Source organism: Danio rerio, chromosome 9 (assembly GCF_049306965.1).
Source record: "Danio rerio strain Tuebingen ecotype United States chromosome 9, GRCz12tu, whole genome shotgun sequence".
Taxonomy (NCBI): domain Eukaryota; kingdom Metazoa; phylum Chordata; class Actinopteri; order Cypriniformes; family Danionidae; genus Danio; species Danio rerio.
In genome coordinates, this window is record NC_133184.1 from 16,157,926 (window position 1) to 16,230,014 (window position 72,089).

Here is a 72,089-nt window from a genome sequence, read left to right on the forward strand (position 1 = left end):
TTAACAGTGCATGAAATGTTGTCTAAAACAAAAAAGAATGATGCATTTTATGGCTGGATCAGGTTTTATTACATTCTGAATTGGACGTTGAAAATGAGCTTATCTCAGCCAGCAGAGAGGTCAAATCACAGTAATGCAAACTCAGTCAGAGACATAGATTTTCACTTGCAACTTGCTTTAACATGTTTAACAGTGCATGAAATGTTGTCTACAACAAAAAAGAATGATGCATTTTATGGCTGGATCTGTTTTTATCACTTTCTGAATTGGACGTTGAAAATGAGCTTATCTCAGCCAGCAGAGAGGTCAAATCACAGTAATGCAAACTCAGTCAGAGACATAGATTTTCACTTGCAACTTGCTTTGACATGTTTAACAGTGCATGAAATGTTGTCTAAAACAAAAAAAAATGATGCATTTTATGGCTGGATCTGGTTTTATTACATTCTGAATTGGACGTTGAAAATGAGCTTATCTCAGCCAGCAGAGAGGTCAAATCACAGTAATGCAAACTCAGTCAGAGACATAGATTTTCACTTGCAACTTGCTTTAACATGTTTAACAGTGCAGGAAATGTTGTCTAAAACAAAAAAGAATGATGCATTTTATGGCTGGATCTGTTTTTATCACTTTCTGATTTGGACGTTGAAAATGAGCTTATCTCAGCCAGCAGAGAGGTCAAATCACAGTAATGCAAACTCAGTCAGAGACATAGATTTTCACTTGCAACTTGCTTTAACATGTTTAACAGTGCATGAAATGTTGTCTTAAACAAAAAAGAATGATGCATTTTATGGCTGGATCTGTTTTTATCACTTTCTGAATTGGACGTTGAAAATGAGCTTTTCTCAGCCAGCAGAGAGGTCAAATCACCGTAATGCAAACTCAGTCAGAGACATAGATTTTCACTTGCAACTTGCTTTAACATGTTTAACAGTGCATGAAATGTTGTCTAAAACAAAAAAGAATGATGCATTTTTTAGCTGGATCTGGTTTTATTACATTCTGAATTGGACGTTGAAAATGAGCTTATCTCAGCCAGCAGAGACGTCAAATCACAGTAATGCAAACTCAGTCAGAGACATAGATTTTCACTTGCAACTTGCTTTAACATGTTTAACAGTGCATGAAATGTTGTCTAAAACAAAAAAGAATGATGCATTTTATGGCTGGATCAGGTTTTATTACATTCTGAATTGGACGTTGAAAATGAGCTTATCTCAGCCAGCAGAGAGGTCAAATCACAGTAATGCAAACTCAGTCAGAGACATGGATTTTCACTTGCAACTTGCTTTAACATGTTTAACAGTGCATGAAATGTTGTCTAAAACAAAAAAGAATGATGCATTTTATGGCTGGATCTGTTTTTATCACTTTCTGAATTGGACGTTGAAAATGAGCTTATCTCAGCCAGCAGAGAGGTCAAATCACAGTAATGCAAACTCAGTCAGAGACATAGATTTTCACTTGCAACTTGCTTTGACATGTTTAACAGTGCATGAAATGTTGTCTAAAACAAAAAAAAATGATGCATTTTATGGCTGGATCTGGTTTTATTACATTCTGAATTGGACGTTGAAAATGAGCTTATCTCAGCCAGCAGAGAGGTCAAATCACAGTAATGCAAACTCAGTCAGAGACATAGATTTTCACTTGCAACTTGCTTTAACATGTTTAACAGTGCAGGAAATGTTGTCTAAAACAAAAAAGAATGATGCATTTTATGGCTGGATCTGTTTTTATCACTTTCTGATTTGGACGTTGAAAATGAGCTTATCTCAGCCAGCAGAGAGGTCAAATCACAGTAATGCAAACTCAGTCAGAGACATAGATTTTCACTTGCAACTTGCTTTAACATGTTTAACAGTGCATGAAATGTTGTCTAAAACAAAAAAGAATGATGCATTTTATGGCTGGATCTGTTTTTATCACTTTCTGAATTGGACGTTGAAAATGAGCTTTTCTCAGCCAGCAGAGAGGTCAAATCACCGTAATGCAAACTCAGTCAGAGACATAGATTTTCACTTGCAACTTGCTTTAACATGTTTAACAGTGCATGAAATGTTGTCTAAAACAAAAAAGAATGATGCATTTTTTAGCTGGATCTGGTTTTATTACATTCTGAATTGGACGTTGAAAATGAGCTTATCTCAGCCAGCAGAGACGTCAAATCACAGTAATGCAAACTCAGTCAGAGACATAGATTTTCACTTGCAACTTGCTTTACAATGTTTAACAGTGCATGAAATGTTGTCTAAAACAAAAAAGAATGATGCATTTTATGGCTGGATCTGTTTTTATCACTTTCTGAATTGGACGTTGAAAATGAGCTTATCTCAGCCAGCAGAGAGGTCAAATCACAGTAATGCAAACTCAGTCAGAGACATAGATTTTCACTTGCAACTTGCTTTAACATGTTTAACAGTGCATGAAATGTTGTCTAAAACAAAAAAGAATGATGCATTTTATGGCTGGATCAGGTTTTATTACATTCTGAATTGGACGTTGAAAATGAGCTTATCTCAGCCAGCAGAGAGGTCAAATCACAGTAATGCAAACTCAGTCAGAGACATAGATTTTCACTTGCAACTTGCTTTAACATGTTTAACAGTGCAGGAAATGTTGTCTAAAACAAAAAAGAATGATGCATTTTATGGCTGGATCTGTTTTTATCACTTTCTGATTTGGACGTTGAAAATGAGCTTATCTCAGCCAGCAGAGAGGTCAAATCACAGTAATGCAAACTCAGTCAGAGACATAGATTTTCACTTGCAACTTGCTTTAACATGTTTAACAGTGCATGAAATGTTGTCTAAAACAAAAAAGAATGATGCATTTTATGGCTGGATCTGTTTTTATCACTTTCTGAATTGGACGTTGAAAATGAGCTTATCTCAGCCAGCAGAGAGGTCAAATCACAGTAATGCAAACTCAGTTAGAGACATAGATTTTCACTTGCAACTTGCTTTAACATGTTTAACAGTGCATGAAATGTTGTCTAAAACAAAAAAGAATGATGCATTTTATGGCTGGATCTGGTTTTATTACATTCTGAATTGGACGTTGAAAATGAGCTTATCTCAGCCAGCAGAGAGGTCAAATCACAGTAATGCAAACTCAGTCAGAGACATAGATTTTCACTTGCAACTTGCTTTAACATGTTTAACAGTGGTTTTATTACATGACCGCAGAGAGGTCAAATCACAGTAATGCAAACTCAGTCAGAGACATAGATTTTCACTTGCAACTTGCTTTAACATGTTTAACAGTGCATGAAATGTTGTCTAAAACAAAAAAGAATGATGCATTTTATGGCTGGATCAGGTTTTATTACATTCTGAATTGGACGTTGAAAATGAGCTTATCTCAGCCAGCAGAGAGGTCAAATCACAGTAATGCAAACTCAGTCAGAGACATAGATTTTCACTTGCAACTTGCTTTAACATGTTTAACAGTGCATGAAATGTTGTCTAAAACAAAAAAGAATGATGCATTTTATGGCTGGATCTGTTTTTATCACTTTCTGAATTGGACGTTGAAAATGAGCTTATCTCAGCCAGCAGAGAGGTCAAATCACAGTAATGCAAACTCAGTCAGAGACAAAGATTTTCACTTGCAACTTGCTTTAACATGTTTAACAGTGCATGAAATGTTGTCTAAAACAAAAAAGAATGATGCATTTTATAGCTGGATCTGGTTTTATTACATTCTGAATTGGACGTTGAAAATGAGCTTATCTCAGCCAGCAGAGAGGTCAAATCACAGTAATGCAAACTCAGTCAGAGACATAGATTTTCACTTGCAACTTGCTTTAACATGTTTAACAGTGCATGAAATGTTGTCTAAAACAAAAAAGAATGATGCATTTTATGGCTGGATCTGGTTTTATTACATTCTGATTTGGACGTTGAAAATGAGCTTATCTCAGCCAGCAGAGAGGTCAAATCACAGTAATGCAAACTCAGTCAGAGACATAGATTTTCACTTGCAACTTGCTTTAACATGTTTAACAGTGCATGAAATGTTGTCTAAAACAAAAAAGAATGATGCAATTTATAGCTGGATCTGGTTTTATTACATTCTGAATTGGACGTTGAAAATGAGCTTATCTCAGCCAGTAGAGAGGTCAAATCACAGTAATGCAAACTCAGTCAGAGACATAGATTTTCACTTGCAACTTGCTTTAACATGTTTAACAGTGCATGAAATGTTGTCTAAAACAAAAAAGAATGATGCATTTTATGACTGGATCTGTTTTTATCACTTTCTGAATTGGACGTTGAAAATGAGCTTATCTCAGCCAGCAGAGAGGTCAAATCACAGTAATGCAAACTCAGTCAGGGACATAGATTTTCTCTTGCAACTTGCTTTAACATGTTTAACAGTGCATGAAATGTTGTCTAAAACAAAAAAGAATGATGCATTTTATGTCTGGATCTATTTTTATCACTTTCTAAATTGGACGTTGAAAATGAGCTTATCTCAGCCAGCAGTGAGGTCAAATCACAGTAATGCAAACTCAGTCAGAGACATAGATTTTCACTTGCAACTTGCTTTAACATGTTTAACAGTGCATGAAATGTTGTCTAAAACAAAAAAGAATGATGCATTTTACAGCTGGATCTGGTTTTATTACATTCTGAATTGGACGTTGAAAATGAGCTTATCTCAGCCAGCAGAGAGGTCAAATCACAGTAATGCAAACTCAGTCAGAGACATAGATTTTCACTTGCAACTTGCTTTAACATGTTTAACAGTGCAGGAAATGTTGTCTAAAACAAAAAAGAATGATGGATTTTATGACTGGATCTGTTTTTATCACTTTCTGAATTGGACGTTGAAAATGAGCTTATCTCAGCCAGCAGAGAGGTCAAATCACAGTAATGCAAACTCAGTCAGAGACATAGATTTTCACTTGCAACTTGCTTTAACATGTTTAACAGTGCATGAAATGTTGTCTAAAACAAAAAAGAATGATCCATTTTATGGCTGGATCTGGTTTTATCACTTTCTGAATTGGACGTTGAAAATGAGCTTATCTCAGCCAGCAGAGAGGTCAAATCATAGTAATGCAAACTCAGTCAGGGACATAGATTTTCTCTTGCAACTTGCTTTAACATGTTTAACAGTGCATGAAATGTTGTCTAAAACAAAAAAGAATGATGCATTTTATGTCTGGATCTATTTTTATCACTTTCTGAATTGGACGTTGAAAATGAGCTTATCTCAGCCAGCAGAGAGGTCAAATCACAGTAATGCAAACTCAGTCAGAGACATAGATTTTCACTTGCAACTTGCTTTAACATGTTTAACAGTGCATGAAATGTAGTCTAAAACAAAAAAGAATGATCCATTTTATGGCTGGATCTGTTTTTATCACTTTCTGAATTGGACGTTGAAAATGAGCTTATCTCAGCCAGCAGAGAGGTCAAATCACAGTAATGCAAACTCAGTCAGGGACATAGATTTTCTCTTGCAACTTGCTGTAACATGTTTAACAGTGCATGAAATGTTGTCTAAAACAAAAAAGAATGATCCATTTTATGTCTGGATCTACTTTTATCACTTTCTGAATTGGACGTTGAAAATGAGCTTATCTCAGCCAGCAGAGAGGTCAAATCACAGTAATACAAACTCAGTCAGAGACATAGATTTTCACTTGCAACTTGCTTTAACATGTTTAACAGTGCATGAAATGTTGTTTAAAACAAAAAAGAATGATGCATTTTATGGCTGGATCTGGTTTTATTACATTCTGAGTTGGACGTTGAAAATGAGCTTATCTCAGCCAGCAGAGAGGTCAAATCACAGTAATGCAAACTCAGTCAGAGACATAGATTTTCACTTGCAACTTGCTTTAACATGTTTAACAGTGCATGAAATGTTGTCTAAAACAAAAAAGAATGATGCATTTTATAGCTGGATCTGGTTTTATTACATTCTGAATTGGACGTTGAAAATGAGCTTATCTCAGCCAGCAGAGAGGTCAAATCACAGTAATGCAAACTCAGTCAGAGACATAGATTTTCACTTCCAACTTGCTTTAACATGTTTAACAGTGCATGAAATGTTGTCTAAAACAAAAAAGAATGATGCATTTTATGGCTGGATCTGGTTTTATTACATTCTGAATTGGACGTTGAAAATGAGCTTATCTCAGCCAGCAGAGAGGTCAAATCACAGTAATGCAAACTCAGTCAGAGACATAGATTTTCACTTGCAACTTACTTTAACATGTTTAACAGTGCATGAAATGTTGTCTAAAACAAAAAAGAATGATCCATTTTATGGCTGGATCTGGTTTTATTACATTCTGAATTGGACGTTGAAAATGAGCTTATCTCAGCCAGCAGAGAGGTCAAATCATAGTAATGCAAATTCAGTCAGGGACATAGATTTTCTCTTGCAACTTGCTTTAACATGTTTAACAGTGCATGAAATGTTGTCTAAAACAAAAAAGAATGATCCATTTTATGGCTGGATCTGTTTTTATCACTTTCTGAATTGGACGTTGAAAATGAGCTTATCTCAGCCAGCAGTGAGGTCAAATCACAGTAATGCAAACTCAGTCAGGGACATAGATTTTCTCTTGCAACTTGCTTTAACATGTTTAACAGTGCATGAAATGTTGTCTAAAACAAAAAAGAATGATGCATTTTATGTCTGGATCTATTTTTATCACTTTCTGAATTGGACGTTGAAAATGAGCTTATCTCAGCCAGCAGAGAGGTCAAATCACAGTAATGCAAACTCAGTCAGAGACATAGATTTTCACTTGCAACTTGCTTTAACATGTTTAACAGTGCATGAAATGTTGTCTAAAACAAAAAAGAATGATGCATTTTATGGCTGGATCAGGTTTTATTACATTCTGAATTGGACGTTGAAAATGAGCTTATCTCAGCCAGCAGAGAGGTCAAATCACAGTAATGCAAACTCAGTCAGAGACATAGATTTTCACTTGCAACTTGCTTTAACATGTTTAACAGTGCATGAAATGTTGTCTAAAACAAAAAAGAATGATGCATTTTATGGCTGGATCTGGTTTTATTACATTCTGAATTGGACGTTGAAAATGAGCTTATCTCAGCCAGCAGAGAGGTCAAATCACAGTAATGCAAACTCAGTCAGAGACATAGATTTTCACTTGCAACTTGCTTTAACATGTTTAACAGTGCATGAAATGTTGTCTAAAACAAAAAAGAATGATGCATTTTATGGCTGGATCAGGTTTTATTACATTCTGAATTGGACGTTGAAAATGAGCTTATCTCAGCCAGCAGAGAGGTCAAATCACAGTAATGCAAACTCAGTCAGAGACATAGATTTTCACTTGCAACTTGCTTTAACATGTTTAACAGTGCATGAAATGTTGTCTAAAACAAAAAAGAATGATGCATTTTATGGCTGGATCTGTTTTTATCACTTTCTGAATTGGACGTTGAAAATGAGCTTATCTCAGCCAGCAGAGAGGTCAAATCACAGTAATGCAAACTCAGTCAGAGACAAAGATTTTCAGTTGCAACTTGCTTTAACATGTTTAACAGTGCATGAAATGTTGTCTAAAACAAAAAAGAATGATGCATTTTATAGCTGGATCTGGTTTTATTACATTCTGAATTGGACGTTGAAAATGAGCTTATCTCAGCCAGCAGAGAGGTCAAATCACAGTAATGCAAACTCAGTCAGAGACATAGATTTTCACTTGCAACTTGCTTTAACATGTTTAACAGTGCATGAAATGTTGTCTAAAACAAAAAAGAATGATGCATTTTATGGCTGGATCTGGTTTTATTACATTCTGATTTGGATGTTGAAAATGAGCTTATCTCAGCCAGCAGAGAGGTCAAATCACAGTAATGCAAACTCAGTCAGAGACATAGATTTTCACTTGCAACTTGCTTTAACATGTTTAACAGTGCATGAAATGTTGTCTAAAACAAAAAAGAATGATGCATTTTATAGCTGGATCTGGTTTTATTACATTCTGAATTGGACGTTGAAAATGAGCTTATCTCAGCCAGTAGAGAGGTCAAATCACAGTAATGCAAACTCAGTCAGAGACATAGATTTTCACTTGCAACTTGCTTTAACATGTTTAACAGTGCATGAAATGTTGTCTAAAACAAAAAAGAATGATGCATTTTATGACTGGATCTGTTTTTATCACTTTCTGAATTGGACGTTGAAAATTAGCTTATCTCAGCCAGCAGAGAGGTCAAATCACAGTAATGCAAATTCAGTCAGTGACATAGATTTTCACTTGCAACTTGCTTTAACATGTTTAACAGTGCATGAAATGTTGTCTAAAACAAAAAAGAATGATCCCTTTTATGGCTGGATCTGTTTTTATCACTTTCTGAATTGGACGTTGAAAATGAGCTTATCTCAGCCAGCAGAGAGGTCAAATCACAGTAATGCAAACTCAGTCAGGGACATAGATTTTCTCTTGCAACTTGCTTTAACATGTTTAACAGTGCATGAAATGTTGTCTAAAACAAAAAAGAATGATGCATTTTATGTCTGGATCTATTTTTATCACTTTCTAAATTGGACGTTGAAAATGAGCTTATCTCAGCCAGCAGTGAGGTCAAATCACAGTAATGCAAACTCAGTCAGAGACATAGATTTTCACTTGCAACTTGCTTTAACATGTTTAACAGTGCATGAAATGTTGTCTAAAACAAAAAAGAATGATGCATTTTATGTCTGGATCTATTTTTATCACTTTCTGAATTGGACGTTGAAAATGAGCTTATCTCAGCCAGCAGAGAGGTCAAATCACAGTAATGCAAACTCAGTCAGAGACATAGATTTTCACTTGCAACTTGCTTTAACATGTTTAACAGTGCATGAAATGTTGTCTAAAACAAAAAAGAATGATGCATTTTATGGCTGGATCAGGTTTTATTACATTCTGAATTGGACGTTGAAAATGAGCTTATCTCAGCCAGCAGAGAGGTCAAATCACAGTAATGCAAACTCAGTCAGAGACATGGATTTTCACTTGCAACTTGCTTTAACATGTTTAACAGTGGTTTTATTACATGACCGCAGAGAGGTCAAATCACAGTAATGCAAACTCAGTCAGAGACATAGATTTTCACTTGCAACTTGCTTTAACATGTTTAACAGTGCATGAAATGTTGTCTAAAACAAAAAAGAATGATGCATTTTACAGCTGGATCTGGTTTTATTACATTCTGAATTGGACGTTGAAAATGAGCTTATCTCAGCCAGCAGAGAGGTCAAATCACAGTAATGCAAACTCAGTCAGAGACATAGATTTTCACTTGCAACTTGCTTTAACATGTTTAACAGTGCAGGAAATGTTGTCTAAAACAAAAAAGAATGATGCATTTTATGACTGGATCTGTTTTTATCACTTTCTGAATTGGACGTTGAAAATGAGCTTATCTCAGCCAGCAGAGAGGTCAAATCACAGTAATGCAAACTCAGTCAGAGACATAGATTTTCACTTGCAACTTGCTTTAACATGTTTAACAGTGCATGAAATGTTGTCTAAAACAAAAAAGAATGATCCATTTTATGGCTGGATCTGGTTTTATCACTTTCTGAATTGGACGTTGAAAATGAGCTTATCTCAGCCAGCAGAGAGGTCAAATCATAGTAATGCAAACTCAGTCAGGGACATAGATTTTCTCTTGCAACTTGCTTTAACATGTTTAACAGTGCATGAAATGTTGTCTAAAACAAAAAAGAATGATGCATTTTATGTCTGGATCTATTTTTATCACTTTCTGAATTGGACGTTGAAAATGAGCTTATCTCAGCCAGCAGAGAGGTCAAATCACAGTAATGCAAACTCAGTCAGAGACATAGATTTTCACTTGCAACTTGCTTTAACATGTTTAACAGTGCATGAAATGTTGTCTAAAACAAAAAAGAATGATGCATTTTATGGCTGGATCAGGTTTTATTACATTCTGAATTGGACGTTGAAAATGAGCTTATCTCAGCCAGCAGAGAGGTCAAATCACAGTAATGCAAACTCAGTCAGATACATAGATTTTCACTTGCAACTTGCTTTAACATGTTTAACAGTGCATGAAATGTTGTCTAAAACAAAAAAGAATGATGCATTTTATAGCTGGATCTGGTTTTATTACATTCTGAATTGGACGTTGAAAATGAGCTTATCTCAGCCAGCAGAGAGGTCAAATCACAGTAATGCAAACTCAGTCAGAGACATAGATTTTCACTTCCAACTTGCTTTAACATGTTTAACAGTGCATGAAATTTTGTCTAAAACAAAAAAGAATGATGCATTTTATGGCTGGATCTGGTTTTATTACATTCTGAGTTGGACGTTGAAAATGAGCTTATCTCAGCCAGCAGAGAGGTCAAATCACAGTAATGCAAACTCAGTCAGAGACATAGATTTTCACTTGCAACTTGCTTTAACATGTTTAACAGTGCATGAAATGTTGTCTAAAACAAAAAAGAATGATGCATTTTATAGCTGGATCTGGTTTTATTACATTCTGAATTGGACGTTGAAAATGAGCTTATCTCAGCCAGCAGAGAGGTCAAATCACAGTAATGCAAACTCAGTCAGAGACATAGATTTTCACTTCCAACTTGCTTTAACATGTTTAACAGTGCATGAAATGTTGTCTAAAACAAAAAAGAATGATGCATTTTATGGCTGGATCTGGTTTTATTACATTCTGAATTGGACGTTGAAAATGAGCTTATCTCAGCCAGCAGAGAGGTCAAATCACAGTAATGCAAACACAGTCAGAGACATAGATTTTCACTTGCAACTTACTTTAACATGTTTAACAGTGCATGAAATGTTGTCTAAAACAAAAAAGAATGATCCATTTTATGGCTGGATCTGGTTTTATTACATTCTGAATTGGACGTTGAAAATGAGCTTATCTCAGCCAGCAGAGAGGTCAAATCATAGTAATGCAAACTCAGTCAGGGACATAGATTTTCTCTTGCAACTTGCTTTAACATGTTTAACAGTGCATGAAATGTTGTCTAAAACAAAAAAGAATGATGCATTTTATGTCTGGATCTATTTTTATCACTTTCTGAATTGGACGTTGAAAATGAGCTTATCTCAGCCAGCAGAGAGGTCAAATCACAGTAATGCAAACTCAGTCAGAGACATAGATTTTCACTTGCAACTTGCTTTAACATGTTTAACAGTGCATGAAATGTTGTCTAAAACAAAAAAGAATGATGCATTTTATGTCTGGATCTATTTTTATCACTTTCTAAATTGGACGTTGAAAATGAGCTTATCTCAGCCAGCAGTGAGGTCAAATCACAGTAATGCAAACTCAGTCAGAGACATAGATTTTCACTTGCAACTTGCTTTAACATGTTTAACAGTGCATGAAATGTTGTCTAAAACAAAAAAGAATGATGCATTTTACAGCTGGATCTGGTTTTATTACATTCTGATTTGGACGTTGAAAATGAGCTTATCTCAGCCAGCAGAGAGGTCAAATCACAGTAATGCAAACTCAGTCAGAGACATAGATTTTCACTTGCAACTTGCTTTAACATGTTTAACAGTGCAGGAAATGTTGTCTAAAACAAAAAAGAATGATGCATTTTATGACTGGATCTGTTTTTATCACTTTCTGAATTGGACGTTGAAAATGAGCTTATCTCAGCCAGCAGAGAGGTCAAATCACAGTAATGCAAACTCAGTCAGAGACATAGATTTTCACTTGCAACTTGCTTTAACATGTTTAACAGTGCATGAAATGTTGTCTAAAACAAAAAAGAATGATCCATTTTATGGCTGGATCTGGTTTTATCACTTTCTGAATTGGACGTTGAAAATGAGCTTATCTCAGCCAGCAGAGAGGTCAAATCATAGTAATGCAAACTCAGTCAGGGACATAGATTTTCTCTTGCAACTTGCTTTAACATGTTTAACAGTGCATGAAATGTTGTCTAAAACAAAAAAGAATGATGCATTTTATGTCTGGATCTATTTTTATCACTTTCTGAATTGGACGTTGAAAATGAGCTTATCTCAGCCAGCAGAGAGGTCAAATCACAGTAATGCAAACTCAGTCAGAGACATAGATTTTCACTTGCAACTTGCTTTAACATGTTTAACAGTGCATGAAATGTTGTCTAAAACAAAAAAGAATGATGCATTTTATGGCTGGATCAGGTTTTATTACATTCTGAATTGGACGTTGAAAATGAGCTTATCTCAGCCAGCAGAGAGGTCAAATCACAGTAATGCAAACTCAGTCAGAGACATAGATTTTCACTTGCAACTTGCTTTAACATGTTTAACAGTGCATGAAATGTTGTCTAAAACAAAAAAGAATGATGCATTTTATAGCTGGATCTGGTTTTATTACATTCTGAATTGGACGTTGAAAATGAGCTTATCTCAGCCAGCAGAGAGGTCAAATCACAGTAATGCAAACTCAGTCAGAGACATAGATTTTCACTTCCAACTTGCTTTAACATGTTTAACAGTGCATGAAATTTTGTCTAAAACAAAAAAGAATGATGCATTTTATGGCTGGATCTGGTTTTATTACATTCTGAGTTGGACGTTGAAAATGAGCTTATCTCAGCCAGCAGAGAGGTCAAATCACAGTAATGCAAACTCAGTCAGAGACATAGATTTTCACTTGCAACTTGCTTTAACATGTTTAACAGTGCATGAAATGTTGTCTAAAACAAAAAAGAATGATGCATTTTATAGCTGGATCTGGTTTTATTACATTCTGAATTGGACGTTGAAAATGAGCTTATCTCAGCCAGCAGAGAGGTCAAATCACAGTAATGCAAACTCAGTCAGAGACATAGATTTTCACTTCCAACTTGCTTTAACATGTTTAACAGTGCATGAAATGTTGTCTAAAACAAAAAAGAATGATGCATTTTATGGCTGGATCTGGTTTTATTACATTCTGAATTGGACGTTGAAAATGAGCTTATCTCAGCCAGCAGAGAGGTCAAATCACAGTAATGCAAACTCAGTCAGAGACATAGATTTTCACTTGCAACTTACTTTAACATGTTTAACAGTGCATGAAATGTTGTCTAAAACAAAAAAGAATGATCCATTTTATGGCTGGATCTGGTTTTATTACATTCTGAATTGGACGTTGAAAATGAGCTTATCTCAGCCAGCAGAGAGGTCAAATCATAGTAATGCAAACTCAGTCAGGGACATAGATTTTCTCTTGCAACTTGCTTTAACATGTTTAACAGTGCATGAAATGTTGTCTAAAACAAAAAAGAATGATGCATTTTATGTCTGGATCTATTTTTATCACTTTCTGAATTGGACGTTGAAAATGAGCTTATCTCAGCCAGCAGAGAGGTCAAATCACAGTAATGCAAACTCAGTCAGAGACATAGATTTTCACTTGCAACTTGCTTTAACATGTTTAACAGTGCATGAAATGTTGTCTAAAACAAAAAAGAATGATCCATTTTATGGCTGGATCTGTTTTTATCACTTTCTGAATTGGACGTTGAAAATGAGCTTATCTCAGCCAGCAGTGAGGTCAAATCACAGTAATGCAAACTCAGTCAGGGACATAGATTTTCTCTTGCAACTTGCTTTAACATGTTTAACAGTGCATGAAATGTTGTCTAAAACAAAAAAGAATGATGCATTTTATGTCTGGATCTATTTTTATCACTTTCTGAATTGGACGTTGAAAATCAGCTTATCTCAGCCAGCAGAGAGGTCAAATCACAGTAATGCAAACTCAGTCAGAGACATAGATTTTCACTTGCAACTTGCTTTAACATGTTTAACAGTGCATGAAATGTTGTCTAAAACAAAAAAGAATGATACATTTTATGGCTGGATCAGGTTTTATTACATTCTGAATTGGACGTTGAAAATGAGCTTATCTCAGCCAGCAGAGAGGTCAAATCACAGTAATGCAAACTCAGTCAGGGACATAGATTTTTACTTGCAACTTGCTTTAACATGTTTAACAGTGGTTTTATTACATGACCGCAGAGAGGTCAAATCACAGTAATGCAAACTCAGTCAGAGACATAGATTTTCACTTGCAACTTGCTTTAACATGTTTAACAGTGGTTTTATTACATGACCGCAGAGAGGTCAAATCACAGTAATGCAAACTCAGTCAGAGACATAGATTTTCACTTGCAACTTGCTTTAACATGTTTAACAGTGCATGAAATGTTGTCTAAAACAAAAAAGAATGATGCATTTTATGGCTGGATCAGGTTTTATTACATTCTGAATTGGACGTTGAAAATGAGCTTATCTCAGCCAGCAGAGAGGTCAAATCACAGTAATGCAAACTCAGTCAGAGACATAGATTTTCACTTGCAACTTGCTTTAACATGTTTAACAGTGCATGAAATGTTGTCTAAAACAAAAAAGAATGATGCATTTTATGGCTGGATCTGTTTTTATCACTTTCTGAATTGGACGTTGAAAATGAGCTTATTTCAGCCAGCAGAGAGGTCAAATCACAGTAATGCAAACTCAGTCAGAGACATAGATTTTCACTTGCAACTTGCTTTAACATGTTTAACAGTGCATGAAATGTTGTCTAAAACAAAAAAGAATGATGCATTTTATGGCTGGATCTGGTTTTATTACATTCTGAATTGTACGTTGAAAATGAGCTTATCTCAGCCAGCAGAGAGGTCAAATCACAGTAATGCAAACTCAGTCAGAGACATAGATTTTCACTTCCAACTTGCTTTAACATATTTAACAGTGCATGAAATGTTGTCTAAAACAAAAAAGAATGATGCATTTTATGGCTGGATCTGGTTTTATTACATTCTGAATTGGACGTTGAAAATGAGCTTATCTCAGCCAGCAGAGAGGTCAAATCAAAGTAATGCAAACTCAGTCAGAGACATAGATTTTCACTTGCAACTTGCTTTAACATGTTTAACAGTGCATGAAATGTTGTCTAAAACAAAAAAGAATGATGCATTTTATGGCTGGATCAGGTTTTATTACATTCTGAATTGGACGTTGAAAATGAGCTTATCTCAGCCAGCAGAGAGGTCAAATCACAGTAATGCAAACTCAGTCAGAGACATAGATTTTCACTTGCAACTTGCTTTAACATGTTTAACAGTGCATGAAATGTTGTCTAAAACAAAAAAGAATGATGCATTTTATGGCTGGATCTGTTTTTATCACTTTCTGAATTGGACGTTGAAAATGAGCTTATCTCAGCCAGCAGAGAGGTCAAATCACAGTAATGCAAACTCAGTCAGAGACAAAGATTTTCAGTTGCAACTTGCTTTAACATGTTTAACAGTGCATGAAATGTTGTCTAAAACAAAAAAGAATGATGCATTTTATAGCTGGATCTGGTTTTATTACATTCTGAATTGGACGTTGAAAATGAGCTTATCTCAGCCAGCAGAGAGGTCAAATCACAGTAATGCAAACTCAGTCAGAGACATAGATTTTCACTTGCAACTTGCTTTAACATGTTTAACAGTGCATGAAATGTTGTCTAAAACAAAAAAGAATGATGCATTTTATGGCTGGATCTGGTTTTATTACATTCTGATTTGGACGTTGAAAATGAGCTTATCTCAGCCAGCAGAGAGGTCAAATCACAGTAATGCAAACTCAGTCAGAGACATAGATTTTCACTTGCAACTTGCTTTAACATGTTTAACAGTGCATGAAATGTTGTCTAAAACAAAAAAGAATGATGCAATTTATAGCTGGATCTGGTTTTATTACATTCTGAATTGGACGTTGAAAATGAGCTTATCTCAGCCAGTAGAGAGGTCAAATCACAGTAATGCAAACTCAGTCAGAGACATAGATTTTCACTTGCAACTTGCTTTAACATGTTTAACAGTGCATGAAATGTTGTCTAAAACAAAAAAGAATGATGCATTTTATGACTGGATCTGTTTTTATCACTTTCTGAATTGGACGTTGAAAATGAGCTTATCTCAGCCAGCAGAGAGGTCAAATCACAGTAATGCAAACTCAGTCAGGGACATAGATTTTCTCTTGCAACTTGCTTTAACATGTTTAACAGTGCATGAAATGTTGTCTAAAACAAAAAAGAATGATGCATTTTATGTCTGGATCTATTTTTATCACTTTCTAAATTGGACGTTGAAAATGAGCTTATCTCAGCCAGCAGTGAGGTCAAATCACAGTAATGCAAACTCAGTCAGAGACATAGATTTTCACTTGCAACTTGCTTTAACATGTTTAACAGTGCATGAAATGTTGTCTAAAACAAAAAAGAATGATGCATTTTACAGCTGGATCTGGTTTTATTACATTCTGAATTGGACGTTGAAAATGAGCTTATCTCAGCCAGCAGAGAGGTCAAATCACAGTAATGCAAACTCAGTCAGAGACATAGATTTTCACTTGCAACTTGCTTTAACATGTTTAACAGTGCAGGAAATGTTGTCTAAAACAAAAAAGAATGATGCATTTTATGACTGGATCTGTTTTTATCACTTTCTGAATTGGACGTTGAAAATGAGCTTATCTCAGCCAGCAGAGAGGTCAAATCACAGTAATGCAAACTCAGTCAGAGACATAGATTTTCACTTGCAACTTGCTTTAACATGTTTAACAGTGCATGAAATGTTGTCTAAAACAAAAAAGAATGATCCATTTTATGGCTGGATCTGGTTTTATCACTTTCTGAATTGGACGTTGAAAATGAGCTTATCTCAGCCAGCAGAGAGGTCAAATCATAGTAATGCAAACTCAGTCAGGGACATAGATTTTCTCTTGCAACTTGCTTTAACATGTTTAACAGTGCATGAAATGTTGTCTAAAACAAAAAAGAATGATGCATTTTATGTCTGGATCTATTTTTATCACTTTCTGAATTGGACGTTGAAAATGAGCTTATCTCAGCCAGCAGAGAGGTCAAATCACAGTAATGCAAACTCAGTCAGAGACATAGATTTTCACTTGCAACTTGCTTTAACATGTTTAACAGTGCATGAAATGTTGTCTAAAACAAAAAAGAATGATGCATTTTATGGCTGGATCAGGTTTTATTACATTCTGAATTGGACGTTGAAAATGAGCTTATCTCAGCCAGCAGAGAGGTCAAATCACAGTAATGCAAACTCAGTCAGAGACATAGATTTTCACTTGCAACTTGCTTTAACATGTTTAACAGTGCATGAAATGTTGTCTAAAACAAAAAAGAATGATGCATTTTATAGCTGGATCTGGTTTTATTACATTCTGAATTGGACGTTGAAAATGAGCTTATCTCAGCCAGCAGAGAGGTCAAATCACAGTAATGCAAACTCAGTATGAGACATAGATTTTCACTTCCAACTTGCTTTAACATGTTTAACAGTGCATGAAATGTTGTCTAAAACAAAAAAGAATGATGCATTTTATGGCTGGATCTGGTTTTATTACATTCTGAGTTGGACGTTGAAAATGAGCTTATCTCAGCCAGCAGAGAGGTCAAATCACAGTAATGCAAACTCAGTCAGAGACATAGATTTTCACTTGCAACTTGCTTTAACATGTTTAACAGTGCATGAAATGTTGTCTAAAACAAAAAAGAATGATGCATTTTATAGCTGGATCTGGTTTTATTACATTCTGAATTGGACGTTGAAAATGAGCTTATCTCAGCCAGCAGAGAGGTCAAATCACAGTAATGCAAACTCAGTCAGAGACATAGATTTTCACTTCCAACTTGCTTTAACATGTTTAACAGTGCATGAAATGTTGTCTAAAACAAAAAAGAATGATGCATTTTATGGCTGGATCTGGTTTTATTACATTCTGAATTGGACGTTGAAAATGAGCTTATCTCAGCCAGCAGAGAGGTCAAATCACAGTAATGCAAACTCAGTCAGAGACATAGATTTTCACTTGCAACTTACTTTAACATGTTTAACAGTGCATGAAATGTTGTCTAAAACAAAAAAGAATGATCCATTTTATGGCTGGATCTGGTTTTATTACATTCTGAATTGGACGTTGAAAATGAGCTTATCTCAGCCAGCAGAGAGGTCAAATCATAGTAATGCAAACTCAGTCAGGGACATAGATTTTCTCTTGCAACTTGCTTTAACATGTTTAACAGTGCATGAAATGTTGTCTAAAACAAAAAAGAATGATGCATTTTATGTCTGGATCTATTTTTATCACTTTCTGAATTGGACGTTGAAAATGAGCTTATCTCAGCCAGCAGAGAGGTCAAATCACAGTAATGCAAACTCAGTCAGAGACATAGATTTTCACTTGCAACTTGCTTTAACATGTTTAACAGTGCATGAAATGTTGTCTAAAACAAAAAAGAATGATCCATTTTATGGCTGGATCTGTTTTTATCACTTTCTGAATTGGACGTTGAAAATGAGCTTATCTCAGCCAGCAGTGAGGTCAAATCACAGTAATGCAAACTCAGTCAGGGACATAGATTTTCTCTTGCAACTTGCTTTAACATGTTTAACAGTGCATGAAATGTTGTCTAAAACAAAAAAGAATGATGCATTTTATGTCTGGATCTATTTTTATCACTTTCTGAATTGGACGTTGAAAATGAGCTTATCTCAGCCAGCAGAGAGGTCAAATCACAGTAATGCAAACTCAGTCAGAGACATAGATTTTCACTTGCAACTTGCTTTAACATGTTTAACAGTGCATGAAATGTTGTCTAAAACAAAAAAGAATGATGCATTTTATGGCTGGATCAGGTTTTATTACATTCTGAATTGGACGTTGAAAATGAGCTTATCTCAGCCAGCAGAGAGGTCAAATCACAGTAATGCAAACTCAGTCAGGGACATAGATTTTTACTTGCAACTTGCTTTAACATGTTTAACAGTGGTTTTATTACATGACCGCAGAGAGGTCAAATCACAGTAATGCAAACTCAGTCAGAGACATAGATTTTCACTTGCAACTTGCTTTAACATGTTTAACAGTGGTTTTATTACATGACCGCAGATAGGTCAAATCACAGTAATGCAAACTCAGTCAGAGACATAGATTTTCACTTGCAACTTGCTTTAACATGTTTAACAGTGCATGAAATGTTGTCTAAAACAAAAAAGAATGATGCATTTTATGGCTGGATCAGGTTTTATTACATTCTGAATTGGACGTTGAAAATGAGCTTATCTCAGCCAGCAGAGAGGTCAAATCACAGTAATGCAAACTCAGTCAGAGACATAGATTTTCACTTGCAACTTGCTTTAACATGTTTAACAGTGCATGAAATGTTGTCTAAAACAAAAAAGAATGATGCATTTTATGGCTGGATCTGTTTTTATCACTTTCTGAATTGGACGTTGAAAATGAGCTTATTTCAGCCAGCAGAGAGGTCAAATCACAGTAATGCAAACTCAGTCAGAGACATAGATTTTCACTTGCAACTTGCTTTAACATGTTTAACAGTGCATGAAATGTTGTCTAAAACAAAAAAGAATGATGCATTTTATGGCTGGATCTGGTTTTATTACATTCTGAATTGTACGTTGAAAATGAGCTTATCTCAGCCAGCAGAGAGGTCAAATCACAGTAATGCAAACTCAGTCAGAGACATAGATTTTCACTTCCAACTTGCTTTAACATATTTAACAGTGCATGAAATGTTGTCTAAAACAAAAAAGAATGATGCATTTTATGGCTGGATCTGGTTTTATTACATTCTGAATTGGACGTTGAAAATGAGCTTATCTCAGCCAGCAGAGAGGTCAAATCAAAGTAATGCAAACTCAGTCAGAGACATAGATTTTCACTTGCAACTTGCTTTAACATGTTTAACAGTGCATGAAATGTTGTCTAAAACAAAAAAGAATGATGCATTTTATGGCTGGATCTGTTTTTATCACTTTCTGAATTGGACGTTGAAAATGAGCTTATCTCAGCCAGCAGAGAGGTCAAATCACAGTAATGCAAACTCAGTCAGAGACATAGATTTTCACTTGCAACTTGCTTTAACATGTTTAACAGTGCATGAAATGTTGTCTAAAACAAAAAAGAATGATGCATTTTATAGCTGGATCTGGTTTTATTACATTCTGAATTGGACGTTGAAAATGAGCTTATCTCAGCCAGCAGAGAGGTCAAATCACAGTAATGCAAACTCAGTCAGAGACATAGATTTTCACTTGCAACTTGCTTTAACATGTTTAACAGTGGTTTTATTTCATGACCGCAGAGAGGTCAAATCACAGTAATGCAAACTCAGTCAGAGACATAGATTTTCACTTGCAACTTGCTTTAACATGTTTAACAGTGGTTTTATTACATGACCGCAGAGAGGTCAAATCACAGTAATGCAAACTCAGTCAGAGACATAGATTTTCACTTGCAACTTGCTTTAACATGTTTAACAGTGCATGAAATGTTGTCTAAAACAAAAAAGAATGATGCATTTTATGGCTGGATCAGGTTTTATTACATTCTGAGTTGGACGTTGAAAATGAGCTTATCTCAGCCAGCAGAGAGGTCAAATCACAGTAATGCAAACTCAGTCAGAGACATAGATTTTCACTTGCAACTTGCTTTAACATGTTTAACAGTGCATGAAATGTTGTCTAAAACAAAAAAGAATGATGCATTTTATGGCTGGATCTGGTTTTATTACATTCTGAATTGGACGTTGAAAATGAGCTTATCTCAGCCAGCAGAGAGGTCAAATCACAGTAATGCAAACTCAGTCAGAGACATAGATTTTCACTTGCAACTTGCTTTAACATGTTTAACAGTGCATGAAATGTTGTCTAAAACAAAAAAGAATGATGCATTTTATAGCTGGATCTGGTTTTATTACATTCTGAATTGGACGTTGAAAATGAGCTTATCTCAGCCAGCAGAGAGGTCAAATCACAGTAATGCAAACTCAGTCAGAGACATAGATTTTCACTTGCAACTTGCTTTAACATGTTTAACAGTGCATGAAATGTTGTCTAAAACAAAAAAGAATGATGCATTTTATGGCTGGATCTGGTTTTATTACATTCTGATTTGGACGTTGAAAATGAGCTTATCTCAGCCAGCAGAGAGGTCAAATCACAGTAATGCAAACTCAGTCAGAGACATAGATTTTCACTTGCAACTTGCTTTAACATGTTTAACAGTGCATGAAATGTTGTCTAAAACAAAAAAGAATGATGCATTTTATGACTGGATCTGTTTTTATCACTTTCTGAATTGGACGTTGAAAATGAGCTTATCTCAGCCAGCAGAGAGGTCAAATCACAGTAATGCAAATTCAGTCAGAGACATAGATTTTCACTTGCAACTTGCTTTAACATGTTTAACAGTGCATGAAATGTTGTCTAAAACAAAAAAGAATGATCCCTTTTATGGCTGGATCTGTTTTTATCACTTTCTGAATTGGACGTTGAAAATGAGCTTATCTCAGCCAGCAGAGAGGTCAAATCACAGTAATGCAAACTCAGTCAGGGACATAGATTTTCTCTTGCAACTTGCTTTAACATGTTTAACAGTGCATGAAATGTTGTCTAAAACAAAAAAGAATGATGCATTTTATGTCTGGATTTATTTTTATCACTTTCTAAATTGGACGTTAAAAATGAGCTTATCTCAGCCAGCAGTGAGGTCAAATCACAGTAATGCAAACTCAGTCAGAGACATAGATTTTCACTTGCAACTTGCTTTAACATGTTTAACAGTGCATGAAATGTTGTCTAAAACAAAAAAGAATGATGCATTTTATGGCTGGATCAGGTTTTATTACATTCTGAATTGGACGTTGAAAATGAGCTTATCTCAGCCAGCAGAGAGGTCAAATCACAGTAATGCAAACTCAGTCAGAGACATAGATTTTCACTTGCAACTTGCTTTAACATGTTTAACAGTGCATGAAATGTTGTCTAAAACAAAAAAGAATGATGCATTTTATGGCTGGATCTGTTTTTATCACTTTCTGAATTGGACGTTGAAAATGAGCTTATTTCAGCCAGCAGAGAGGTCAAATCACAGTAATGCAAACTCAGTCAGAGACATAGATTTTCACTTGCAACTTGCTTTAACATGTTTAACAGTGCATGAAATGTTGTCTAAAACAAAAAAGAATGATGCATTTTATGGCTGGATCTGGTTTTATTACATTCTGAATTGTACGTTGAAAATGAGCTTATCTCAGCCAGCAGAGAGGTCAAATCACAGTAATGCAAACTCAGTCAGAGACATAGATTTTCACTTCCAACTTGCTTTAACATATTTAACAGTGCATGAAATGTTGTCTAAAACAAAAAAGAATGATGCATTTTATGGCTGGATCTGGTTTTATTACATTCTGAATTGGACGTTGAAAATGAGCTTATCTCAGCCAGCAGAGAGGTCAAATCAAAGTAATGCAAACTCAGTCAGAGACATAGATTTTCACTTGCAACTTGCTTTAACATGTTTAACAGTGCATGAAATGTTGTCTAAAACAAAAAAGAATGATGCATTTTATGGCTGGATCTGTTTTTATCACTTTCTGAATTGGACGTTGAAAATGAGCTTATCTCAGCCAGCAGAGAGGTCAAATCACAGTAATGCAAACTCAGTCAGAGACATAGATTTTCACTTGCAACTTGCTTTAACATGTTTAACAGTGCATGAAATGTTGTCTAAAACAAAAAAGAATGATGCATTTTATAGCTGGATCTGGTTTTATTACATTCTGAATTGGACGTTGAAAATGAGCTTATCTCAGCCAGCAGAGAGGTCAAATCACAGTAATGCAAACTCAGTCAGAGACATAGATTTTCACTTGCAACTTGCTTTAACATGTTTAACAGTGGTTTTATTTCATGACCGCAGAGAGGTCAAATCACAGTAATGCAAACTCAGTCAGAGACATAGATTTTCACTTGCAACTTGCTTTAACATGTTTAACAGTGGTTTTATTACATGACCGCAGAGAGGTCAAATCACAGTAATGCAAACTCAGTCAGAGACATAGATTTTCACTTGCAACTTGCTTTAACATGTTTAACAGTGCATGAAATGTTGTCTAAAACAAAAAAGAATGATGCATTTTATGGCTGGATCTGGTTTTATTACATTCTGAATTGTACGTTGAAAATGAGCTTATCTCAGCCAGCAGAGAGGTCAAATCACAGTAATGCAAACTCAGTCAGAGACATAGATTTTCACTTCCAACTTGCTTTAACATATTTAACAGTGCATGAAATGTTGTCTAAAACAAAAAAGAATGATGCATTTTATGGCTGGATCTGGTTTTATTACATTCTGAATTGGACGTTGAAAATGAGCTTATCTCAGCCAGCAGAGAGGTCAAATCACAGTAATGCAAACTCAGTCAGAGACATAGATTTTCACTTGCAACTTGCTTTAACATGTTTAACAGTGCATGAAATGTTGTCTAAAACAAAAAAGAATGATGCATTTTATAGCTGGATCTGGTTTTATTACATTCTGAATTGGACGTTGAAAATGAGCTTATCTCAGCCAGCAGAGAGGTCAAATCACAGTAATGCAAACTCAGTCAGAGACATAGATTTTCACTTGCAACTTGCTTTAACATGTTTAACAGTGCATGAAATGTTGTCTAAAACAAAAAAGAATGATGCATTTTATGGCTGGATCTGGTTTTATTACATTCTGATTTGGACGTTGAAAATGAGCTTATCTCAGCCAGCAGAGAGGTCAAATCACAGTAATGCAAACTCAGTCAGAGACATAGATTTTCACTTGCAACTTGCTTTAACATGTTTAACAGTGCATGAAATGTTGTCTAAAACAAAAAAGAATGATGCATTTTATGACTGGATCTGTTTTTATCACTTTCTGAATTGGACGTTGAAAATGAGCTTATCTCAGCCAGCAGAGAGGTCAAATCACAGTAATGCAAATTCAGTCAGAGACATAGATTTTCACTTGCAACTTGCTTTAACATGTTTAACAGTGCATGAAATGTTGTCTAAAACAAAAAAGAATGATCCCTTTTATGGCTGGATCTGTTTTTATCACTTTCTGAATTGGACGTTGAAAATGAGCTTATCTCAGCCAGCAGAGAGGTCAAATCACAGTAATGCAAACTCAGTCAGGGACATAGATTTTCTCTTGCAACTTGCTTTAACATGTTTAACAGTGCATGAAATGTTGTCTAAAACAAAAAAGAATGATGCATTTTATGTCTGGATTTATTTTTATCACTTTCTAAATTGGACGTTAAAAATGAGCTTATCTCAGCCAGCAGTGAGGTCAAATCACAGTAATGCAAACTCAGTCAGAGACATAGATTTTCACTTGCAACTTGCTTTAACATGTTTAACAGTGCATGAAATGTTGTCTAAAACAAAAAAGAATGATGCATTTTACAGCTGGATCTGGTTTTATTACATTCTGAATTGGATGTTGAAAATGAGCTTATCTCAGCCAGCAGAGAGGTCAAATCACAGTAATGCAAACTCAGTCAGAGACATAGATTTTCACTTGCAACTTGCTTTAACATGTTTAACAGTGCAGGAAATGTTGTCTAAAACAAAAAAGAATGATGCATTTTATGACTGGATCTGTTTTTATCACTTTCTGAATTGGACGTTGAAAATGAGCTTATCTCAGCCAGCAGAGAGGTCAAATCACAGTAATGCAAACTCAGTCAGAGACATAGATTTTCACTTGCAACTTGCTTTAACATGTTTAACAGTGCATGAAATGTTGTCTAAAACAAAAAAGAATGATCCATTTTATGGCTGGATCTGGTTTTATCACTTTCTGAATTGGACGTTGAAAATGAGCTTATCTCAGCCAGCAGAGAGGTCAAATCACAGTAATGCAAACTCAGTCAGGGACATAGATTTTCTCTTGCAACTTGCTTTAACATGTTTAACAGAGCATGAAATGTTGTCTAAAACAAAAAAGAATGATGCATTTTATGTCTGGATCTATTTTTATCACTTTCTGAATTGGACGTTGAAAATGAGCTTATCTTAGCCAGCAGAGAGGTCAAATCACAGTAATGCAAACTCAGTCAGAGACATAGATTTTCACTTGCAACTTGCTTTAACATGTTTAAGAGTGCATGAAATGTTGTCTAAAACAAAAAAGAATGATGCATTTTATGGCTGGATCTGGTTTTAATACATTCTGAATTGGACGTTGAAAATGAGCTTATCTCAGCCAGCAGAGAGGTCAAATCACAGTAATGCAAACTCAGTCAGAGACATAGATTTTCACTTGCAACTTGCTTTAACATGTTTAACAGTGCATGAAATGTTGTCTAAAAAAAAAAAAGAATGATGCATTTTATAGCTGGATCAGGTTTTATTACATTCTGAATTGGACGTTGAAAATGAGCTTATCTCAGCCAGCAGAGAGGTCAAATCACAGTAATGCAAACTCAGTCAGAGACATAGATTTTCACTTGCAACTTGCTTTAACATGTTTAACAGTGCATGAAATGTTGTCTAAAACAAAAAAGAATGATGCATTTTATGGCTGGATCTGGTTTTATTACATTCTGAATTGGACCTTGAAAATGAGCTTATCTCAGCCAGCAGAGAGGTCAAATCACAGTTATGCAAACTCAGTCAGAGACATAGATTTTCACTTGCAACTTGCTTTAACATGTTTAACAGTGCATGAAATGTTGTCTAAAACAAAAAAGAATGATGCATTTTATAGCTGGATCTGGTTTTATTACATTCTGAATTGGACGTTGAAAATGAGCTTATCTCAGCCAGCAGAGAGTTCAAATCACAGTAATGCAAACTCAGTCAGAGACATAGATTTTCACTTGCAACTTGCTTTGACATGTTTAACAGTGCATGAAATGTTGTCTAAAACAAAAAAGAATGATGCATTTTATGGCTGGATCTGTTTTTATCACTTTCTGAATTGGACGTTGAAAATGAGCTTATCTCAGCCAGCAGAGAGGTCAAATCACAGTAATGCAAACTCAGTCAGAGACATAGATTTTCACTTGCAACTTGCTTTAACATGTTTAACAGTGCATGAAATGTTGTCTAAAACAAAAAAGAATGATGCATTTTATGGCTGGATCTGGTTTTAATACATTCTGAATTGGACGTTGAAAATGAGCTTATCTCAGCCAGCAGAGAGGTCAAATCACAGTAATGCAAACTCAGTCAGAGACATAGATTTTCACTTGCAACTTGCTTTAACATGTTTAACAGTGCATGAAATGTTGTCTAAAACAAAAAAGAATGATGCATTTTATAGCTGGATCAGGTTTTATTACATTCTGAATTGGACGTTGAAAATGAGCTTATCTCAGCCAGCAGAGAGGTCAAATCACAGTAATGCAAACTCAGTCAGAGACATAGATTTTCACTTGCAACTTGCTTTAACATGTTTAACAGTGCATGAAATGTTGTCTAAAACAAAAAAGAATGATGCATTTTATGGCTGGATCTGTTTTTATCACTTTCTGAATTGGACGTTGAACATGAGCTTATCTCAGCCAGCAGAGAGGTCAAATCACAGTAATGCAAACTCAGTCAGAGACATAGATTTTCACTTGCAACTTGCTTTAACATGTTTAACAGTGCATGAAATGTTGTCTAAAACAAAAAAGAATGATGCATTTTATGGCTGGATCTGGTTTTATTACATTCTGAATTGGACGTTGAAAATGAGCTTATCTCAGCCAGCAGAGAGGTCAAATCACAGTAATGCAAACTCAGTCAGAGACATAGATTTTCACTTGCAACTTGCTTTAACATGTTTAACAGAGCATGAAATGTTGTCTAAAACAAAAAAAAATGATGCATTTTATGGCTGGATCTGGTTTTATTACATTATGAATTGGACGTTAAAAATGAGCTTACTCAGCCAGCAGAGAGGTCAAATCACAGTAATGCAAACTCAGTCAGAGACATAGATTTTCACTTGCAACTTGCTTTAACATGTTTAACAGTGCATGAAATGTTGTCTAAAACAAAAAAGAATGATGCATTTTATAGCTGGATCTGGTTTTATTACATTCTGAATTGGACGTTGAAAATGAGCTTATCTCAGCCAGCAGAGAGGTCAAATCACAGTAATGCAAACTCAGTCAGAGACATAGATTTTCACTTGCAACTTGCTTTAACATGTTTAACAGTGCATGAAATGTTGTCTAAAACAAAAAAGAATGATGCATTTTATGGCTGGATCTGTTTTTATCACTTTCTGAATTGGAAGTTGAACATGAGCTTATCTCAGCCAGCAGAGAGGTCAAATCACAGTAATGCAAACTCAGTCAGAGACATAGATTTTCACTTGCAACTTGCTTTAACATGTTTAACAGTGCATGAAATGTTGTCTAAAACAAAAAAGAATGATGCATTTTATGGCTGGATCTGGTTTTATTACATTCTGAATTGGACGTTGAAAATGAGCTTATCTCAGCCAGCAGAGAGGTCAAATCACAGTAATGCAAACTCAGTCAGAGACATAGATTTTCACTTGCAACTTGCTTTAACATGTTTAACAGAGCATGAAATGTTGTCTAAAACAAAAAAAAATGATGCATTTTATGGCTGGATCTGGTTTTATTACATTATGAATTGGACGTTAAAAATGAGCTTACTCAGCCAGCAGAGAGGTCAAATCACAGTAATGCAAACTCAGTCAGAGACATAGATTTTCACTTGCAACTTGCTTTAACATGTTTAACAGTGCATGAAATGTTGTCTAAAACAAAAAAGAATGATGCATTTTATAGCTGGATCTGGTTTTATTACATTCTGAATTGGACGTTGAAAATGAGCTTATCTCAGCCAGCAGAGAGGTCAAATCACAGTAATGCAAACTCAGTCAGAGACATAGATTTTCACTTGCAACTTGCTTTTTAACATGTTTAACAGTGCATGAAATGTTGTCTAAAACAAAAAAGAATGATGCATTTTATGGCTGGATCTGTTTTTATCACTTTCTGAATTGGACGTTGAAAATGAGCTTATCTCAGCCAGCAGAGAGGTCAAATCACAGTAATGCAAACTCAGTCAGAGACATAGATTTTCACTTGCAACTTGCTTTAACATGTTTAACAGTGCATGAAATGTTGTCAAAAACAAAAAAGAATGATGCATTTTATGGCTGGATCCGGTTTTATTACATTCTGAATTGGACGTTGAAAATGAGCTTATCTCAGCCAGCAGAGAGGTCAAATCACAGTTATGCAAACTCAGTCAGAGACATAGATTTTCACTTGCAACTTGCTTTAACATGTTTAACAGTGCATGAAATGTTGTCTAAAACAAAAAAGAATGATGCATTTTATAGCTGGATCTGGTTTTATTACATTCTGAATTGGACGTTGAAAATGAGCTTATCTCAGCCAGCAGAGAGGTCAAATCACAGTAATGCAAACTCAGTCAGAGACATAGATTTTCACTTGCAACTTGCTTTAACATGTTTAACAGTGCATGAAATGTTGTCTAAAACAAAAAAGAATGATGCATTTTATGGCTGGATCTGTTTTTATCACTTTCTGATTTGGACGTTGAAAATGAGCTTATCTCAGCCAGCAGAGAGGTCAAATCACAGTAATGCAAACTCAGTCAGAGACATAGATTTTCACTTGCAACTTGCTTTAACATGTTTAACAGTGCATGAAATGTTGTCTAAAACAAAAAAGAATGATGCATTTTATGGCTGGATCTGGTTTTATTACATTCTGAATTGGACGTTGAAAATGAGCTTATCTCAGCCAGCAGAGAGGTCAAATCACAGTAATGCAAACTCAGTCAGAGACATAGATTTTCACTTGCAACTTGGTTTAACATGTTTAACAGTGCATGAAATGTTGTCTAAAACAAAAAAGAATGATGCATTTTATAGCTGGATCAGGTTTTATTACATTCTGAATTGGACGTTGAAAATGAGCTTATCTCAGCCAGCAGAGAGGTCAAATCACAGTAATGCAAACTCAGTCAGACACATAGATTTTCACTTGCAACTTGCTTTAACATGTTCAACAGTGCATGAAATGTTGTCTAAAACAAAAAAGAATGATGCATTTTATGGCTGGATCTGTTTTTATCACTTTCTGAATTGGACGTTGAACATGAGCTTATCTCATCCAGCAGAGAGGTCAAATCACAGTAATGCAAACTCAGTCAGAGACATAGATTTTCACTTGCAACTTGCTTTAACATGTTTAACAGTGCATGAAATGTTGTCTAAAACAAAAAAGAATGATGCATTTTATGGCTGGATCTGGTTTTATTACATTCTGAATTGGACGTTGAAAATGAGCTTATCTCAGCCAGCAGAGAGGTCAAATCACAGTAATGCAAACTCAGTCAGAGACATAGATTTTCACTTGCAACTTGCTTTAACATGTTTAACAGAGCATGAAATGTTGTCTAAAACAAAAAAAAATGATGCATTTTATGGCTGGATCTGGTTTTATTACATTATGAATTGGATGTTAAAAATGAGCTTACTCAGCCAGCAGAGAGGTCAAATCACAGTAATGCAAACTCAGTCAGAGACATAGATTTTCACTTGCAACTTGCTTTAACATGTTTAACAGTGCATGAAATGTTGTCTAAAACAAAAAAGAATGATGCATTTTATAGCTGGATCTGGTTTTATTACATTCTGAATTGGACGTTGAAAATGAGCTTATCTCAGCCAGCAGAGAGGTCAAATCACAGTAATGCAAACTCAGTCAGAGACATAGATTTTCACTTGCAACTTGCTTTAACATGTTTAACAGTGCATGAAATGTTGTCTAAAACAAAAAAGAATGATGCATTTTATGGCTGGATCTGGTTTTATTACATTCTGAATTGGACGTTGAAAATGAGCTTATCTCAGCCAGCAGAGAGGTCAAATCACAGTAATGCAAACTCAGTCAGAGACATAGATTTTCACTTGCAACTTGCTTTAACATGTTTAACAGTGCATGAAATGTTGTCTAAAACAAAAAAGAATGATGCATTTTATGGCTGGATCTGTTTTTATCACTTTCTGAATTGGACGTTGAAAATGAGCTTATCTCAGCCAGCAGAGAGGTCAAATCACAGTAATGCAAACTCAGTCAGAGACATAGATTTTCACTTGCAACTTGCTTTAACATGTTTAACAGAGCATGAAATGTTGTCTAAAACAAAAAAAAAAATGATGCATTTTATAGCTGGATCTGGTTTTATTACATTCTGAATTGGACGTTGAAAATGAGCTTATCTCAGCCAGCAGAGAGGTCAAATCACAGTAATGCAAACTCAGTCAGAGACATAGATTTTCACTTGCAACTTGCTTTAACATGTTTAACAGTGCATGAAATGTTGTCTAAAACAAAAAAGAATGATGCATTTTATAGCTGGATCTGGTTTTATTACATTCTGAATTGGACGTTGAAAATGAGCTTATCTCAGCCAGCAGAGAGGTCAAATCACAGTAATGCAAACTCAGTCAGAGACATAGATTTTCACTTGCAACTTGCTTTAACATGTTTAACAGTGCATGAAATGTTGTCTAAAACAAAAAAGAATGATGCATTTTATGGCTGGATCTGGTTTTATTACATTCTGAATTGGACGTTGAACATGAGCTTATCTCAGCCAGCAGAGAGGTCAAATCACAGTAATGCAAACTCAGTCAGAGACATAGATTTTCACTTGCAACTTGCTTTAACATGTTTAACAGAGCATGAAATGTTGTCTAAAACAAAAAAAAAAATGATGCATTTTATGGCTGGATCTGGTTTTATTACATTATGAATTGGATGTTAAAAATGAGCTTACTCAGCCAGCAGAGAGGTCAAATCACAGTAATGCAAACTCAGTCAGAGACATAGATTTTCACTTGCAACTTGCTTTAACATGTTTAACAGTGCATGAAATGTTGTCTAAAACAAAAAAGAATGATGCATTTTATAGCTGGATCTGGTTTTATTACATTCTGAATTGGACGTTGAAAATGAGCTTATCTCAGCCAGCAGAGAGGTCAAATCACACTAATGCAAACTCAGTCAGAGACATAGATTTTCACTTGCAACTTGCTTTAACATGTTTAACAGTGCATGAAATGTTGTCTAAAACAAAAAAGAATGATGCATTTTATGGCTGGATCTGGTTTTATTACATTCTGAATTGGACGTTGAAAATGAGCTTATCTCAGCCAGCAGAGAGGTCAAATCACAGTAATGCAAACTCAGTCAGAGACATAGATTTTCACTTGCAACTTGCTTTAACATGTTTAACAGTGCATGAAATGTTGTCTAAAACAAAAAAGAATGATGCATTTTATGGCTGGATCTGTTTTTATCACTTTCTGAATTGGACGTTGAAAATGAGCTTATCTCAGCCAGCAGAGAGGTCAAATCACAGTAATGCAAACTCAGTCAGAGACATAGATTTTCACTTGCAACTTGCTTTAACATGTTTAACAGAGCATGAAATGTTGTCTAAAACAAAAAAAAATGATGCATTTTATAGCTGGATCTGGTTTTATTACATTCTGAATTGGACGTTGAAAATGAGCTTATCTCAGCCAGCAGAGAGGTCAAATCACAGTAATGCAAACTCAGTCAGAGACATAGATTTTCACTTGCAACTTGCTTTAACATGTTTAACAGTGCATGAAATGTTGTCTAAAACAAAAAAGAATGATGCATTTTATAGCTGGATCTGGTTTTATTACATTCTGAATTGGACGTTGAAAATGAGCTTATCTCAGCCAGCAGAGAGGTCAAATCACAGTAATGCAAACTCAGTCAGAGACATAGATTTTCACTTGCAACTTGCTTTAACATGTTTAACAGTGCATGAAATGTTGTCTAAAACAAAAAAGAATGATGCATTTTATGGCTGGATCTGGTTTTATTACATTCTGAATTGGACGTTGAACATGAGCTTATCTCAGCCAGCAGAGAGGTCAAATCACAGTAATGCAAACTCAGTCAGAGACATAGATTTTCACTTGCAACTTGCTTTAACATGTTTAACAGTGCATGAAATGTTGTCTAAAACAAAAAAGAATGAAGCATTTTATGGCTGGATCTGGTTTTATTACATTCTGAATTGGACGTTGAAAATGAGCTTATCTCAGCCAGCAGAGAGGTCAAATCACAGTAATGCAAACTCAGTCAGAGACATAGATTTTCACTTGCAACTTGCTTTAACATGTTTAACAGTGCATGAAATGTTGTCAAAAACAAAAAAGAATGATGCATTTTATGGCTGGATCCGGTTTTATTACATTCTGAATTGGACGTTGAAAATGAGCTTATCTCAGCCAGCAGAGAGGTCAAATCACAGTTATGCAAAGTCAGTCAGAGACATAGATTTTCACTTGCAACTTGCTTTAACATGTTTAACAGTGCATGAAATGTTGTCTAAAACAAAAAAGAATGATGCATTTTATAGCTGGATCTGGTTTTATTACATTCTGAATTGGACGTTGAAAATGAGCTTATCTCAGCCAGCAGAGAGGTCAAATCACAGTAATGCAAACTCAGTCAGAGACATAGATTTTCACTTGCAACTTGCTTTAACATGTTTAACAGTGCATGAAATGTTGTCTAAAACAAAAAAGAATGATGCATTTTATGGCTGGATCTGGTTTTATTACATTCTGAATTGGACGTTGAAAATGAGCTTATCTCAGCCAGCAGAGAGGTCAAATCACAGTAATGCAAACTCAGTCAGAGACATAGATTTTCACTTGCAACTTGCTTTAACATGTTTAACAGTGCAAGAAATGTTGTCTAAAACGAAAAAGAATGATGCATTTTATGGCTGGATCTGGTTTTATTACATTCTGAATTGGACGTTGAAAATGAGCTTATCTCAGCCAGCAGAGAGGTCAAATCACAGTAATGCAAACTCAGTCAGAGACATAGATTTTCACTTGCAACTTGCTTTAACATGTTTAACAGTGCATGAAATGTTGTCTAAAACAAAAAAGAATGATGCATTTTATGGCTGGATCTGTTTTTATCACTTTCTGAATTGGACGTTGAAAATGAGCTTATCCCAGCCAGCAGATAGGTCAAATCACAGTAATGCAAACTCAGTCAGAGACATAGATTTTCACTTGCAACTTGCTTTAACATGTTTAACAGTGCATGAAATGTTGTCTAAAACAAAAAAGAATGATGCATTTTATGGCTGGATCTGGTTTTATTACATTCTGAATTGGACGTTGAAAATGAGCTTATCTCAGCCAGCAGAGAGGTCAAATCACAGTAATGCAAACTCAGTCAGAGACATAGATTTTCACTTGCAACTTGCTTTAACATGTTTAACAGTGCATGAAATGTTGTCTAAAACAAAAAAGAATGATGCATTTTATGGCTGGATCGGTTTTTATCACTTTCTGAATTGGACGTTGAACAAGAGCTTATCTTAGCCAGCAGAGAGGTCAAATCACAGTAATGCAAACTCAGTCAGAGACATAGATTTTCACTTGCAACTTGCTTTAACATGTTTAACAGTGCATGAAATGTTGTCTTAAACAAAAAAGAATGAAGCATTTTATGGCTGGATCTGGTTTTATTACATTCTGAATTGGTTGTTGAAAATGAGCTTATCTCAGCCAGCAGAGAGGTCAAATCACAGTAATGCAAACTCAGTCAGAGACATAGATTTCACTTGCAACTTGCTTTAACATGTTTAACAGTGCAGGAAATGTTGTCTAAAACAAAAAAGAATGATGCATTTTATGGCTGGATCTGTTTTTATCACTTTCTGATTTGGACGTTTAAAATGAGCTTATCTCAGCCAGCAGAGAGGTCAAATCACAGTAATGCAAACTCAGTCAGAGACATAGATTTTCACTTGCAACTTGCTTTAACATGTTTAACAGTGCATGAAATGTTGTCTAAAACAAAAAAGAATGATGCATTTTATAGCTGGATCTGGTTTTATTACATTCTGAATTGGACGTTGAAAATGAGCTTATCTCAGCCAGCAGAGAGGTCAAATCACAGTAATGCAAACTCAGTCAGAGACATAGATTTTCACTTGCAACTTGCTTTAACATGTTTAACAGTGCATGAAATGTTGTCTAAAACAAAAAAGAATGATGCATTTTATGGCTGGATCTGTTTTTATCACTTTCTGAATTGGACGTTGAAAATGAGCTTATCTCAGCCAGCAGAGAGGTCAAATCACAGTAATGCAAACTCAGTCAGAGACATAGATTTTCACTTGCAACTTGCTTTAACATGTTTAACAGTGCATGAAATGTTGTCTAAAACAAAAAAGAATGATGCATTTTATGGCTGGATCTGTTTTTATCACTTTCTGAATTGGACGTTGAAAATGAGCTTATCTCAGCCAGCAGAGAGGTCAAATCACAGTAATGCAAACTCAGTCAGAGACATAGATTTTCACTTGCAACTTGCTTTAACATGTTTAACAGTGCATGAAATGTTGTCAAAAACAAAAAAGAATGATGCATTTTATGGCTGGATCTGGTTTTATTACATTCTGAATTGGACGTTGAAAATGAGCTTATCTCAGCCAGCAGAGAGGTCAAATCACAGTAATGCAAACTCAGTCAGAGACATAGATTTTCACTTGCAACTTGCTTTAACATGTTTAACAGTGCATGAAATGTTGTCTAAAACAAAAAAGAATGATGCATTTTATGGCTGGATCTGGTTTTATTACATTCTGAATTGGACGTTGAAAATGAGCTTATCTCAGCCAGCAGAGAGGTCAAATCACAGTAATGCAAACTCAGTCAGAGACATAGATTTTCACTTGCAACTTGCTTTAACATGTTTAACAGTGCATGAAATGTTGTCTAAAACAAAAAAGAATGATGCATTTTATAGCTGGATCAGGTTTTATTATATTCTGAATTGGACGTTGAAAATGAGCTTATCTCAGCCAGCAGAGAGGTCAAATCACAGTAATGCAAACTCAGTCAGAGACATAGATTTTCACTTGCAACTTGCTTTAACATGTTTAACAGTGCATGAAATGTTGTCTAAAACAAAAAAGAATGATGCATTTTATGGCTGGATCTGGTTTTATTACATTCTGAATTGGACGTTGAAAATGAGCTTATCTCAGCCAGCAGAGAGGTCAAATCACAGTAATGCAAACTCAGTCAGAGACATAGATTTTCACTTGCAACTTGCTTTAACATGTTTAACAGTGCATGAAATGTTGTCTAAAACAAAAAAGAATGATGCATTTTATGGCTGGATCTGGTTTTATTACATTCTGAATTAGACGTTGAAAATGAGCTTATCTCAGCCAGCAGAGAGGTCAAATCACAGTAATGCAAACTCAGTCAGAGACATAGATTTTCACTTGCAACTTGCTTTAACATGTTTAACAGTGCATGAAATGTTGTCTAAAACAAAAAAGAATGATGCATTTTATGGCTGGATCGGTTTTTATCACTTTCTGAATTGGACGTTGAACATGAGCTTATCTCAGCCAGCAGAGAGGTCAAATCACAGTAATGCAAACTCAGTCAGAGACATAGATTTTCACTTGCAACTTGCTTTAACATGTTTAACAGTGCATGAAATGTTGTCTTAAACAAAAAAGAATGAAGCATTTTATGGCTGGATCTGGTTTTATTACATTCTGAATTGGACGTTGAAAATGAGCTTATCTCAGCCAGCAGAGAGGTCAAATCACAGTAATGCAAACTCAGTCAGAGACATAGATTTTACTTGCAACTTGCTTTAACATGTTTAACAGTGCAGGAAATGTTGTCTAAAACAAAAAAGAATGATGCATTTTATGGCTGGATCTGTTTTTATCACTTTCTGATTTGGACGTTGAAAATGAGCTTATCTCAGCCAGCAGAGAGGTCAAATCACAGTAATGCAAACTCAGTCAGAGACATAGATTTTCACTTGCAACTTGCTTTAACATGTTTAACAGTGCATGAAATGTTGTCTAAAACAAAAAAGAATGATGCATTTTATAGCTGGATCTGGTTTTATTACATTCTGAATTGGACGTTGAAAATGAGCTTATCTCAGCCAGCAGATAGGTCAAATCACAGTAATGCAAACTCAGTCAGAGACATAGATTTTCACTTGCAACTTGCTTTAACATGTTTAACAGTGCATGAAATGTTGTCTAAAACAAAAAAGAATGATGCATTTTATGGCTGGATCTGTTTTTATCACTTTCTGAATTGGACGTTGAAAATTAGCTTATCTCAGCCAGCAGAGAGGTCAAATCACAGTAATGCAAACTCAGTCAGAGACATAGATTTTCACTTGCAACTTGCTTTAACATGTTTAACAGTGCATGAAATGTTGTCAAAAACAAAAAAGAATGATGCATTTTATGGCTGGATCTGGTTTTATTACATTCTGAATTGGACGTTGAAAATGAGCTTATCTCAGCCAGCAGAGAGGTCAAATCACAGTAATGCAAACTCAGTCAGAGACATAGATTTTCACTTGCAACTTGCTTTAACATGTTTAACAGTGCATGAAATGTTGTCTAAAACAAAAAAGAATGATGCATTTTATAGCTGGATCTGGTTTTAATACATTCTGAATTGGACGTTGAAAATGAGCTTATCTCAGCCAGCAGAGAGGTCAAATCACAGTAATGCAAACTCAGTCAGAGACATAGATTTTCACTTGCAACTTGCTTTAACATGTTTAACAGTGCATGAAATGTTGTCTAAAACAAAAAAGAATGATGCATTTTATGGCTGGATCGGTTTTTATCACTTTCTGAATTGGATGTTGAACATGAGCTTATCTCAGCCAGCAGAGAGGTCAAATCACAGTAATGCAAACTCAGTCAGTGACATAGATTTTCACTTGCAACTTGCTTTAACATGTTTAACAGTGCATGAAATGTTGTCTAAAACAAAAAAGAATGAAGCATTTTATGGCTGGATCTGGTTTTATTACATTCTGAATTGGACGTTGAAAATGAGCTTATCTCAGCCAGCAGAGAGGTCAAATCACAGTAATGCAAACTCAGTCAGAGACATAGATTTTCACTTGCAACTTGCTTTAACATGTTTAACAGTGCAGGAAATGTTGTCTAAAACAAAAAAGAATGATGCATTTTATGGCTGGATCTGTTTTTATCACTTTCTGAATTGGACGTTGAAAATGAGCTTATCTCAGCCAGCAGAGAGGTCAAATCACAGTAATGCAAACTAAGTCAGAGACATAGATTTTCACTTGCAACTTGCTTTAACATGTTTAACAGTGCATGAAATGTTGTCTAAAACAAAAAAGAATGATGCATTTTATGGCTGGATCTGTTTTTATCACTTTCTGAATTGGACACTGAAAATAAGCTTATCTCAGCCAGCAGAGAGGTCAAATCACAGTAATGCAAACTCAGTCAGAGACATAGATTTTCACTTGCAACTTGCTTTAACATGTTTAACAGAGCATGAAATGTTGTCAAAAACAAAAAAGAATGATGCATTTTATGGCTGGATCTGGTTTTATTACATTCTGAATTGGACGTTGAAAATGAGCTTATCTCAGCCAGCAGAGAGGTCAAATCACAGTAATGCAAACTCAGTCAGAGACATAGATTTTCACTTGCAACTTGCTTTAACATGTTTAACAGTGCATGAAATGTTGTCTAAAACAAAAAAGAATGATGCATTTTATAGCTGGATCTGGTTTTATTACATTCTGAATTGGACGTTGAAAATGAGCTTATCTCAGCCAGCAGAGAGGTCAAATCACAGTAATGCAAACTCAGTCAGAGACATAGATTTTCACTTGCAACTTGCTTTAACATGTTTAACAGTGCATGAAATGTTGTCTAAAACAAAAAAGAATGATGCATTTTATGGCTGGATCTGTTTTTATCACTTTCTGAATTGGACGTTGAAAATAAGCTTATCTCAGCCAGCAGAGAGGTCAAATCACAGTAATGCAAACTCAGTCAGAGACATAGATTTTCACTTGCAACTTGCTTTAACATGTTTAACAGTGCATGAAATGTTGTCTAAAACAAAAAAGAATGATGCATTTTATAGCTGGATCAGGTTTTATTACATTCTGAATTGGACATTGAAAATGAGCTTATCTCAGCCAGCAGAGAGGTCAAATCACAGTAATGCAAACTCAGTCAGAGACATAGATTTTCACTTGCAACTTGCTTTAACATGTTTAACAGTGCATGAAATGTTGTCTAAAACAAAAAAGAATGATGCATTTTATGGCTGGATCTGTTTTTATCACTTTCTGAATTGGACGTTGAAAATGAGCTTATCTCAGCCAGCAGAGAGGTCAAATCACAGTAATGCAAACTCAGTCAGAGACATAGATTTTCACTTGCAACTTGCTTTAACATGTTTAACAGTGCAAGAAATGTTGTCTAAAACGAAAAAGAATGATGCATTTTATGGCTGGATCTGGTTTTATTACATTCTGAATTGGACGTTGAAAATGAGCTTATCTCAGCCAGCAGAGAGGTCAAATCACAGTAATGCAAACTCAGTCAGAGACATAGATTTTCACTTGCAACTTGCTTTAACATGTTTAACAGTGCATGAAATGTTGTCTAAAACAAAAAAGAATGATGCATTTTATGGCTGGATCTGTTTTTATCACTTTCTGAATTGGACGTTGAAAATGAGCTTATCCCAGCCAGCAGATAGGTCAAATCACAGTAATGCAAACTCAGTCAGAGACATAGATTTTCACTTGCAACTTGCTTTAACATGTTTAACAGTGCATGAAATGTTGTCTAAAACAAAAAAGAATGATGCATTTTATGGCTGGATCTGGTTTTATTACATTCTGAATTGGACGTTGAAAATGAGCTTATCTCAGCCAGCAGAGAGGTCAAATCACAGTAATGCAAACTCAGTCAGAGACATAGATTTTCACTTGCAACTTGCTTTAACATGTTTAACAGTGCATGAAATGTTGTCTAAAACAAAAAAGAATGATGCATTTTATGGCTGGATCGGTTTTTATCACTTTCTGAATTGGACGTTGAACATGAGCTTATCTCAGCCAGCAGAGAGGTCAAATCACAGTAATGCAAACTCAGTCAGAGACATAGATTTTCACTTGCAACTTGCTTTAACATGTTTAACAGTGCATGAAATGTTGTCTTAAACAAAAAAGAATGAAGCATTTTATGGCTGGATCTGGTTTTATTACATTCTGAATTGGACGTTGAAAATGAGCTTATCTCAGCCAGCAGAGAGGTCAAATCACAGTAATGCAAACTCAGTCAGAGACATAGATTTTACTTGCAACTTGCTTTAACATGTTTAACAGTGCAGGAAATGTTGTCTAAAACAAAAAAGAATGATGCATTTTATGGCTGGATCTGTTTTTATCACTTTCTGATTTGGACGTTGAAAATGAGCTTATCTCAGCCAGCAGAGAGGTCAAATCACAGTAATGCAAACTCAGTCAGAGACATAGATTTTCACTTGCAACTTGCTTTAACATGTTTAACAGTGCATGAAATGTTGTCTAAAACAAAAAAGAATGATGCATTTTATGGCTGGATCGGTTTTTATCACTTTCTGAATTGGACGTTGAACAAGAGCTTATCTCAGCCAGCAGAGAGGTCAAATCACAGTAATGCAAACTCAGTCAGAGACATAGATTTTCACTTGCAACTTGCTTTAACATGTTTAACAGTGCATGAAATGTTGTCTTAAACAAAAAAGAATGAAGCATTTTATGGCTGGATCTGGTTTTATTACATTCTGAATTGGTTGTTGAAAATGAGCTTATCTCAGCCAGCAGAGAGGTCAAATCACAGTAATGCAAACTCAGTCAGAGACATAGATTTCACTTGCAACTTGCTTTAACATGTTTAACAGTGCAGGAAATGTTGTCTAAAACAAAAAAGAATGATGCATTTTATGGCTGGATCTGTTTTTATCACTTTCTGATTTGGACGTTTAAAATGAGCTTATCTCAGCCAGCAGAGAGGTCAAATCACAGTAATGCAAACTCAGTCAGAGACATAGATTTTCACTTGCAACTTGCTTTAACATGTTTAACAGTGCATGAAATGTTGTCTAAAACAAAAAAGAATGATGCATTTTATAGCTGGATCTGGTTTTATTACATTCTGAATTGGACGTTGAAAATGAGCTTATCTCAGCCAGCAGAGAGGTCAAATCACAGTAATGCAAACTCAGTCAGAGACATAGATTTTCACTTGCAACTTGCTTTAACATGTTTAACAGTGCATGAAATGTTGTCTAAAACAAAAAAGAATGATGCATTTTATGGCTGGATCTGTTTTTATCACTTTCTGAATTGGACGTTGAAAATGAGCTTATCTCAGCCAGCAGAGAGGTCAAATCACAGTAATGCAAACTCAGTCAGAGACATAGATTTTCACTTGCAACTTGCTTTAACATGTTTAACAGTGCATGAAATGTTGTCTAAAACAAAAAAGAATGATGCATTTTATGGCTGGATCTGTTTTTATCACTTTCTGAATTGGACGTTGAAAATGAGCTTATCTCAGCCAGCAGAGAGGTCAAATCACAGTAATGCAAACTCAGTCAGAGACATAGATTTTCACTTGCAACTTGCTTTAACATGTTTAACAGTGCATGAAATGTTGTCAAAAACAAAAAAGAATGATGCATTTTATGGCTGGATCTGGTTTTATTACATTCTGAATTGGACGTTGAAAATGAGCTTATCTCAGCCAGCAGAGAGGTCAAATCACAGTAATGCAAACTCAGTCAGAGACATAGATTTTCACTTGCAACTTGCTTTAACATGTTTAACAGTGCATGAAATGTTGTCTAAAACAAAAAAGAATGATGCATTTTATGGCTGGATCTGGTTTTATTACATTCTGAATTGGACGTTGAAAATGAGCTTATCTCAGCCAGCAGAGAGGTCAAATCACAGTAATGCAAACTCAGTCAGAGACATAGATTTTCACTTGCAACTTGCTTTAACATGTTTAACAGTGCATGAAATGTTGTCTAAAACAAAAAAGAATGATGCATTTTATAGCTGGATCAGGTTTTATTATATTCTGAATTGGACGTTGAAAATGAGCTTATCTCAGCCAGCAGAGAGGTCAAATCACAGTAATGCAAACTCAGTCAGAGACATAGATTTTCACTTGCAACTTGCTTTAACATGTTTAACAGTGCATGAAATGTTGTCTAAAACAAAAAAGAATGATGCATTTTATGGCTGGATCTGGTTTTATTACATTCTGAATTGGACGTTGAAAATGAGCTTATCTCAGCCAGCAGAGAGGTCAAATCACAGTAATGCAAACTCAGTCAGAGACATAGATTTTCACTTGCAACTTGCTTTAACATGTTTAACAGTGCATGAAATGTTGTCTAAAACAAAAAAGAATGATGCATTTTATGGCTGGATCTGGTTTTATTACATTCTGAATTAGACGTTGAAAATGAGCTTATCTCAGCCAGCAGAGAGGTCAAATCACAGTAATGCAAACTCAGTCAGAGACATAGATTTTCACTTGCAACTTGCTTTAACATGTTTAACAGTGCATGAAATGTTGTCTAAAACAAAAAAGAATGATGCATTTTATGGCTGGATCGGTTTTTATCACTTTCTGAATTGGACGTTGAACATGAGCTTATCTCAGCCAGCAGAGAGGTCAAATCACAGTAATGCAAACTCAGTCAGAGACATAGATTTTCACTTGCAACTTGCTTTAACATGTTTAACAGTGCATGAAATGTTGTCTTAAACAAAAAAGAATGAAGCATTTTATGGCTGGATCTGGTTTTATTACATTCTGAATTGGACGTTGAAAATGAGCTTATCTCAGCCAGCAGAGAGGTCAAATCACAGTAATGCAAACTCAGTCAGAGACATAGATTTTACTTGCAACTTGCTTTAACATGTTTAACAGTGCAGGAAATGTTGTCTAAAACAAAAAAGAATGATGCATTTTATGGCTGGATCTGTTTTTATCACTTTCTGATTTGGACGTTGAAAATGAGCTTATCTCAGCCAGCAGAGAGGTCAAATCACAGTAATGCAAACTCAGTCAGAGACATAGATTTTCACTTGCAACTTGCTTTAACATGTTTAACAGTGCATGAAATGTTGTCTAAAACAAAAAAGAATGATGCATTTTATAGCTGGATCTGGTTTTATTACATTCTGAATTGGACGTTGAAAATGAGCTTATCTCAGCCAGCAGATAGGTCAAATCACAGTAATGCAAACTCAGTCAGAGACATAGATTTTCACTTGCAACTTGCTTTAACATGTTTAACAGTGCATGAAATGTTGTCTAAAACAAAAAAGAATGATGCATTTTATGGCTGGATCTGTTTTTATCACTTTCTGAATTGGACGTTGAAAATTAGCTTATCTCAGCCAGCAGAGAGGTCAAATCACAGTAATGCAAACTCAGTCAGAGACATAGATTTTCACTTGCAACTTGCTTTAACATGTTTAACAGTGCATGAAATGTTGTCAAAAACAAAAAAGAATGATGCATTTTATGGCTGGATCTGGTTTTATTACATTCTGAATTGGACGTTGAAAATGAGCTTATCTCAGCCAGCAGAGAGGTCAAATCACAGTAATGCAAACTCAGTCAGAGACATAGATTTTCACTTGCAACTTGCTTTAACATGTTTAACAGTGCATGAAATGTTGTCTAAAACAAAAAAGAATGATGCATTTTATAGCTGGATCTGGTTTTAATACATTCTGAATTGGACGTTGAAAATGAGCTTATCTCAGCCAGCAGAGAGGTCAAATCACAGTAATGCAAACTCAGTCAGAGACATAGATTTTCACTTGCAACTTGCTTTAACATGTTTAACAGTGCATGAAATGTTGTCTAAAACAAAAAAGAATGATGCATTTTATGGCTGGATCGGTTTTTATCACTTTCTGAATTGGACGTTGAACATGAGCTTATCTCAGCCAGCAGAGAGGTCAAATCACAGTAATGCAAACTCAGTCAGTGACATAGATTTTCACTTGCAACTTGCTTTAACATGTTTAACAGTGCATGAAATGTTGTCTAAAACAAAAAAGAATGAAGCATTTTATGGCTGGATCTGGTTTTATTACATTCTGAATTGGACGTTGAAAATGAGCTTATCTCAGCCAGCAGAGAGGTCAAATCACAGTAATGCAAACTCAGTCAGAGACATAGATTTTCACTTGCAACTTGCTTTAACATGTTTAACAGTGCAGGAAATGTTGTCTAAAACAAAAAAGAATGATGCATTTTATGGCTGGATCTGTTTTTATCACTTTCTGAATTGGACGTTGAAAATGAGCTTATCTCAGCCAGCAGAGAGGTCAAATCACAGTAATGCAAACTAAGTCAGAGACATAGATTTTCACTTGCAACTTGCTTTAACATGTTTAACAGTGCATGAAATGTTGTCTAAAACAAAAAAGAATGATGCATTTTATGGCTGGATCTGTTTTTATCACTTTCTGAATTGGACACTGAAAATAAGCTTATCTCAGCCAGCAGAGAGGTCAAATCACAGTAATGCAAACTCAGTCAGAGACATAGATTTTCACTTGCAACTTGCTTTAACATGTTTAACAGTGCATGAAATGTTGTCAAAAACAAAAAAGAATGATGCATTTTATGGCTGGATCTGGTTTTATTACATTCTGAATTGGACGTTGAAAATGAGCTTATCTCAGCCAGCAGAGAGGTCAAATCACAGTAATGCAAACTCAGTCAGAGACATAGATTTTCACTTGCAACTTGCTTTAACATGTTTAACAGTGCATGAAATGTTGTCTAAAACAAAAAAGAATGATGCATTTTATAGCTGGATCTGGTTTTATTACATTCTGAATTGGACGTTGAAAATGAGCTTATCTCAGCCAGCAGAGAGGTCAAATCACAGTAATGCAAACTCAGTCAGAGACATAGATTTTCACTTGCAACTTGCTTTAACATGTTTAACAGTGCATGAAATGTTGTCTAAAACAAAAAAGAATGATGCATTTTATGGCTGGATCTGTTTTTATCACTTTCTGAATTGGACGTTGAAAATAAGCTTATCTCAGCCAGCAGAGAGGTCAAATCACAGTAATGCAAACTCAGTCAGAGACATAGATTTTCACTTGCAACTTGCTTTAACATGTTTAACAGTGCATGAAATGTTGTCTAAAACAAAAAAGAATGATGCATTTTATAGCTGGATCAGGTTTTATTACATTCTGAATTGGACATTGAAAATGAGCTTATCTCAGCCAGCAGAGAGGTCAAATCACAGTAATGCAAACTCAGTCAGAGACATAGATTTTCACTTGCAACTTGCTTTAACATGTTTAACAGTGCATGAAATGTTGTCTAAAACAAAAAAGAATGATGCATTTTATGGCTGGATCTGTTTTTATCACTTTCTGAATTGGACGTTGAAAATGAGCTTATCTCAGCCAGCAGAGAGGTCAAATCACAGTAATGCAAACTCAGTCAGAGACATAGATTTTCACTTGCAACTTGCTTTAACATGTTTAACAGTGCATGAAATGTTGTCTAAAACAAAAAAGAATGATCCATTTTATGGCTGGATCTGGTTTTATCACTTTCTGAATTGGACGTTGAAAATGAGCTTATCTCAGCCAGCAGAGAGGTCAAATCACAGTAATGCAAACTCAGTCAGAGACATAGATTTTCACTTGCAACTTGCTTTAACATGTTTAACAGTGCATGAAATGTTGTCTAAAACAAAAAAGAATGATGCATTTTATGGCTGGATCTGGTTTTTATTACATTCTGAATTGGACGTTGAAAATGAGCTTATCTCAGCCAGCAGAGAGGTCAAATCACAGTAATGCAAACTCAGTCAGAGACATAGATTTTCACTTGCACCTTGCTTTAACATGTTTAACAGTGCATGAAATAATGTCTAAAACAAAAAAGAATGATGCATTTTATAGCTGGATCAGGTTTTATTACATTCTGAATTGGACGTTGAAAATGAGCTTATCTCAGCCAGCAGAGAGGTCAAATCACAGTAATGCAAAGTCAGTCAGAGACATAGATTTTCACTTGCAACTTGCTTTAACATGTTTAACAGTGCATGAAATGTTGTCTAAAACAAAAAAGAATGATGCATTTTATGGCTGGATCTGGTTTTATTACATTCTGAATTGGACGTTAAAAATGAGCTTATCTCAGCCAGCAGAGAGGTCAAATCACAGTAATGCAAACTCAGTCAGAGACATAGATTTTCACTTGCAACTTGCTTTAACATGTTAAACAGTGCATGAAATGTTGTCTAAAACAAAAAAGAATGATGCATTTTATGGCTGGATCTGGTTTTATTACATTCTGAATTGGACGTTGAAAATGAGCTTATCTCAGCCAGCAGAGAGGTCAAATCACAGTAATGCAAACTCAGTCAGAGACATAGATTTTCACTTGCAACTTGCTTTAACATGTTTAACAGAGCATGAAATGTTGTCTAAAACAAAAAAGAATGATGCATTTTATGGCTGGATCTGTTTTTATCACTTTCTGAATTGGACGTTGAAAATGAGCTTATCTCAGCCAGCAGAGAGGTCAAATCACAGTAATGCAAACTCAGTCAGAGACATAGATTTTCACTTGCAACTTGCTTTAACATGTTTAACAGTGCATGAAATGTTGTCTAAAACAAAAAAGAATGATGCATTTTATGGCTGGATCTGGTTTTATTACATTCTGAATTGGACGTTGAAAATGAGCTTATCTCAGCCAGCAGAGAGGTCAAATCACAGTAATGCAAACTCAGTCAGAGACATAGATTTTCACTTGCAACTTGCTTTAACATGTTTAACAGTGCATGAAATGTTGTCTAAAACAAAAAAGAATGATGCATTTTATTGCTGGATCTGGTTTTATTACATTCTGAATTGGACGTTGAAAATGAGCTTATCTCAGCCAGCAGAGAGGTCAAATCACAGTAATGCAAACTCAGTCAGAGAAATAGATTTTCACTTGCAACTTGCTTTAACATGTTTAACAGTGCATGAAATGTTGTCAAAAACAAAAAAGAATGATGCATTTTATGGCTGGATCTGGTTTTAAGACATTCTGAATTGGACGTTGAAAATGAGCTTATCTCAGCCAGCAGAGAGGTCAAATCACAGTAATGCAAACTCAGTCAGAGACATAGATTTTCACTTGCAACTTGCTTTAACATGTTTAACAGTGCATGAAATGTTGTCTAAAACAAAAAAGAATGATGCATTTTATAGCTGGATCAGGTTTTATTACAGTCTGAATTGGACGTTGAAAATGAGCTTATCTCAGCCAGCAGAGAGGTCAAATCACAGTAATGCAAACTCAGTCAGAGACATAGATTTTCACTTGCAACTTGCTTTAACATGTTTAACAGTGCATGAAATGTTGTCTAAAACAAAAAAGAATGATGCATTTTATGGCTGGATCTGTTTTTATCACTTTCTGAATTGGACGTTGAAAATGAGCTTATCTCAGCCAGCAGAGAGGTCAAATCACAGTAATGCAAACTCAGTCAGAGACATAGATTTTCACTTGCAACTTGCTTTAACATGTTTAACAGTGCATGAAATGTTGTCTAAAACAAAAAAGAATGATGCATTTTATAGCTGGATCAGGTTTTATTACATTCTGAATTGGACGTTGAAAATGAGCTTATCTCAGCCAGCAGAGAGGTCAAATCACAGTAATGCAAACTCAGTCAGAGACATAGATTTTCACTTGCAACTTGCTTTAACATGTTTAACAGTGCATGAAATGTTGTCTAAAACAAAAAAGAATGATGCATTTTATGGCTGGATCTGTTTTTATCACTTTCTGAATTGGACGTTGAAAATGAGCTTATCTCAGCCGGCAGAGAGGTCAAATCACAGTAATGCAAACTCAGTCAGAGACATAGATTTTCACTTGCAACTTGCTTTAACATGTTTAACAGTGCATGAAATGTTGTCTAAAACAAAAAAGAATGATGCATTTTATAGCTGGATCAGGTTTTATTACATTCTGAATTGGACGTTGAAAATGAGCTTATCTCAGCCAGCAGATAGGTCAAATCACAGTAATGCAAACTCAGTCAGAGACATAGATTTTCACTTGCAACTTGCTTTAACATGTTTAACAGTGCATGAAATGTTGTCTAAAACAAAAAAGAATGATGCATTTTATGGCTGGATCTGTTTTTATTACATTCTGAATTGGACGTTGAAAATGAGCTTATCTCAGCCAGCAGAGAGGTCAAATCACAGTAATGCAAACTAAGTCAGAGACATAGATTTTCACTTGCAACTTGCTTTAACATGTTTAACAGTGCATGAAATGTTGTCTAAAACAAAAACGAATGATGCATTTTATGGCTGGATCTGTTTTTATCACTTTCTGAATTGGACACTGAAAATGAGCTTATCTCAGCCAGCAGAGAGGTCAAATCACAGTAATGCAAACTCAGTCAGAGAAATAGATTTTCACTTGCAACTTGCTTTAACATGTTTAACAGTGCATGAAATGTTGTCAAAAACAAAAAAGAATGATGCATTTTATGGCTGGATCTGGTTTTATTACATTCTGAATTGGACGTTGAAAATGAGCTTATCTCAGCCAGCAGAGAGGTCAAATCACAGTAATGCAAACTCAGTCAGAGACATAGATTTTCACTTGCAACTTGCTTTAACATGTTTAACAGTGCATGAAATGTTGTCTAAAACAAAAAAGAATGATGCATTTTATAGCTGGATCAGGTTTTATTACATTCTGAATTGGACGTTGAAAATGAGCTTATCTCAGCCAGCAGAGAGGTCAAATCACAGTAATGCAAACTCAGTCAGAGACATAGATTTTCACTTGCAACTTGCTTTAACATGTTTAACAGTGCATGAAATGTTGTCTAAAACAAAAAAGAATGATGCATTTTATGGCTGGATCTGTTTTTATCACTTTCTGAATTGGACGTTGAAAATGAGCTTATCTCAGCCGGCAGAGAGGTCAAATCACAGTAATGCAAACTCAGTCAGAGACATAGATTTTCACTTGCAACTTGCTTTAACATGTTTAACAGTGCATGAAATGTTGTCAAAAACAAAAAAGAATGATGCATTTTATGGCTGGATCTGGTTTTATTACATTCTGAATTGGACGTTGAAAATGAGCTTATCTCAGCCAGCAGAGAGGTCAAATCACAGTAATGCAAACTCAGTCAGAGACATAGATTTTCACTTGCAACTTGCTTTAACATGTTTAACAGTGCATGAAATGTTGTCTAAAACAAAAAAGAATGATGCATTTTATAGCTGGATCTGGTTTTATTACATTCTGAATTGGACGTTGAAAATGAGCTTATCTCAGCCAGCAGAGAGGTCAAATCACAGTAATGCAAACTCAGTCAGAGACATAGATTTTCACTTGCAACTTGCTTTAACATGTTTAACAGTGCATGAAATGTTGTCTAAAACAAAAAAGAATGATGCATTTTATGGCTGGATCTGTTTTTATCACTTTCTGAATTGGACGTTGAAAATAAGCTTATCTCAGCCAGCAGAGAGGTCAAATCACAGTAATGCAAACTCAGTCAGAGACATAGATTTTCACTTGCAACTTGCTTTAACATGTTTAACAGTGCATGAAATGTTGTCTAAAACAAAAAAAGAATGATGCATTTTATAGCTGGATCAGGTTTTATTACATTCTGAATTGGACGTTGAAAATGAGCTTATCTCAGCCAGCAGAGAGGTCAAATCACAGTAATGCAAACTCAGTCAGAGACATAGATTTTCACTTGCAACTTGCTTTAACATGTTTAACAGTGCATGAAATGTTGTCTAAAACAAAAAAGAATGATGCATTTTATGGCTGGATCTGTTTTTATCACTTTCTGAATTGGACGTTGAAAATGAGCTTATCTCAGCCAGCAGAGAGGTCAAATCACAGTAATGCAAACTCAGTCAGAGACATAGATTTTCACTTGCAACTTGCTTTAACATGTTTAACAGTGCATGAAATGTTGTCTAAAACAAAAAAGAATGATCCATTTTATGGCTGGATCTGGTTTTATCACTTTCTGAATTGGACGTTGAAAATGAGCTTATCTCAGCCAGCAGAGAGGTCAAATCACAGTAATGCAAACTCAGTCAGAGACATAGATTTTCACTTGCAACTTGCTTTAACATGTTTAACAGTGCATGAAATGTTGTCTAAAACAAAAAAGAATGATGCATTTTATGGCTGGATCTGGTTTTATTACATTCTGAATTGGACGTTGAAAATGAGCTTATCTCAGCCAGCAGAGAGGTCAAATCACAGTAATGCAAACTCAGTCAGAGACATAGATTTTCACTTGCAACTTGCTTTAACATGTTTAACAGTGCATGAAATGTTGTCTAAAACAAAAAAGAATGATGCATTTTATGGCTGGATCTGGTTTTATTACATTCTGAATTGGACGTTGAAAATGAGCTTATCTCAGCCAGCAGAGAGGTCAAATCACAGTAATGCAAACTCAGTCAGAGACATAGATTTTCACTTGCAACTTGCTTTAACATGTTTAACAGTGCATGAAATGTTGTCTAAAACAAAAAAGAATGATGCATTTTATAGCTGGATCAGATTTTATTACATTCTGAATTGGATGTTGAAAATGAGCTTATCTCAGCCAGCAGATAGGTCAAATCACAATAATGCAAACTCAGTCAGAGACATAGATTTTCACTTGCAACTTGCTTTAACATGTTTAACAGTGCATGAAATGTTGTCTAAAACAAAAAAGAATGATGCATTTTATGGCTGGATCTGGTTTTATTACATTCTGAATTGGACGTTGAAAATGAGCTTATCTCAGCCAGCAGAGAGGTCAAATCACAGTAATGCAAACTCAGTCAGAGACATAGATTTTCACTTGCAACTTGCTTTAACATGTTTAACAGTGCATGAAATGTTGTCTAAAACAAAAAAGAATGATGCATTTTATGGCTGGATCTGGTTTTATTACATTCTGAATTGGACGTTGAAAATGAGCTTATCTCAGCCAGCAGAGAGGTCAAATCACAGTAATGCAAACTCAGTCAGAGACATAGATTTTCACTTGCAACTTGCTTTAACATGTTTAACAGTGCATGAAATGTTGTCTAAAACAAAAAAGAATGATGCATTTTATAGCTGGATCAGGTTTTATTACATTCTGAATTGGACGTTGAAAATGAGCTTATCTCAGCCAGCAGAGAGGTCAAATCACAGTAATGCAAACTCAGTCAGACACATAGATTTTCACTTGCAACTTGCTTTAACATGTTCAACAGTGCATAAAATGTTGTCTAAAACAAAAAAGAATGATGCATTTTATGGCTGGATCTGTTTTTATCACTTTCTGAATTGGACGTTGAACATGAGCTTATCTCAGCCAGCAGAGAGGTCAAATCACAGTAATGCAAACTCAGTCAGAGACATAGATTTTCACTTGCAACTTGCTTTAACATGTTTAACAGTGCATGAAATGTTGTCTAAAACAAAAAAGAATGATGCATTTTATGGCTGGATCTGGTTTTATTACATTCTGAATTGGACGTTGAAAATGAGCTTATCTCAGCCAGCAGAGAGGTCAAATCACAGTAATGCAAACTCAGTCAGAGACATAGATTTTCACTTGCAACTTGCTTTAACATGTTTAACAGTGCATGAATTGTTGTCTAAAACAAAAAAGAATGATGCATTTTATGGCTGGATCTGTTTTTATCACTTTCTGAATTGGACGTTGAAAATGAGCTTATCTCAGCCAGCAGAGAGGTCAAATCACAGTAATGCAAACTCAGTCAGAGACATAGATTTTCACTTGCAACTTGCTTTAACATGTTTAACAGTGCATGAAATGTTGTCTAAAACAAAAAAGAATGATGCATTTTATGGCTGGATCTGGTTTTATTACATTCTGAATTGGACGTTGAAAATGAGCTTATCTCAGCCAGCAGAGAGGTCAAATCACAGTAATGCAAACTCAGTCAGAGACATAGATTTTCACTTGCAACTTGCTTTAACATGTTTAACAGTGCATGAAATGTTGTCTAAAACAAAAAAGAATGATGCATTTTATAGCTGGATCAGGTTTTATTACATTCTGAATTGGACGTTGAAAATGAGCTTATCTCAGCCAGCAGAGAGGTCAAATCACAGTAATGCAAACTCAGTCAGACACATAGATTTTCACTTGCAACTTGCTTTAACATGTTCAACAGTGCATGAAATGTTGTCTAAAACAAAAAAGAATGATGCATTTTATGGCTGGATCTGTTTTTATCACTTTCTGAATTGGACGTTGAACATGAGCTTATCTCAGCCAGCAGAGAGGTCAAATCACAGTAATGCAAACTCAGTCAGAGACATAGATTTTCACTTGCAACTTGCTTTAACATGTTTAACAGTGCATGAAATGTTGTCTAAAACAAAAAAGAATGATGCATTTTATGGCTGGATCTGGTTTTATTACATTCTGAATTGGACGTTGAAAATGAGCTTATCTCAGCCAGCAGAGAGGTCAAATCACAGTAATGCAAACTCAGTCAGAGACATAGATTTTCACTTGCAACTTGCTTTAACATGTTTAACAGAGCATGAAATGTTGTCTAAAACAAAAAAAAATGATGCATTTTATGGCTGGATCTGGTTTTATTACATTATGAATTGGACGTTAAAAATGAGCTTACTCAGCCAGCAGAGAGGTCAAATCACAGTAATGCAAACTCAGTCAGAGACATAGATTTTCACTTGCAACTTGCTTTAACATGTTTAACAGTGCATGAAATGTTGTCTAAAAAAAAAAAGAATGATGCATTTTATAGCTGGATCTGGTTTTATTACATTCTGAATTGGACGTTGAAAATGAGCTTATCTCAGCCAGCAGAGAGGTCAAATCACAGTAATGCAAACTCAGTCAGAGACATAGATTTTCACTTGCAACTTGCTTTAACATGTTTAACAGTGCATGAAATGTTGTCTAAAACAAAAAAGAATGATGCATTTTATAGCTGGATCAGGTTTTATTACATTCTGAATTGGATGTTGAAAATGAGCTTATCTCAGCCAGCAGAGAGGTCAAATCACAGTAATGCAAACTCACTCAGAGACATAGATTTTCACTTGCAACTTGCTTTAACATGTTTAACAGTGCATGAAATGTTGTCTAAAACAAAAAAGAATGATGCATTTTATGGCTGGATCGGTTTTTATCACTTTCTGAATTGGACGTTGAACATGAGCTTATCTCAGCCAGCAGAGAGGTCAAATCACAGTAATGCAAACTCAGTCAGAGACATAGATTTTCACTTGCAACTTGCTTTAACATGTTTAACAGTGCATGAAATGTTGTCTTAAACAAAAAAGAATGAAGCATTTTATGGCTGGATCTGGTTTTATTACATTCTGAATTGGACGTTGAAAATGAGCTTATCTCAGCCAGCAGAGAGGTCAAATCACAGTAATGCAAACTCAGTCAGAGACATAGATTTCACTTGCAACTTGCTTTAACATGTTTAACAGTGCAGGAAATGTTGTCTAAAACAAAAAAGAATGATGCATTTTATGGCTGGATCTGTTTTTATCACTTTCTGATTTGGACGTTGAAAATGAGCTTATCACAGCCAGCAGAGAGGTCAAATCACAGTAATGCAAACTCAGTCAGAGACATAGATTTTCACTTGCAACTTGCTTTAACATGTTTAACAGTGCATGAAATGTTGTCTAAAACAAAAAAGAATGATGCATTTTATAGCTGGATCTGGTTTTATTACATTCTGAATTGGACGTTGAAATGAGCTTATCTCAGCCAGCAGAGAGGTCAAATCACAGTAATGCAAACTCAGTCAGAGACATAGATTTTCACTTGCAACTTGCTTTAACATGTTTAACAGTGCATGAAATGTTGTCTAAAACAAAAAAGAATGATGCATTTTATGGCTGGGTCTGTTTTTATCACTTTCTGAATTGGACGTTGAAAATGAGCTTATCTCAGCCAGCAGAGAGGTCAAATCACAGTAATGCAAACTCAGTCAGAGACATAGATTTTCACTTGCAACTTGCTTTAACATGTTTAACAGTGCATGAAATGTTGTCAAAAACAAAAAAGAATGATGCATTTTATGGCTGGATCTGGTTTTATTACATTCTGAATTGGACGTTGAAAATGAGCTTATCTCAGCCAGCAGAGAGGTCAAATCACAGCAATGCAAACTCAGTCAGAGACAAAGATTTTCACTTGCAACTTGCTTTAACATGTTTAACAGTGCATGAAATGTTGTCTAAAACAAAAAAGAATGATGCATTTTATAGCTGGATCAGGTTTTATTACATTCTGAATTGGACGTTGAAAATGAGCTTATCTCAGCTAGCAGAGAGGTCAAATCACAGTAATGCAAACTCAGTCAGAGACATAGATTTTCACTTGCAACTTGCTTTAACATGTTTAACAGTGCATGAAATGTTGTCTAAAACAAAAAAGAATGATGCATTTTATGGCTGGATCGGTTTTTATCACTTTCTGAATTGGACGTTGAACATGAGCTTATCTCAGCCAGCAGAGAGGTCAAATTACAGTAATGCAAACTCAGTCAGTGACATCGATTTTCACTTGCAACTTGCTTTAACATGTTTAACAGTGCATGAAATGTTGTCTAAAACAAAAAAGAATGAAGCATTTTATGGCTGGATCTGGTTTTATTACATTCTGAATTGGACGTTGAAAATGAGCTTATCTCAGCCAGCAGAGAGGTCAAATCACAGTAATGCAAACTCAGTCATAGACATAGATTTTCACTTGCAACTTGCTTTAACATGTTTAACAGTGAAGGAAATGTTGTCTAAAACAAAAAAGAATGATGCATTTTATGGCTGGATCTGTTTTTATCACTTTCTGATTTGGACGTTGAAAATGAGCTTATCTCAGCCAGCAGAGAGGTCAAATCACAGTAATGCAAACTCAGTCAGAGACATAGATTTTCACTTACAACTTGCTTTAACATGTTTAACAGTGCATGAAATGTTGTCTAAAACAAAAAAGAATGATGCATTTTATAGCTGGATCAGGTTTTATTACATTCTGAATTGGACGTTGAAAATGAGCTTATCTCAGCCAGCAGAGAGGTCAAATCACAGTAATGCAAACTCAGTCAGAGACATAGATTTTCACTTGCAACTTGCTTTAACATGTTTAACAGTGCATGAAATGTTGTCTAAAACAAAAAAGAATGATGCATTTTATGGCTGGATCTGTTTTTATCACTTTCTGAATTGGACGTTGAAAATGAGCTTATCTCAGCCGGCAGAGAGGTCAAATCACAGTAATGCAAACTCAGTCAGAGACATAGATTTTCACTTGCAACTTGCTTTAACATGTTTAACAGTGCATGAAATGTTGTCTAAAACAAAAAAGAATGATGCATTTTATAGCTGGATCAGGTTTTATTACATTCTGAATTGGACGTTGAAAATGAGCTTATCTCAGCCAGCAGAGAGGTCAAATCACAGTAATGCAAACTCAGTCAGAGACATAGATTTTCACTTGCAACTTGCTTTAACATGTTTAACAGTGCATGAAATGTTGTCTAAAACAAAAAAGAATGATGCATTTTATGGCTGGATCTGGTTTTATTACATTCTGAATTGGACGTTGAAAATGAGCTTATCTCAGCCAGCAGAGAGGTCAAATCACAGTAATGCAAACTCAGTCAGAGACATAGATTTTCACTTGCAACTTGCTTTAACATGTTTAACAGTGCATGAAATGTTGTCTAAAACAAAAAAGAATGATGCATTTTATGGTTGGATCTGGTTTTATTACATTCTGAATTGGACGTTGAAAATGAGCTTATCTCAGCCAGCAGAGAGGTCAAATCACAGTAATGCAAACTCAGTCAGAGACATAGATTTTCACTTGCAACTTGCTTTAACATGTTTAACAGTGCATGAAATGTTGTCTAAAACAAAAAAGAATGATGCATTTTATGGCTGGATCTGGTTTTATTACATTCTGAATTGGACGTTGAAAATGAGCTTATCTCAGCCAGCAGAGAGGTCAAATCACAGTAATGCAAACTCAGTCAGAGACATAGATTTTCACTTGCAACTTGCTTTAACATGTTTAACAGTGCATGAAATGTTGTCTAAAACAAAAAAGAATGATGCATTTTATAGCTGGATCAGGTTTTATTATATTCTGAATTGGACGTTGAAAATGAGCTTATCTCAGCCAGCAGAGAGGTCAAATCACAGTAATGCAAACTCAGTCAGAGACATAGATTTTCACTTGCAACTTGCTTTAACATGTTTAACAGTGCATGAAATGTTGTCTAAAACAAAAAAGAATGATGCATTTTATGGCTGGATCTGGTTTTATTACATTCTGAATTGGACGTTGAAAATGAGCTTATCTCAGCCAGCAGAGAGGTCAAATCACAGTAATGCAAACTCAGTCAGAGACATAGATTTTCACTTGCAACTTGCTTTAACATGTTTAACAGTGCATGAAATGTTGTCTAAAACAAAAAAGAATGATGCATTTTATGGCTGGATCTGGTTTTATTACATTCTGAATTGGACGTTGAAAATGAGCTTATCTCAGCCAGCAGAGAGGTCAAATCACAGTAATGCAAACTCAGTCAGAGACATAGATTTTCACTTGCAACTTGCTTTAACATGTTTAACAGTGCATGAAATGTTGTCTAAAACAAAAAAGAATGATGCATTTTATAGCTGGATCAGGTTTTATTACATTCTGAATTGGACGTTGAAAATGAGCTTATCTCAGCCAGCAGAGAGGTCAAATCACAGTAATGCAAACTCAGTCAGAGACATAGATTTTCACTTGCAACTTGCTTTAACATGTTTAACAGTGCATGAAATGTTGTCTAAAACAAAAAAGAATGATGCATTTTATGGCTGGATCTGKTTTTATCACTTTCTGAATTGGACGTTGAAAATGAGCTTATCTCAGCCAGCAGAGAGGTCAAATCACAGTAATGCAAACTCAGTCAGAGACATAGATTTTCACTTGCAACTTGCTTTAACATGTTTAACAGTGCATGAAATGTTGTCTAAAACAAAAAAGAATGATGCATTTTATAGCTGGATCAGGTTTTATTACATTCTGAATTGGACGTTGAAAATGAGCTTATCTCAGCCAGCAGAGAGGTCAAATCACAGTAATGCAAACTCAGTCAGAGACATAGATTTTCACTTGCAACTTGCTTTAACATGTTTAACAGTGCATGAAATGTTGTCTAAAACAAAAAAGAATGATGCATTTTATGGCTGGATCTGTTTTTATCACTTTCTGAATTGGACGTTGAAAATGAGCTYATCTCAGCCRGCAGAGAGGTCAAATCACAGTAATGCAAACTCAGTCAGAGACATAGATTTTCACTTGCAACTTGCTTTAACATGTTTAACAGTGCATGAAATGTTGTCTAAAACAAAAAAGAATGATGCATTTTATAGCTGGATCAGGTTTTATTACATTCTGAATTGGACGTTGAAAATGAGCTTATCTCAGCCAGCAGATAGGTCAAATCACAGTAATGCAAACTCAGTCAGAGACATAGATTTTCACTTGCAACTTGCTTTAACATGTTTAACAGTGCATGAAATGTTGTCTAAAACAAAAAAGAATGATGCATTTTATGGCTGGATCTGGTTTTATTACATTCTGAATTGGACGTTGAAAATGAGCTTATCTCAGCCAGCAGAGAGGTCAAATCACAGTAATGCAAACTCAGTCAGAGACATAGATTTTCACTTGCAACTTGCTTTAACATGTTTAACAGTGCATGAAATGTTGTCTAAAACAAAAAAGAATGATGCATTTTATTGTTGGATCTGGTTTTATTACATTCTGAATTGGACGTTGAAAATGAGCTTATCTCAGCCAGCAGAGAGGTCAAATCACAGTAATGCAAACTCAGTCAGAGACATAGATTTTCACTTGCAACTTGCTTTAACATGTTTAACAGTGCATGAAATGTTGTCTAAAACAAAAAAGAATGATGCATTTTATGGCTGGATCTGGTTTTATTACATTCTGAATTGGACGTTGAAAATGAGCTTATCTCAGCCAGCAGAGAGGTCAAATCACAGTAATGCAAACTCAGTCAGAGACATAGATTTTCACTTGCAACTTGCTTTAACATGTTTAACAGTGCATGAAATGTTGTCTAAAACAAAAAAGAATGATGCATTTTATAGCTGGATCAGGTTTTATTATATTCTGAATTGGACGTTGAAAATGAGCTTATCTCAGCCAGCAGAGAGGTCAAATCACAGTAATGCAAACTCAGTCAGAGACATAGATTTTCACTTGCAACTTGCTTTAACATGTTTAACAGTGCATGAAATGTTGTCTAAAACAAAAAAGAATGATGCATTTTATGGCTGGATCTGGTTTTATTACATTCTGAATTGGACGTTGAAAATGAGCTTATCTCAGCCAGCAGAGAGGTCAAATCACAGTAATGCAAACTCAGTCAGAGACATAGATTTTCACTTGCAACTTGCTTTAACATGTTTAACAGTGCAAGAAATGTTGTCTAAAACGAAAAAGAATGATGCATTTTATGGCTGGATCTGGTTTTATTACATTCTGAATTGGACGTTGAAAATGAGCTTATCTCAGCCAGCAGAGAGGTCAAATCACAGTGATGCAAACTCAGTCAGAGACATAGATTTTCACTTGCAACTTGCTTTAACATGTTTAACAGTGCATGAAATGTTGTCTAAAACAAAAAAGAATGATGCATTTTATGGCTGGATCTGTTTTTATCACTTTCTGAATTGGACGTTGAAAATGAGCTTATCCCAGCCAGCAGATAGGTCAAATCACAGTAATGCAAACTCAGTCAGAGACATAGATTTTCACTTGCAACTTGCTTTAACATGTTTAACAGTGCATGAAATGTTGTCTAAAACAAAAAAGAATGATGCATTTTATGGCTGGATCTGGTTTTATTACATTCTGAATTGGACGTTGAAAATGAGCTTATCTCAGCCAGCAGAGAGGTCAAATCACAGTAATGCAAACTCAGTCAGAGACATAGATTTTCACTTGCAACTTGCTTTAACATGTTTAACAGTGCATGAAATGTTGTCTAAAACAAAAAAGAATGATGCATTTTATGGCTGGATCGGTTTTTATCACTTTCTGAATTGGACGTTGAACATGAGCTTATCTCAGCCAGCAGAGAGGTCAAATCACAGTAATGCAAACTCAGTCAGAGACATAGATTTTCACTTGCAACTTGCTTTAACATGTTTAACAGTGCATGAAATGTTGTCTTAAACAAAAAAGAATGAAGCATTTTATGGCTGGATCTGGTTTTATTACATTCTGAATTGGTTGTTGAAAATGAGCTTATCTCAGCCAGCAGAGAGGTCAAATCACAGTAATGCAAACTCAGTCAGAGACATAGATTTCACTTGCAACTTGCTTTAACATGTTTAACAGTGCAGGAAATGTTGTCTAAAACAAAAAAGAATGATGCATTTTATGGCTGGATCTGTTTTTATCACTTTCTGATTTGGACGTTTAAAATGAGCTTATCTCAGCCAGCAGAGAGGTCAAATCACAGTAATGCAAACTCAGTCAGAGACATAGATTTTCACTTGCAACTTGCTTTAACATGTTTAACAGTGCATGAAATGTTGTCTAAAACAAAAAAGAATGATGCATTTTATAGCTGGATCTGGTTTTATTACATTCTGAATTGGACGTTGAAAATGAGCTTATCTCAGCCAGCAGAGAGGTCAAATCACAGTAATGCAAACTCAGTCAGAGACATAGATTTTCACTTGCAACTTGCTTTAACATGTTTAACAGTGCATGAAATGTTGTCTAAAACAAAAAAGAATGATGCATTTTATGGCTGGATCTGTTTTTATCACTTTCTGAATTGGACGTTGAAAATGAGCTTATCTCAGCCAGCAGAGAGGTCAAATCACAGTAATGCAAACTCAGTCAGAGACATAGATTTTCACTTGCAACTTGCTTTAACATGTTTAACAGTGCATGAAATGTTGTCTAAAACAAAAAAGAATGATGCATTTTATGGCTGGATCTGTTTTTATCACTTTCTGAATTGGACGTTGAAAATGAGCTTATCTCAGCCAGCAGAGAGGTCAAATCACAGTAATGCAAACTCAGTCAGAGACATAGATTTTCACTTGCAACTTGCTTTAACATGTTTAACAGTGCATGAAATGTTGTCAAAAACAAAAAAGAATGATGCATTTTATGGCTGGATCTGGTTTTATTACATTCTGAATTGGACGTTGAAAATGAGCTTATCTCAGCCAGCAGAGAGGTCAAATCACAGTAATGCAAACTCAGTCAGAGACATAGATTTTCACTTGCAACTTGCTTTAACATGTTTAACAGTGCATGAAATGTTGTCTAAAACAAAAAAGAATGATGCATTTTATGGCTGGATCTGGTTTTATTACATTCTGAATTGGACGTTGAAAATGAGCTTATCTCAGCCAGCAGAGAGGTCAAATCACAGTAATGCAAACTCAGTCAGAGACAAAGATTTTCACTTGCACCTTGCTTTAACATGTTTAACAGTGCATGAAATAATGTCTAAAACAAAAAAGAATGATGCATTTTATAGCTGGATCAGGTTTTATTACATTCTGAATTGGACGTTGAAAATGAGCTTATCTCAGCCAGCAGAGAGGTCAAATCACAGTAATGCAAACTCAGTCAGAGACATAGATTTTCACTTGCAACTTGCTTTAACATGTTTAACAGTGCATGAAATGTTGTCTAAAACAAAAAAGAATGATGCATTTTATGGCTGGATCTGGTTTTATTACATTCTGAATTGGACGTTGAAAATGAGCTTATCTCAGCCAGCAGAGAGGTCAAATCACAGTAATGCAAACTCAGTCAGAGACATAGATTTTCACTTGCAACTTGCTTTAACATGTTTAACAGTGCATGAAATGTTGTCTAAAACAAAAAAGAATGATGCATTTTATGGCTGGATCTGGTTTTATTACATTCTGAATTGGACGTTGAAAATGAGCTTATCTCAGCCAGCAGAGAGGTCAAAACACAGTAATGCAAACTCAGTCGGAGACATAGATTTTCACTTGCAACTTGCTTTAACATGTTTAACAGTGCATGACATGTTGTCTAAAACAAAAAAGAATGATGCATTTTATGACTGGATCTGGTTTTATTACATTCTGAATTGGACGTTGAAAATTAGCTTATCTCAGCCAGCAGAGAGGTCAAATCACAGTAATGCAAACTCAGTCAGAGACATAGATTTTCACTTGCAACTTGCTTTAACATGTTTAACAGTGCATGAAATGTTGTCTAAAACAAAAAAGAATGATGCATTTTATGGCTGGATCTGTTTTTATCACTTTCTGAATTGGACGTTGAAAATGAGCTTATCTCAGCCAGCAGAGAGGTCAAATCACAGTAATGCAAACTCAGTCAGAGACATAGATTTTCACTTGCAACTTGCTTTAACATGTTTAACAGTGCATGAAATGTTGTCTAAAACAAAAAAGAATGATGCATTTTATAGCTGGATCAGGTTTTATTATATTCTGAATTGGACGTTGAAAATGAGCTTATCTCAGCCAGCAGAGAGGTCAAATCACAGTAATGCAAACTCAGTCAGAGACATAGATTTTCACTTGCAACTTGCTTTAACATGTTTAACAGTGCATGAAATGTTGTCTAAAACAAAAAAGAATGATGCATTTTATGGCTGGATCTGGTTTTATTACATTCTGAATTGGACGTTGAAAATGAGCTTATCTCAGCCAGCAGAGAGGTCAAATCACAGTAATGCAAACTCAGTCAGAGACATAGATTTTCACTTGCAACTTGCTTTAACATGTTTAACAGTGCATGAAATGTTGTCTAAAACAAAAAAGAATAATGCATTTTATGGCTGGATCTGGTTTTATTACATTCTGAATTGGACGTTGAAAATGAGCTTATCTCAGCCAGCAGAGAGGTCAAATCACAGTAATGCAAACTCAGTCAGAGACATAGATTTTCACTTGCAACTTGCTTTAACATGTTTAACAGTGCATGAAATGTTGTCTAAAACAAAAAAGAATGATGCATTTTATGGCTGGATCGGTTTTTATCACTTTCTGAATTGGACGTTGAACATGAGCTTATCTCAGCCAGCAGAGAGGTCAAATCACAGTAATGCAAACTCAGTCAGAGACATAGATTTTCACTTGCAACTTGCTTTAACATGTTTAACAGTGCATGAAATGTTGTCTTAAACAAAAAAGAATGAAGCATTTTATGGCTGGATCTGGTTTTATTACATTCTGAATTGGACGTTGAAAATGAGCTTATCTCAGCCAGCAGAGAGGTCAAATCACAGTAATGCAAACTCAGTCAGAGACATAGATTTTACTTGCAACTTGCTTTAACATGTTTAACAGTGCAGGAAATGTTGTCTAAAACAAAAAAGAATGATGCATTTTATGGCTGGATCTGTTTTTATCACTTTCTGAATTGGACGTTGAAAATGAGCTTATCTCAGCCAGCAGAGAGGTCAAATCACAGTAATGCAAACTCAGTCAGAGACATAGATTTTCACTTGCAACTTGCTTTAACATGTTTAACAGTGCATGAAATGTTGTCTAAAACAAAAAAGAATGATGCATTTTATAGCTGGATCAGGTTTTATTACATTCTGAATTGGACGTTGAAAATGAGCTTATCTCAGCCAGCAGAGAGGTCAAATCACAGTAATGCAAACTCAGTCAGAGACATAGATTTTCACTTGCAACTTGCTTTAACATGTTTAACAGTGCATGAAATGTTGTCTAAAACAAAAAAGAATGATGCATTTTATGGCTGGATCTGTTTTTATCACTTTCTGAATTGGACGTTGAAAATGAGCTCATCTCAGCCGGCAGAGAGGTCAAATCACAGTAATGCAAACTCAGTCAGAGACATAGATTTTCACTTGCAACTTGCTTTAACATGTTTAACAGTGCATGAAATGTTGTCTAAAACAAAAAAGAATGATGCATTTTATAGCTGGATCAGGTTTTATTACATTCTGAATTGGACGTTGAAAATGAGCTTATCTCAGCCAGCAGATAGGTCAAATCACAGTAATGCAAACTCAGTCAGAGACATAGATTTTCACTTGCAACTTGCTTTAACATGTTTAACAGTGCATGAAATGTTGTCTAAAACAAAAAAGAATGATGCATTTTATGGCTGGATCTGGTTTTATTACATTCTGAATTGGACGTTGAAAATGAGCTTATCTCAGCCAGCAGAGAGGTCAAATCACAGTAATGCAAACTCAGTCAGAGACATAGATTTTCACTTGCAACTTGCTTTAACATGTTTAACAGTGCATGAAATGTTGTCTAAAACAAAAAAGAATGATGCATTTTATTGTTGGATCTGGTTTTATTACATTCTGAATTGGACGTTGAAAATGAGCTTATCTCAGCCAGCAGAGAGGTCAAATCACAGTAATGCAAACTCAGTCAGAGACATAGATTTTCACTTGCAACTTGCTTTAACATGTTTAACAGTGCATGAAATGTTGTCTAAAACAAAAAAGAATGATGCATTTTATGGCTGGATCTGGTTTTATTACATTCTGAATTGGACGTTGAAAATGAGCTTATCTCAGCCAGCAGAGAGGTCAAATCACAGTAATGCAAACTCAGTCAGAGACATAGATTTTCACTTGCAACTTGCTTTAACATGTTTAACAGTGCATGAAATGTTGTCTAAAACAAAAAAGAATGATGCATTTTATAGCTGGATCAGGTTTTATTATATTCTGAATTGGACGTTGAAAATGAGCTTATCTCAGCCAGCAGAGAGGTCAAATCACAGTAATGCAAACTCAGTCAGAGACATAGATTTTCACTTGCAACTTGCTTTAACATGTTTAACAGTGCATGAAATGTTGTCTAAAACAAAAAAGAATGATGCATTTTATGGCTGGATCTGGTTTTATTACATTCTGAATTGGACGTTGAAAATGAGCTTATCTCAGCCAGCAGAGAGGTCAAATCACAGTAATGCAAACTCAGTCAGAGACATAGATTTTCACTTGCAACTTGCTTTAACATGTTTAACAGTGCAAGAAATGTTGTCTAAAACGAAAAAGAATGATGCATTTTATGGCTGGATCTGGTTTTATTACATTCTGAATTGGACGTTGAAAATGAGCTTATCTCAGCCAGCAGAGAGGTCAAATCACAGTGATGCAAACTCAGTCAGAGACATAGATTTTCACTTGCAACTTGCTTTAACATGTTTAACAGTGCATGAAATGTTGTCTAAAACAAAAAAGAATGATGCATTTTATGGCTGGATCTGTTTTTATCACTTTCTGAATTGGACGTTGAAAATGAGCTTATCCCAGCCAGCAGATAGGTCAAATCACAGTAATGCAAACTCAGTCAGAGACATAGATTTTCACTTGCAACTTGCTTTAACATGTTTAACAGTGCATGAAATGTTGTCTAAAACAAAAAAGAATGATGCATTTTATGGCTGGATCTGGTTTTATTACATTCTGAATTGGACGTTGAAAATGAGCTTATCTCAGCCAGCAGAGAGGTCAAATCACAGTAATGCAAACTCAGTCAGAGACATAGATTTTCACTTGCAACTTGCTTTAACATGTTTAACAGTGCATGAAATGTTGTCTAAAACAAAAAAGAATGATGCATTTTATGGCTGGATCGGTTTTTATCACTTTCTGAATTGGACGTTGAACATGAGCTTATCTCAGCCAGCAGAGAGGTCAAATCACAGTAATGCAAACTCAGTCAGAGACATAGATTTTCACTTGCAACTTGCTTTAACATGTTTAACAGTGCATGAAATGTTGTCTTAAACAAAAAAGAATGAAGCATTTTATGGCTGGATCTGGTTTTATTACATTCTGAATTGGTTGTTGAAAATGAGCTTATCTCAGCCAGCAGAGAGGTCAAATCACAGTAATGGAAACTCAGTCAGAGACATAGATTTCACTTGCAACTTGCTTTAACATGTTTAACAGTGCAGGAAATGTTGTCTAAAACAAAAAAGAATGATGCATTTTATGGCTGGATCTGTTTTTATCACTTTCTGATTTGGACGTTTAAAATGAGCTTATCTCAGCCAGCAGAGAGGTCAAATCACAGTAATGCAAACTCAGTCAGAGACATAGATTTTCACTTGCAACTTGCTTTAACATGTTTAACAGTGCATGAAATGTTGTCTAAAACAAAAAAGAATGATGCATTTTATAGCTGGATCTGGTTTTATTACATTCTGAATTGGACGTTGAAAATGAGCTTATCTCAGCCAGCAGAGAGGTCAAATCACAGTAATGCAAACTCAGTCAGAGACATAGATTTTCACTTGCAACTTGCTTTAACATGTTTAACAGTGCATGAAATGTTGTCTAAAACAAAAAAGAATGATGCATTTTATGGCTGGATCTGTTTTTATCACTTTCTGAATTGGACGTTGAAAATGAGCTTATCTCAGCCAGCAGAGAGGTCAAATCACAGTAATGCAAACTCAGTCAGAGACATAGATTTTCACTTGCAACTTGCTTTAACATGTTTAACAGTGCATGAAATGTTGTCTAAAACAAAAAAGAATGATGCATTTTATGGCTGGATCTGTTTTTATCACTTTCTGAATTGGACGTTGAAAATGAGCTTATCTCAGCCAGCAGAGAGGTCAAATCACAGTAATGCAAACTCAGTCAGAGACATAGATTTTCACTTGCAACTTGCTTTAACATGTTTAACAGTGCATGAAATGTTGTCAAAAACAAAAAAGAATGATGCATTTTATGGCTGGATCTGGTTTTATTACATTCTGAATTGGACGTTGAAAATGAGCTTATCTCAGCCAGCAGAGAGGTCAAATCACAGTAATGCAAACTCAGTCAGAGACATAGATTTTCACTTGCAACTTGCTTTAACATGTTTAACAGTGCATGAAATGTTGTCTAAAACAAAAAAGAATGATGCATTTTATGGCTGGATCTGGTTTTATTACATTCTGAATTGGTTGTTGAAAATGAGCTTATCTCAGCCAGCAGAGAGGTCAAATCACAGTAATGCAAACTCAGTCAGAGACATAGATTTCACTTGCAACTTGCTTTAACATGTTTAACAGTGCAGGAAATGTTGTCTAAAACAAAAAAGAATGATGCATTTTATGGCTGGATCTGTTTTTATCACTTTCTGATTTGGACGTTTAAAATGAGCTTATCTCAGCCAGCAGAGAGGTCAAATCACAGTAATGCAAACTCAGTCAGAGACATAGATTTTCACTTGCAACTTGCTTTAACATGTTTAACAGTGCATGAAATGTTGTCTAAAACAAAAAAGAATGATGCATTTTATAGCTGGATCTGGTTTTATTACATTCTGAATTGGACGTTGAAAATGAGCTTATCTCAGCCAGCAGAGAGGTCAAATCACAGTAATGCAAACTCAGTCAGAGACATAGATTTTCACTTGCAACTTGCTTTAACATGTTTAACAGTGCATGAAATGTTGTCTAAAACAAAAAAGAATGATGCATTTTATGGCTGGATCTGTTTTTATCACTTTCTGAATTGGACGTTGAAAATGAGCTTATCTCAGCCAGCAGAGAGGTCAAATCACAGTAATGCAAACTCAGTCAGAGACATAGATTTTCACTTGCAACTTGCTTTAACATGTTTAACAGTGCATGAAATGTTGTCTAAAACAAAAAAGAATGATGCATTTTATGGCTGGATCTGTTTTTATCACTTTCTGAATTGGACGTTGAAAATGAGCTTATCTCAGCCAGCAGAGAGGTCAAATCACAGTAATGCAAACTCAGTCAGAGACATAGATTTTCACTTGCAACTTGCTTTAACATGTTTAACAGTGCATGAAATGTTGTCAAAAACAAAAAAGAATGATGCATTTTATGGCTGGATCTGGTTTTATTACATTCTGAATTGGACGTTGAAAATGAGCTTATCTCAGCCAGCAGAGAGGTCAAATCACAGTAATGCAAACTCAGTCAGAGACATAGATTTTCACTTGCAACTTGCTTTAACATGTTTAACAGTGCATGAAATGTTGTCTAAAACAAAAAAGAATGATGCATTTTATGGCTGGATCTGGTTTTATTACATTCTGAATTGGACGTTGAAAATGAGCTTATCTCAGCCAGCAGAGAGGTCAAATCACAGTAATGCAAACTCAGTCAGAGACAAAGATTTTCACTTGCACCTTGCTTTAACATGTTTAACAGTGCATGAAATAATGTCTAAAACAAAAAAGAATGATGCATTTTATAGCTGGATCAGGTTTTATTACATTCTGAATTGGACGTTGAAAATGAGCTTATCTTAGCCAGCAGAGAGGTCAAATCACAGTAATGCAAACTCAGTCAGAGACATAGATTTTCACTTGCAACTTGCTTTAACATGTTTAACAGTGCATGAAATGTTGTCTAAAACAAAAAAGAATGATGCATTTTATGGCTGGATCTGGTTTTATTACATTCTGAATTGGACGTTGAAAATGAGCTTATCTCAGCCAGCAGAGAGGTCAAATCACAGTAATGCAAACTCAGTCAGAGACATAGATTTTCACTTGCAACTTGCTTTAACATGTTTAACAGTGCATGAAATGTTGTCTAAAACAAAAAAGAATGATGCATTTTATGGCTGGATCTGGTTTTATTACATTCTGAATTGGACGTTGAAAATGAGCTTATCTCAGCCAGCAGAGAGGTCAAATCACAGTAATGCAAACTCAGTCGGAGACATAGATTTTCACTTGCAACTTGCTTTAACATGTTTAACAGTGCATGACATGTTGTCTAAAACAAAAAAGAATGATGCATTTTATGACTGGATCTGGTTTTATTACATTCTGAATTGGACGTTGAAAATTAGCTTATCTCAGCCAGCAGAGAGGTCAAATCACAGTAATGCAAACTCAGTCAGAGACATAGATTTTCACTTGCAACTTGCTTTAACATGTTTAACAGTGCATGAAATGTTGTCTAAAACAAAAAAGAATGATGCATTTTATGGCTGGATCTGTTTTTATCACTTTCTGAATTGGACGTTGAAAATGAGCTTATCTCAGCCAGCAGAGAGGTCAAATCACAGTAATGCAAACTCAGTCAGAGACATAGATTTTCACTTGCAACTTGCTTTAACATGTTTAACAGTGCATGAAATGTTGTCTAAAACAAAAAAGAATGATGCATTTTATAGCTGGATCAGGTTTTATTATATTCTGAATTGGACGTTGAAAATGAGCTTATCTCAGCCAGCAGAGAGGTCAAATCACAGTAATGCAAACTCAGTCAGAGACATAGATTTTCACTTGCAACTTGCTTTAACATGTTTAACAGTGCATGAAATGTTGTCTAAAACAAAAAAGAATGATGCATTTTATGGCTGGATCTGGTTTTATTACATTCTGAATTGGACGTTGAAAATGAGCTTATCTCAGCCAGCAGAGAGGTCAAATCACAGTAATGCAAACTCAGTCAGAGACATAGATTTTCACTTGCAACTTGCTTTAACATGTTTAACAGTGCATGAAATGTTGTCTAAAACAAAAAAGAATAATGCATTTTATGGCTGGATCTGGTTTTATTACATTCTGAATTGGACGTTGAAAATGAGCTTATCTCAGCCAGCAGAGAGGTCAAATCACAGTAATGCAAACTCAGTCAGAGACATAGATTTTCACTTGCAACTTGCTTTAACATGTTTAACAGTGCATGAAATGTTGTCTAAAACAAAAAAGAATGATGCATTTTATGGCTGGATCGGTTTTTATCACTTTCTGAATTGGACGTTGAACATGAGCTTATCTCAGCCAGCAGAGAGGTCAAATCACAGTAATGCAAACTCAGTCAGAGACATAGATTTTCACTTGCAACTTGCTTTAACATGTTTAACAGTGCATGAAATGTTGTCTTAAACAAAAAAGAATGAAGCATTTTATGGCTGGATCTGGTTTTATTACATTCTGAATTGGACGTTGAAAATGAGCTTATCTCAGCCAGCAGAGAGGTCAAATCACAGTAATGCAAACTCAGTCAGAGACATAGATTTTACTTGCAACTTGCTTTAACATGTTTAACAGTGCAGGAAATGTTGTCTAAAACAAAAAAGAATGATGCATTTTATGGCTGGATCTGTTTTTATCACTTTCTGATTTGGACGTTGAAAATGAGCTTATCTCAGCCAGCAGAGAGGTCAAATCACAGTAATGCAAACTCAGTCAGAGACATAGATTTTCACTTGCAACTTGCTTTAACATGTTTAACAGTGCATGAAATGTTGTCTAAAACAAAAAAGAATGATGCATTTTATAGCTGGATCTGGTTTTATTACATTCTGAATTGGACGTTGAAAATGAGCTTATCTCAGCCAGCAGATAGGTCAAATCACAGTAATGCAAACTCAGTCAGAGACATAGATTTTCACTTGCAACTTGCTTTAACATGTTTAACGGTGCATGAAATGTTGTCTAAAACAAAAAAGAATGATGCATTTTATGGCTGGATCTGTTTTTATCACTTTCTGAATTGGACGTTGAAAATGAGCTTATCTCAGCCAGCAGAGAGGTCAAATCACAGTAATGCAAACTCAGTCAGAGACATAGATTTTCACTTGCAACTTGCTTTAACATGTTTAAAAGTGCATGAAATGTTGTCAAAAACAAAAAAAGAATGATGCATTTTATGGCTGGATCTGGTTTTATTACATTCTGAATTGGACGTTGAAAATGAGCTTATCTCAGCCAGCAGAGAGGTCAAATCACAGTAATTCAAACTCAGTCAGAGACATAGATTTTCACTTGCAACTTGCTTTAACATGTTTAACAGTGCATGAAATGTTGTCTAAAACAAAAAAGAATGATGCATTTTATAGCTGGATCTGGTTTTAATACATTCTGAATTGGACGTTGAAAATGAGCTTATCTCAGCCAGCAGAGAGGTCAAATCACAGTAATGCAAACTCAGTCAGAGACATAGATTTTCACTTGCAACTTGCTTTAACATGTTTAACAGTGCATGAAATGTTGTCTAAAACAAAAAAGAATAATGCATTTTATGGCTGGATCTGGTTTCATTACATTCTGAATTGGACGTTGAAAATGAGCTTATCTCAGCCAGCAGAGAGGTCAAATCACAGTAATGCAAACTCAGTCAGAGACATAGATTTTCACTTGCAACTTGCTTTAACATGTTTAACAGTGCATGAAATGTTGTCTAAAACAAAAAAGAATGATGCATTTTATGGCTGGATCGGTTTTTATCACTTTCTGAATTGGACGTTGAACATGAGCTTATCTCAGCCAGCAGAGAGGTCAAATCACAGTAATGCAAACTCAGTCAGAGACATAGATTTTCACTTGCAACTTGCTTTAACATGTTTAACAGTGCATGAAATGTTGTCTTAAACAAAAAAGAATGAAGCATTTTATGGCTGGATCTGGTTTTATTACATTCTGAATTGGACGTTGAAAATGAGCTTATCTCAGCCAGCAGAGAGGTCAAATCACAGTAATGCAAACTCAGTCAGAGACATAGATTTTACTTGCAACTTGCTTTAACATGTTTAACAGTGCAGGAAATGTTGTCTAAAACAAAAAAGAATGATGCATTTTATGGCTGGATCTGTTTTTATCACTTTCTGATTTGGACGTTGAAAATGAGCTTATCTCAGCCAGCAGAGAGGTCAAATCACAGTAATGCAAACTCAGTCAGAGACATAGATTTTCACTTGCAACTTGCTTTAACATGTTTAACAGTGCATGAAATGTTGTCTAAAACAAAAAAGAATGATGCATTTTATAGCTGGATCTGGTTTTATTACATTCTGAATTGGACGTTGAAAATGAGCTTATCTCAGCCAGCAGATAGGTCAAATCACAGTAATGCAAACTCAGTCAGAGACATAGATTTTCACTTGCAACTTGCTTTAACATGTTTAACAGTGCATGAAATGTTGTCTAAAACAAAAAAGAATGATGCATTTTATGGCTGGATCTGTTTTTATCACTTTCTGAATTGGACGTTGAAAATGAGCTTATCTCAGCCAGCAGAGAGGTCAAATCACAGTAATGCAAACTCAGTCAGAGACATAGATTTTCACTTGCAACTTGCTTTAACATGTTTAAAAGTGCATGAAATGTTGTCAAAAACAAAAAAGAATGATGCATTTTATGGCTGGATCTGGTTTTATTACATTCTGAATTGGACGTTGAAAATGAGCTTATCTCAGCCAGCAGAGAGGTCAAATCACAGTAATTCAAACTCAGTCAGAGACATAGATTTTCACTTGCAACTTGCTTTAACATGTTTAACAGTGCATGAAATGATGTCTAAAACAAAAAAGAATGATGCATTTTATAGCTGGATCTGGTTTTATTACATTCTGAATTGGACGTTGAAAATGAGCTTATCTCAGCCAGCAGAGAGGTCAAATCACAGTAATGCAAACTCAGTCAGAGACATAGATTTTCACTTGCAACTTGCTTTAACATGTTTAACAGTGCATGAAATGTTGTCTAAAACAAAAAAGAATGATGCATTTTATGGCTGGATCTGGTTTTATTACATTCTGAATTGGACGTTGAAAATGAGCTTATCTCAGCCAGCAGAGAGGTCAAATCACAGTAATTCAAACTCAGTCAGAGACATAGATTTTCACTTGCAACTTGCTTTAACATGTTTAACAGTGCAGGAAATGTTGTCTAAAACAAAAAAGAATGATGCATTTTATGGCTGGATCTGTTTTTATCACTTTCTGATTTGGACGTTGAAAATGAGCTTATCTCAGCCAGCAGAGAGGTCAAATCACAGTAATGCAAACTCAGTCAGAGACATAGATTTTCACTTACATCTTGCTTTAACATGTTTAACAGTGCATGAAATGTTGTCTAAAACAAAAAAGAATGATGCATTTTATAGCTGGATCTGTTTTTATCACTTTCTGATTTGGACGTTGAAAATGAGCTTATCTCAGCCAGCAGAGAGGTCAAATCACAGTAATGCAAACTCAGTCAGAGACATAGATTTTCACTTACAACTTGCTTTAACATGTTTAACAGTGCATGAAATGTTGTCTAAAACAAAAAAGAATGATGCATTTTATAGCTGGATCTGGTTTTATTACATTCTGAATTGGACGTTGAAAATGAGCTTATGTCAGCCAGCAGAGAGGTCAAATCACAGTAATGCAAACTAAGTCAGAGACATAGATTTTCACTTGCAACTTGCTTTAACATGTTTAACAGTGCATGAAATGTTGTCTAAAACAAAAAAGAATGATGCATTTTATGGCTGGATCTGTTTTTATCACTTTCTGAATTGGACACTGAAAATGAGCTTATCTCAGCCAGCAGAGAGGTCAAATCACAGTAATGCAAACTCAGTCAGAGACATAGATTTTCACTTGCAACTTGCTTTAACATGTTTAACAGTGCATGAAATGTTGTCTAAAACAAAAAAGAATGATGCATTTTATGGCTGGATCTGGTTTTATTACATTCTGAATTGGACTTTGAAAATGAGCTTATCTCAGCCAGCAGAGAGGTCAAATCACAGTAATGCAAACTCAGTCAGAGACATAGATTTTCACTTGCACCTTGCTTTAACATGTTTAACAGTGCATGAAATAATGTCTAAAACAAAAAAGAATGATGCATTTTATGGCTGGATCAGGTTTTATTACATTCTGAATTGGACGTTGAAAATGAGCTTATCTCAGCCAGCAGAGAGGTCAAATCACAGTAATGCAAAGTCAGTCAGAGACATAGATTTTCACTTGCAACTTGCTTTAACATGTTTAACAGTGCATGAAATGTTGTCTAAAACAAAAAAGAATGATGCATTTTATGGCTGGATCTGGTTTTATTACATTCTGAATTGGATGTTAAAAATGAGCTTATCTCAGCCAGCAGAGAGGTCAAATCACAGTAATGCAAACTCAGTCAGAGACATAGATTTTCACTTGCAACTTGCTTTAACATGTTTAAAAGTGCATGAAATGTTGTCTAAAACAAAAAAGATTGATGCATTTCATGGCTGGATCTGTTTTTATCAATTTCTAAATTGGACGTTGAAAATGAGCTTATCTTAGCCAGCAGATAGGTCAAATCACAGTAATGCAAACTCAGTCAGAGACATAGATTTTCACTTGCAACTTGCTTTAACATGTTTAACAGTGCATGAAATGTTGTCTTAAACAAAAAAGAATGATGCA